Source organism: Lygodium microphyllum, chromosome 19, assembly GCF_053477565.2.
Source record: "Lygodium microphyllum isolate KBCC chromosome 19, Lygodium_microphyllum_v1.1.10, whole genome shotgun sequence".
Classification (NCBI taxonomy): domain Eukaryota; kingdom Viridiplantae; phylum Streptophyta; class Polypodiopsida; order Schizaeales; family Lygodiaceae; genus Lygodium; species Lygodium microphyllum.
This window is the reverse complement of record NC_141153.1, coordinates 34,554,128-34,626,216: the sequence shown is the minus strand read 5'-3', so window position 1 is coordinate 34,626,216 and position 72,089 is coordinate 34,554,128. Positions and strand designations below refer to the sequence as shown.

At 40.4% G+C, this 72,089-nt stretch overlaps 1 protein-coding gene across 1 annotated transcript; it reads left to right on the top strand.

Moving 5' to 3' along the window:
* The first annotated feature begins 23,492 nt into the window (after positions 1-23,492).
* LOC148019728 (bifunctional protein FolD 2-like) lies at positions 23,493-65,240 on the top strand. The gene is made up of 5 exons (XM_087699869.1): positions 23,493-23,878; positions 31,250-31,572; positions 64,001-64,237; positions 64,343-64,510; positions 64,600-65,240. The coding sequence occupies exons 1-5, from the start codon at positions 23,560-23,562 to the stop codon at positions 64,771-64,773; spliced, it is 1,221 nt and encodes a 406-aa protein (XP_087555995.1). The 5' UTR covers positions 23,493-23,559; the 3' UTR covers positions 64,774-65,240.
* Positions 65,241-72,089: the final 6,849 nt, after the last annotated feature.

Here is a 72,089-nt window from a genome sequence, read left to right as displayed (position 1 = left end):
AAGGATAAAGGGAGCCAAATAAAAAAAGAAAAAGAGGGGTGAGGAGAGAAACAAATAAGGATGAAGGGAGGCAAATTAAAAAAAGGGAAAGAGAGAAAGAAAAAGGGGTGGGGGGAGAAATAGAGAGGGGGATAGATAAATACAAAGAGTCATTGAAAGAAAAGGAATGGACAAAGAGAGATGGAGAGAGACAAACAAATAAAGGGAAAGGGAGAGAAAGAGGAGTAGAGATTAAAATGGAGGAAGATTACCAATGAGGGAAACAAAAACCTATTGTTTTCCATAACATATACTAAATGGAAAACGATGATGGTCGTGATGTCTAATATCACGAGGCGTATCTTAATCAATGTGTCCAGTGTCCTTGCACTCAATGCAAGCTAGCAATCAGAGCATCGCTTGTCCATAGAATACGTATGATGCTTTGGCGAGTTTACACTCGCAAAGTAATTGAATATCATATACAAAAATATTAGATGTGCCTGAAATTTGTATAGAGAAGTGATGCTTCATCCCAAGGAATGCACCTATTGCGACCCATTAGAAGAGTTCATGGGTGGACCTTCCTCTAATCTCGGAGCTTGAGATGGAGGCAATGATTGATGCATTAATGCCCATGGATGCCAAGTCATCTGATCCACTAAGAGAGAAAGTGTCCATACCATTATATGATGGGTGCCAAGTATCTCGCCTAAAGATATTGTTTGCTCTCCTAAGTGTGCAAGCAAAGTACAGGTGCATCGATGTGAATTTGACTGAGTTGTTCAGGTACATTTTACGCTCCATTGATTTTTTTACCTCTATTGCAAAATAAAAAACACTTCTTGTGCTCTTTAAGGCGTCTTCTGATTTTTTTTCAAGTTGCTAAAGTATTATATATTACCACCTAGAAACATGATGCCTAAGTCCCGTGATGATGCACAATTGGTGTTATGAAAGCTTGACATGGACTACAACAATATCCATGCATGTGTCAATGATTGTGTACTTTTTTTAGAAGACTACAGGACTATGGAGACATGTCTGAAGTGTAGTGCTCACAGGTATTGACAAAACTTGCAAGGGCAAACCATCCCTTAGAAGGTTCTTAAACGCTTTCAACTTATACTACATACACGTCACATGTTTTGTATGTCAAAGCATGTCGAGCTTGATATGTGGCATGCACAGAATAGATCCACAGATGGAGTCCAAGGAATATCAGTAGATTCATATGCATGGAGCCACATTGACTCCACCTTTTCAAGTTTTGCATGAGAGCCAAGGAATCTTTGGCTCGGTCTTGCTATGGATGGCATGAATCCATTCGGTCTTCGCTCAACTTCTTGCAGTGTATAGCATGTAGTCATTGTTAATTACAATACCCTGTCATGGCTTTCTAAGAAGAAAGGACACCTGATCCTTAGCTTGCTCATTCCTGTTGGGTGTTACGAAGTCAAGAGCATGGATGTCTAGCTCTATCCATTAGTTGATAAGATCAAGATTTTATGGGAGGAGGGGGTCACTATGGAAGACATGAGCAAGCACGATGGTCGACGGTTTGCTAATATATTAGCCATTCTCATGTGGACCATGCATGAATTTCCAAGATTCATGGAGTGCTCAAGTAAGTGGGCTTCTGTTCTCGATGGTGATATCTAACATAGCTCATTCAAGTTTGTGTTGACTAGATAGGGGTGTTGTGACATGTCTAGTTACCTCAGGTTATCATGCATGTTCATTGTTTGGGCCACAATTAGGCTCCCAAAGGTCAGGGACCATGAAGAAGATGGTATATCAAGGACATGTCGCTTTCTTGTCAGATGGTCATGAACTAAGGGAAGGTTTTCTTGAATGATCTCCAATACGAATGAATGCCCAAAGCTGGTACGAGTTGAAAATTGTCCACCAGGAGTCACATCTAAGCGAAATGCAATGATTCTTGATTTTCCACTCTACGAGTTACTATATTGGACCCACTTACAGATCAACCATTTGTTGGATCCCATGCATATTTTCAAGAATGTGGGCAGTTTATTATGAAACCACATCACAGGAAAGAGAGACACTGTAGGGGCACAAATGGATTTGAAGGAGATAGGCAAGATGGAGGCACTTTGGCCACAGTCGAGCACTGATGGTAGCTTGCAATTACCTCACATTCCTTGGGTTCTATCCACTAAAGAAGAGTGCATTGTGAAGCAAATTATCAGGTCTATCCGCACCTCAATGAGTAAGATGCATTCCCTCAGGTATACTTTCTCTAAAGACGACCAACTATCAGGGTTAAAATCCCATGATTGGCATAAGATATGTCAAGTTTGTAAGTAGCCTAAATATTTCTCTATTTAGTGTCTACTCAGTGTTTGTAATGCTTCTCCATTTGTGACAGTTTGCACTACCGATTGCAATCGCAGGGTGTCTCACTCATGAAATATGCGAGGCAATTTATAGGTTGTCAAATTTAGTGCAATGGATCTCATAGAAGGAGATCAAGGCATCCTCTATTGAATCCGCAAGGTGGGGAGCAGTGGAGATGGTCTATCTCTTTGAGAAGTACCTACCCATGAGCATGCTCACGATATAAACTCACCTTCTAGTGCATCTCGTAGATGAAGTGGAGATTGTGGGACTCGTCCATATGTGATGGATGTTCTTCTTGGAGCGCTTCATGAAAACTCTGAAGGGCTTTGTGCAACAATGAGCTCAACTGAAAGGTAGCATGGTTAAAGGTGGCTAGTGTCGAAGGCATTAGTGCATATTTTAGAGTGGCTATCAATGGTGGATTTAGACAAGATTATGCTATGCTCACTGAAGGATGATGATAGATTGTGACCAGAGATGTGGTAGTTGGAAATGGAGTAGAAAAAAGGATAGATACTGCCATAAAGGAGAACTTGAATCATTTTTGTATGTTGCATCATGCATCCATGGGGAGAAAAGACCAAGAAGAAGTGCCATTGGAATTTCAATGCAGTACACACCATCAATGGATTCAGTATCCTGAGGGCATGGAGGAGATGCCACAGTTTATGTCTATGTGGTGGTTACATGGAGCTTTGATCACAACTTCCCGTAAAGGGGTAGAGGGCTCTACCGAGGAGTGGGAATTCTCGAGGGGATGTAGTCTGAAGGTGACTGCATGCTTTATTTGCTATCATATCTAGATTTAATGTGCAACAACTAATCTAACCATTTTGGTATACATTACAAAATCTACAGTGCAGTGCGGTCATGCAGGCAACATTTTCGTGTTGAGCGCATCGGTAAAATGCACTCCACAATGGATTGTGGTGTCATGGCAAATTTTGAGCAAGAGAGCCTATGGCGGGCCACATATCCAAATACTGTAATATATGAGATTGAGTATTTTGAGAACTTGCAAATTGTTATCTCAGTGGTTGATTGCTATAGCTTCTCCATAATCATATTTGATGTATGGTGGTTTAAATTGGTATTGGAAAGAGCTGGGCCAACCATTCAATGAGGTCCATCTAGATTTTTAAAAGTAGATTTTGAGAAAAGATGGGTGGATCTGCGTGACACATTTGTCTTGTCAGGTCATTGTGAATAGGTACATGACCTATTTTCTTAATTTTTCCACGACACGAAACAATCACAAATGTTGATTCACTCTTATTTGTGATATTGAATAGGTAATCTTCTATCCAAATCCCCAACAACCTCGATGGTGATATGATGTGCTATCAACTCCTTGGAGTGAGGAGTGTATGATGAAAGAAATGTTTCCAGTATATATAAGGAGAGTATGCATGTGGAGGGGTCGATATTACAGAGGATGGAGAGCAAAGAGGGCTTGGAGCGTGCAGAGGAGACAAGCATGGGTAACGTAGACAAAGAGACATGAGTCTAAGAATTTTTTGAGAATGAAGTGGACTCCTCTTTCTGTGGTGACCTATCTATAGAACTTCTAATATATACCAAGATGTGCCAGGAGATTGACATGGGACCATAGGCTAGGTCGTATTTGCATCCGCTTCTCAATTCATTGATGATTCACTTTTAAGGGTGTTTTAGTATATGCATTTTAGTTAGAATCTTTTTTTTCAGAGTCATATTGTTGTGCCTTACCTAAATCCTTATATTGATTATGCTAACATCATTTTCTATCTGTGCAGGTTACCTTTGATTATACCCCTAAGAGAGCAAGATAGTCGAGGAATGATTGATAAGGAGTTGCAGGAGATATTCACACGCGTATTTCGAGATCAGATGGCCCGATTTAGAGATACGGCAAACCATGAGCTCTCACAAACATAATCAAGACATTCTGCGATGTCTACTTCGGCACGCTCTGATGCTTCAATTTCTAGTAGACGAGATCGATACTCTAGACTAGCCCCAAATGGAGGGAGTGGTTCTGGAGGGTGCTGCAGAGATGTGGATATTATGAGCCCACTATTGGTTCCAAAGAGGGTTGCTACTCCTCGCTCTTATACCAGTTCCAGAGAGGGTGGCTTGGGTGGGTGTTGTGGAGGCATTGATACAATGTCTCCATCTTGTCGATCTGGTAGATACTTGTCACCTCCAAGATTCATCACGCCTGTAGTGATATCTACTCCCGTGACTCCTGGTTTCGCTCATTCATCCACATGTGGCCCCCCTATGGGTGCTACTCTGAGAGATACTACCCCCGTAAGTATGCCAGACATACAAGGGTCTCCTGGTTATGCCCAGAAGCGTGGTTACATGTGGGAGAGGACACACCTTAGACATACCCCAGAAGGGTACGGATACCTTGTAGATGGACAAGTGTCATAATCATGAATGATGAGGGGAGGAGCGTTATGTCTTGCATGAGGGGGTTGTGTCAAAAAGTATTTAGACACAACGTTCTGGGGACCATTGGAAGAATATACCCGAGGGGAGCAATGACTATGTAGTGGCATCTTTGCATGAGGAATTTCCGATACCTACGGTTGTAGAGAGGTTTTCCACTGAGTGGATCATGGAGTGTATGCGTGCATACATGTTAGATAGACGATCAAACGCACACAAGGAAATCAAGAGTGGCACCTCAAAGCACGAGTAACTAAATGCAAAGGATTGGTGGAGACTCAGGGGGAGATAAAAAAGAGAGTGTTTTTTAGGTGTTTGATGTTGGATGGTTCGAGTGGATGGTCTATGGTTGCAATGTAATGAATAACCATGTGCAAATGGTCATGTCTCTTTGAATGTATTGATGTTTGATGAGGCTATAATTGCAATGTATCCTTCTAATATATGGATTCATTCCAAATTATCATAATGTCAATGGCAATGGTATTCTTGTCTCATATTTCTATCTTTCAATGCTTTTTGTTCATTCCTTCAGCTAAGTAATGTGATGTGATAAACTATTTTCTTTCTACTTATTCCTTCAATTAAATGATGTAATGTGATGAATTGTTTTCTATGTTTCAGTATGGGTGTGGCATTATGTGCTATTTTGTGGTGATATATGTAGTTAATTATGCTTGTTGACCATAATGATCTTTTCCAAAACTTTGGGTATACATGCATACATGATCTGAAGATCCATTGTCCTTGCCACCTACTCAGATCTATGGCGGCTAGCAAAATCGAAGTGTGAGTGGCGACGTTTGATATCCCCAAAGCATGCAACACTAGTGGGATCTTCTAGCTACATATCTTATTCATCTCTGCAAGGTTGTGATGTCTAGGGTCATGGTAAAGCAACATTGACATTGCTAGGTGAACTTCCACACTAAGGGATCTCATGGACAAGAGAAAGGACTCCTCCATTGGGAGGATCAAATCTAGGTCGTGGAAGATGATGGGCATCAAGTGACCTTTCAATATTAGGTGCACCAAAAGCTAGGGCATGCAATGGGGGAACTATATGGGTAGCTTCATGCAATAGTGGGAGACCAATAGCTTCTCCAAAAATTCCATTAGCATGGATTGTAGATACATTGACATGGTCATGGTACAAGATAGGCAAAGAATGAAATGAAAAAGGGAAATGAGGAAGCATATTATTTTGATTTTCATGATGCAATGAAGCAAGATCCAAATGAAAATTCTACATTTGAGTATGAACTCTAGCATTGTGTCTCCTACTAATTGTAGTGAAATTCAACCATAGTCGATGCAAATCCAACATGGGCTATCTTGACAATGCACGTATAGCTAGAGCCATTCTCAAAGAACAAAGGGGGAAAAAATACAAACCCAAAGAAGTAAACACAATGTGATAATCATAGACATGATAAAATAGGGAGAGAGATACACATAAAACTTCACACACAAATGCATGCCTATGTACACACACAATCTAATAAGTATCAAAAATTTTGGCAAATATTAAGTCAAGGGCCATGAAGAAGCCCAAAGGAGACAAATAATTCTTGATTGCTCTAATTCTTTCTTGTATCTTTATCTTCTTCTTCTAATATGTCATTGGAGCTACCATTTTAAACATAAGTGCAAATCAAACTTAGGTACTTCCATTTGTTTTGGTTGGATTTGTCCATAAAGTTCTCACAAGAAGTACATCATAATGATGTTGTATGATCTTTGCAACAGAGCATGTGGTAATTATGGGCTCATCTAAAAGCAATCCAATGATCTAGATATTTATATTCCTATAGAATATCACTAGCAATATGACCATTAGATTATGTTCTTCTATAATGTACCCGCCTTTGATTACGTGATGAGTAACGTTTGAGTAGTTGCACAGAGTTTACCTTCCAGCCGTTGCCATCCGTACTCTAACCAGAATGATCAGATTTTGTCCGACTGGTTAACCCTAGGTCTATCCCGCAAGGAAAGCATCTTGCCGTTACCCACGGAGGACCGACCTGAAGGTTCCTAATTGATCTAACGGTCACCTATCAACAACTAGCTCACATACGGAGGTGTCCTTCGAGAGGCTTCTTGTCCGGAAGGAGTGACTGCCATTACCCTTGGTTCATAGAGTACAACGCTTTTTTCCATTAGTAGACTAAGGATTTATGAAATCCCTTGCCGTGCTCTAGCACAACCGTCATACCTTTCCCCTAATATAATTTATTGTTTAGGTTCTAAATTGGATTCGTCGGGAATCCATCCACCCGCTCCCCTCTATGGAAGTTTTTAGTTATCTAATTACCTACCACATTACGTGAAACATATAAAAATAGCTTCATTAATTAAAATCCTTTTATGCACAGTTGTTTGTTTACGTAATTTACTCACGCACATACAATCAGAATGAAACAATTTCATTGATCATATTCCATAATGTGTGTTCTCCCACCCATACACGAGAAATTTACAATTTCACGTGCTACCTCATCCGGCGCATCTGCACATCATCAAGATCAAATCCACCTATAACTAGCGTTTATAGGTGTCCCAAGTAGAACTCGGGCCATACAGGGGACTAAGTAGTTACTAGGTGTGAAAAGGGATTTACTAGCCAAAGCCCCCCTTGGCACCCTATCCACCTCCTACTTAATCAATCCGTGTCGGGAGACCTCTCTCCATCGGAGCCAACGGTCCATGCTTCTGCAACGGTAAAAACATCCCCTCTTTGTATGGGGATTCAACACCTATCCTTGGGGGAGGTATAGGGCTCCTCAATTTTTATCTCTTCCAATACTTAATTCAATCAGGATCTAATTTAGACGATCACAAACAAGATTGATGTCTACAAGCAATTATGACTTCAATCAATTATGCAACTTCAAGTGATGCTTAATTCTAGTAGCAATCGACACTTGAGTTTCACATAATGAAATCTTCCCCTTGGAATTTAACTAGGGATATCTAGATTTTGGAGTCTCTAACTTCCCAATTCTTGTAACCAAGTTTGTTGGCCTTGAGTTAGTATTTCTCAAGAGACTTATCTTATTTCTATTGAATTTGGATAGAAATTTTTTAGAAAAACATGTGGTATCGCGATTGGTAAGGGTTGTTATCCATGCCCGTGACTCCGTTTGTGACTCCCGTACTCGCAACTCCAACTGTTGCTTCCACGTTAGTAGGGTCATTCAAGATTTTCACTTTTGAATTCTTTTTCTTCGAGGCCATGACGGAAATATGATTCATAGAAGAAGAAGAAGAAGAATACGACAGTAATACCGATTGGCAAGGGTGTAAGACTCTCGATGATGATGATGGATATTGCGGGATTCAATGATATAAGCCTCGCGGATGATTCTTCTTGCCTCATGGAGAGCAATATTTCACTCTCTCTAGTAGACGGAATAGAGATGAGAGTAGAGGTATGATAGAATAGGATAGAGTTCTTTAGTGCCTTCTCTTCTCAGATTAGAGTAGAAGAGGATGAGAGATCTTCAGCGTATCCCCTTCCTTGGGTTGAACAGAATCATGTCTCTTCGTCTTGTGGAATAGAGTCTCCTCCTTCTCGAGATCAACGTCTCGTCCTCATCTCTTGTTGCTCTTCTGGTCATCCCCAAGCCCTCAATTTATAGTTTTGCAAAGAGGGAGGTAGAATAGAGGAGCTTGCTTTTTTAGTGATTTTCGATGATATCATCAATGACAAAGAGAGAGCACTTTCTTTTAGTGCTTAGCTCTAAAGCTTATGCTTTATTTTCATTTTTTTTTGCCCTGCAACTTGTTTGATCATAACTTTGTCGTATGAACTCCAAATATAGTTTTCCGAGTACTCAAAAAGATCAGAACGCATTTGATCGACAAGCTATCATGAACAGAATTGCAAAAATCTATCAAATTTTTTGAAAATAATGATTTTTGTAAGTCACGTTATTTTTATCCATCTTTTGTATTGGACAACTTATTCCCTTCAAAATAAGTCACAATATATATTTGGGTCCATCTAAAGTCAGAATTAAGTCATCTAAACATGATACTAGATATTTTAGACTATTCTAGTAAATTAGTCCTACTTTTTGTAAATCCTGTAGAGATTTTGTAGTTTTCCATGTATGGGTGTGCAACACCATGTATATGCACATTAAAATAAACTAAGTAATGGAGACATTACATCTTCTCCAATCATCTCGCTAAGGCAATAATTACATAGCACATATATAATGTAATTCAAGTGTTCTAATCATAAAGTGCACAGAGAGAGAGAGAGAGAGAGAGAGAGAGAGAGAGAGAGAGAGAGAGAGAGAGAGAGAGAGCATAAACAACCAATACCCACACAAAGAAATAGAGAGTCGTAAAGAGAAAGGATAGATACCATAGAAAATAAAAGCATGCACAAGAGATCTATATGTAATCATACAAACATACAAATATATCAAGGTATCAATTAAACACACATTAAGTATCCACACACAAAGAGAACTTTGTGTGATATCAACAAACAATTCAGCCAAAATTATTTATACTTAAAATCACAAAAAATATAGAAATATAAAAACCAAATTACATTCAAATATTGTAAAACCCTATTTGAGCTTACTATGAGGATACTTGAAGAGAGATTTCTGTAATTTCAACAAAAAACATAAAAATTAAAATAGTGGCTCTACTTTAACACACACACACACACACACACACACACAGAGGCTAAATACATCTTCATTGTGACTAAATACTTAACAAAGTGGACCAAGACATGGACCACTTGTAAGAACGACACTCGAATAATATTGAAGTTCTTGTGGGAGCAAGTAATCTCATGATTTGGTTGTCCCCTTGAGATTGTAAGTGACCACTGTATACACTTCATCAATAAAGTTATCAAGTACTTATTGTCCACATTCATGGTCATTCACTGCAAGTACTCTCCCTACTATCCTCAAGAAAATGGCCAAGTGGAAGTGAGAAATAAAATCATAGCCAATATAGTTTCAACCCCTCAAAGTGACTAGGGTAACAAACTCATGGTAGCCTTGTGGGCCTATCAAATGGCCTACAAACTCCATTGAAGTTGGCCTATGAGACGGACGGCATATTGTCAGCTTTTTTTATTCCTTGCTTGAGAGTAGTGCTGCAAGAATGATGGGATGGCATAAAAGCTAGACCAATTGTTTGGTGGAACTTGAACACTTGACGAAAGTAAGGCTATTGGCCAGATGTACATTAATTTGTTAAAAGGCCAAAAGGAAAACTTAGCTTGATAAACATGTTCAACCTAGTGGTGTTGATCTACTCTATTAAAGGCCACAAATAGAATATGTCTTTTAGAGGTCTTGACCCTTTTTGTGTATGCCAAATCGGCAAAACCAACAATGTGGAGTTGGAGACCCTCTATGGAGAGGGTATCATCTTTTTCAATGGAGCCACATCAAAAAGTATTACTCACTAGCCCACTTGTTACATGAACTTCTAATGATGCTACCATTGATAGCTATATGAACTATGAAGATCACCGAGCTTGACCTTGATGATGAGGAAATTGTACCACCTACTTACTTTAGGGTCAAACTCATAGCAAAGAAAGAACACATGAGCAATGCCCTAATTAATGAGGGAGCCAACTGCAACATCATGACATATGATGATTGGGAGGGTATCGTGCAATCTCACCTCATCCCAACTAATGCAAGGGTCAATCCATGTGGGGGCACACCTTACATCTTATTAGGAAAATGCCAATTGTTGTTAACAGTCAAGATTGAAAACTTTTTCACCATCTTCTATGTATTGCATAACGTTGAAGGAGTCAAAAAAGAGACGTTGTTAGGATGATCATTTAAAAACAAGCTATGTGTGTAGTTGACTATGATATGCAACACATACACTTAGAGCTTCCTAGAGTAAAAATCATCATAGCTTTTAGTAAGGGCAACTTGTTTCTTCAAAGCACAAGATGCCACTAATAGGCCCAAACATAGCCAACACAACCTCTAAGAAGGGGGGTTACATGTTAATCAATCAATTACTTGAAGCACAAGTAGACCACAACAAGCAGAGTAACTAAATCAAAGTAGAGCCTCCGTAAGAAGTGGATCCGCAAGGCTAAATGCAAATATAAGGAACTCCTCAAAGTTAAACAGCCTAGGAAACCTACCTTCCGTTGTATGACTAGGAATTGTCGACCTTGCAACCATATTTTCAAGGTAGATGAGTTCCAATGACACTACTAAAGGCACAAGGCTATTATGCAAGAAATTCATGGCTATGGTAAGGCTATGGTTGCCAAAGTGCCCACAACCCTTGAGCTCCGTGCAACCTAACAACACCATCAATGGCAAACAATGCTTACCAACCAAAAGCCCACCTTTGCCAAAAGCATGAAGAAGGTTGAAGAGACAAGACTCAAAACAAAAAGCTCCACCCACTAAACCTAAGTTGATATATAGGAAGAAAACATTGAACAAAGTACCTCATCCCACCATCACAAGCGCAATAGGTACCTCACAAGAATGCTCAAAAAACACATAAATCACAAACCCAAGTTCGTAGCTTCAATAAGAACTAATTGATTGCATTACACATTGTGTGAAAAGAACAAAGCATTACATGACCCTAAAATCATCACCTAAAAAGGCTTAGGACCATTACATTAAGTTGCAAATCATGATTGGAGAAAGTGCTACACCACATGAGAAAGGAGGGCTTGAAAAACCAATACCTAAAGAGGCTTGGGGCCATTATATGTTTGCTAGATAAGTTTGGTTTTTTAAATGTCAAATTTGGTGATAGACTTGGAATGTTAAAAAATAACTAGTAGTATAGATATGCACTCGCTTGTAAAGATGAGTAGCATCTCCACTCATCACATGAGAGCTACCTACATGTACAATTGTAGAGATGAATGGAAACTAAACTTATCACATGAGCGCTACCTACATGTAAAACTCTTTTTTTAATTTACCCAATTAATTTTTCACCTTCATATGTTGAAAATAATGAGCAAGAGTCTTTTATATCATTACTTGTTATGTAATGCATTACAAGCTTAAAAATTGCAAATTTTAGGATCAATTTGACCATATAAGAAATTGTTATGATTCTCTCCTTTGCCTTGCTTGGCTCAACCACATCACCAACTTTCTCATTCTAGTATTCCTTCCCTCTTTCCAATGCATGCTTCTCTATGTAATGATAGATCCAAGACCAAATGTAAGTCTAAACTTGTTTCTTAGGAAAAATATCACAAGTTGATCACTTCTCATGGGTACATCTTGTTGATCCTCGAGGATACATTTTTTTCTCTCAATGGGAGGATCCTAGGATAGGCAAATTTGCAAAGGCAACCCGCATTGGGCATATTAGAGTAGCACATCTTTTAGTGAGAACCTAATTAAGGCCTATAGAATAATAGAAGGGACAAAGGTAAGGCCAAGCTATCACATAAGAAGACGGCAAGAATACCTTTGGTGCATCAATAATTTTATGACTCTCTTCATGGAGTTGATGATCCATTTGAGGAGATTGATGCACTTTGCTAGCTTGCAAATAGATTTTGTGAAACCAACATTGGTATCTTGGAATGTCTAAGGCTTCGAATTCAAGGAAAGGAGGGATGCAAGTTATGAGACCACTAAGAAAGACAAGTTGCCAATGAGCCATTGCCCAGTTGGTAGAGGTGGGTGTGTGAGTTCTAGCCAATTGAAAGATTGATTCCTCCTAGATACTACACACAATCTTACAAGCACCTACCACCCTTCCTGATGGTATTTGGCCAAAATCTTGTTAAATATATAACTAGTCGATGACAAAAACACATTAGGAAAAAAAGGCAAGCTGGATATCTTGATGGTGCAAGAAAGCAAGTTAGATGAGGTTGAAGTTGAGAAACCAAGCTCCCTAGGCTAGAAGGTGTACCACAATACCTATAGGCACAACAAAGGGGTTTTGCTCCTCATAAGAAAGGAAATAGTGAAACCAAAGTTGTTGTGGAAGAGAGAAAATGATAATGGAGTAGATCCCATCATCAAGCTAAGTGAGATTGAGGTTGTGGTGGCCTTGATCTATCCATCTAACATCTTGACCATAAGGCTTGAGCAATGGACCAAGTTGAAGGAGAACAAAGCACTCTTCCATCTACTGGCAATTGGAATGTGACCCCTCATGGAGAGTGACATGTTACAAGGGGAGATCATGTAAGACAATCTAGTCCACAAGCTTTAGTTCCAACCAAAGGGGGGATATTTTTTAGAGAGCTTCTTTGGCATATCGTTATTTTAGGTGAGCTTTCACTCAATTGATTACATAAACCATATCATACTTTATTATATTTCGGAGAATACATAATTCCTAGTGGTACATGATAAATTTTCAAGGAGTTAGGAGCCAAGAGCCAGGAGCAAGATAAGCTAGACAAAAAAAAGGGTTCTACAATCTAGGCTTAGGATGGATATAATTTAAGAATGAAGAATGGTTGATACATCTTAAATCTCTACGAAAAAGCCAACGTTGGTGAATGAGCATGTCTTCTTTTTCATAATGGCCCAAAACCCTCATCTATACAAAATATAGAGGTTTGTATGCTAGTAAGGCTTCTCATCCATTTGTGTAATCTAGGGCATGTAGAGGTAGGCTTTAATTCAATATGAATTTTACATAGTTCACCACTATTCGTGGCTAGATGGGACACCGCATATTTCAAGTTTTCAATGGTAACTTCATTTACAAGGATTGCAACCATACTTTTGTGAAATCCAATGTTGCCACTTTGTAGATATTGATAATGCAAGGGCTAAAGTAATTAATGAACCAACCGCTACTACAAGTGTAGATATGGTGGCATTGGTAATGGTAGCCATATGGACAAGTCTCCTTGGGACGAGTTCTAATCTAAATTGTGCATTCACCAAGTTGCATATCTTGCCCCATTGGTGATGTTTTTGCCTATGTCTATCTTCCACATAGAGGGGTTTTTGGGGTGCATAGTAGATTTTTGTCAATGCAGCAAGTGTGTAACATCACTTCGATAAAACCACATCATCTCTACCTTTGATCACCCTCCTTAGGTATTGTCATTCAGAGAAGAACCTTGGAGCCATCACAAAAATTTTAGATTATCCTTCCACATTTGGTTTGGCCTCCTCTAATCAATCCTATACATTTTGCTTTGCATCATCCTAATGGAGTCTTATGTATTATAGAATATTAGATTGACATTGTATTGCTCCACAACTATGAATTTCTCTTTCAATGCTATTAAAAACTCTTTTTATTCCAACATTGTTGTTTGGTCAAGACTTCCTCTATGCTTGCTACCTACACATATACCATAACCCCCTAGACATGTACTAGTTGCTCCCACACCATCATATGAAATCTTGTGGGGATATACCTTTGGTTTTTTATCCCTAGCTTCCATTGCAAATTATGATTTGTAAAAGTATGTTTCTATGATATCGATTGATTTCATCCTCTTGCAATACAAAATCTCCTTGTTCATTACAAGTTTGCCAGTTCCTCAAACATGAGAGTTTGCACTAGTGCTTCATGCACCACATGTGCAACTTGTGATGGGCTCAAGATATTCCTCAATGCAAGCTACTATAAAATGATGGTGATATCCAATAAGCATGCAATGTACAATGAGATAATGTCCTTGAAACCCTCCCAACAAGCTAAGAACCATGCATGCTCTTCGTAAGCCTTATCCTTGGTGTCTAGGTGATCTCTATAGTACTCCTTTTGCAACCTACAAGTGCAATGGAATCTATGGAAGTCAACATCACACAACCCAAATATAGCAATAAATGGAATCACATGTATTACGAGTGCTTATGGTAGACATTAGGTTACCCCAATGAACAATTCGACTTTTCTATCAACTCACCAAAATGTTTGTGGATGGGATGCCACTTTCCTGCACATTGCCAAACCATGCATGTTTAGATACTTCTCTAGGACCTAGGCATTCTATTAAATTAAATGCTATAATTCTTTAGTCTCTTTGTCCCTCCCTCCCCCCTGTGTGTGTGTGTGTGTGCATGCATGCGTGCGTGCATGCGCGCGCGTGTGTGTGTTATTTACCTTGTAGCATTTTGTAGCCACCCATGGCTTGTGCTAGCACATGGTTGTCCTCTACCTACAATTGGCCTCCTTAGTAGGAAAATTAACCGCATGCAACCATAGCGTATAATTAGTATCCTTAATAGAAAATTTTCAACCATAAGCAACAATCAATATAATTAAGGACCGATGGCATCATTAAGGAGCAATGGTAGAAAAAATTATGCTCACAACCTTGACATGGATGATAAAGATCAAGGAGGCGTAGGAGATGCTAGAGCAACAACACATGTGAAGGTAGCACACGCCATGATCTTAAATCTCTCTCTCTCTCTCTCTCTCTCTCTCTCTCTCTCTCTCTCTCTCTCTCTCTCTCTCTCTCTCTCTCTCTCTCTCTCTCTCTCTCTCTCTCTCTCTCTCTCTCAAAAGTTGGGTAGCAACTCAAAGAATTCCCAAAAAACAACTGAACATTGACTTAGAACAAAGAACCAATCCTAAAATCCATACACAGATTGTACCTATGCATATCATACTCAATTGTAAGAGAAACTTCTTCCTATAGGCTTTAAAGATTAGTGCTATGGTGCCCTCGCCAAGGCTAGGATCGATGGTATGATTATCCTTATGCTTGTTTATGCTTTGTGTGTAGATATAGCCACCCTATTGTGTGAGACCAAAGCTCCAACTAGTATTATTCAAGGCCTTTGACTTAATATGTGAGTAACCTTGTAAAGACCCATTTCTTGCATGAGGAGCACTGATTGGGTGACCATCCTCTTCACCCATAGCTTGTGGATGGTGTCCTTTTAATAGTTTTAGTCAACCTCGTCACCATGAATATAACGGTCTACTAAGACCCCAAAGCTCTCACTTGCCTTCAACTATCACACGAGATCCCTTATATTTTCTACACATCTATAAGTGATCACTCTAGCTACTTATAAGGCCTCTTTCTCTAGATAAAGCTAATTACAATCACCCAAAATGTAGTCAACATCACCCTCTAACCTACAATTGATATTTGAGGCCTTTCTTTTAGTAGTCTTCAAACCAATTTGCCATATGGTAGCCTTTACTTTTAGGAAGACTCACCACCACACAAAAACAAATATAGTATTCCCTCGATGTTTCATTCAACAACTTGCAAAGCAAACCATGTGTATCCTTTGCTAAGAAAACCAAAATTCATCCCCAAGTGTGTCTCTTCATTGTGTTGCTTCCATTGGTGCTCTAAGCAAGAATGTTACAATTCTATACACAAAGAGCCCACTTATGAAGTCCATTTGGCTAACATATCGTGTGTCCATGAAAATACAACACCAAATATACCTTGGTTGCTTTTATGTTTGCTTTTACCCTCTCTTGCTATACTTTCATAGTGACTCCAGATCAACAACCTAATTTACACACTAAACTGCACCCATGTATTCACCAAAAGGGGGTTGGCCCAATGGTAACAATTCAGAGGTGTGAGGGGATTGGTGGGGGTTCAATTCATGTCAGTCCCGCAGGCCACTTTTGGAGAAAGGTGTTGTCGTCTTGTACATTGAACGCGCCCGAATTTCGAGACGGGGGAGATCCCCCGCCCAGCAGTGTCCGCCATCCGCAAAGATCGGACCCAATGGCCTTTTGACACATAGGGCAGCGGACGCCTCTTTTTCCACCCTGCGTTCATCCACAGCCCGGTGTGTATCCGGCCTAAGTATGAGATGCTAGTGGCCAAGGTAAGTCAAATAGTCACGGAGATAAGTCAATATTGTGAGGTGACGCGTCCATTAGTGACCACTGGCTACCATAAAATAAAGGGAACGTTTACGGGTTGTTGAGACGAAGGTGGAGGGGTCCACCAGTCGTCAAGATACGGGGGGGAGAGAGAGAGCGCGAGCAGAATGCTCACAAGAAGAAAGAAGAACGATGATGAAGAAGAAGCAACAGAAACACAGTATTCGCGCCGCCACCATGGCTGACTCGAGCGGAGAGCAGGAGTTTGCTAACAAGCACGCAGTCAACAGGGCAATGGAGCTGCTCCTTTCAGAGCTCAACTATCTCAACTCCAAGATCAGTGGGCTTGAGACGGAGCTCAGCAGACACTTCCTTATCATCTCAGCCATCGAACCATTCCCGTCAGTTCTTTCGGCTGATCGAGAGCGTCCTCTTTGAGTGCACCATCGGCAAGGTCCTTTCGACCATGTAGTGCAATCAAAGTAGCTTGCCGGACATTATCGATAACCTTGGTCAAGCTTTGCAGCAAGATACAGGATCAAGATACATTATCGATAACCTTAGAGAGAGAGAGAGAGAGAGAGAGAGAGTGTGTGTGTGTGTGTGTGTACACGTGAATATCCACATCACCCGAGTGCCTAGTGGACCTATCTTGAGATCAATATCTCAAGTCAAGCAATCCCTTGCATCATCAACAAAAGCGCCATCCTATGGGCATTACTGCCTTGGATAGTCAAGCATCTAATACCTCAAGCCTTATCATCCATTGCTTGATGCTTTTGCTTTGGAGGACACATCGCACGCATCCATACTTTAGTCCTAATTTAGGCTTGGTAAGGCTTTGACTTGAGCATGCTTGTGCTTGGAAACCCTTGCATGCAAGAAGATTACCTTGCTAGAGAATACCTCTAGCTTACACCCAATTACCTCATGCTAAGAACTAAATTATATCACTTCTTCTTTATATGCATGATCCTTTTTGTACTTGAGCGGCCTATTACCTCAAGACTAGACCCACATTAGCTAAATCATGAATTTATGGCATTTTGGGCACCTACAATCGAGCCATAAACCATAGAATCTTTTGAGGATCATTGACTTGGAGATTCCAATCATAGGATTGTGTTCAACTAAGAAGCATCATTAAAGACTCATTTGCCTTAAAGCACCATACCATAACCTATACCCATTAGAACTACCCTCTCAATGTTTATTATTGTAAAATACCAGATGAGAGATCTAAGCATCTTGCAGCTACCAAGTATGCCTTGAACATGCATGTTCTTGGAACACCTTTCATGCAAGAAGATTATCTTGATGGAGAATACCTCTATCTCAAGCTAAGAATTTCATTGAATCCACTTCTTGTTTATATATGTACATAACCCTTTTGTACTCAAGTGCATAGGAGGATAGAGCATTTTTGGGGTGGTTGAACTATCCACATAGGCACATCCACCTATCAAAACAAACTCTTTGGGAAGATAATCAATTGGTTCTTTGAATTACCACCAATTGATTTTCTCTTTCTTGAGTGATGTTATGTGATTTCCTTTGTCTTAGAGGCTAAGGAAGCCTAACAAATGGGAGAGGAGGAAGTTGATGAGGAAGAAGAAGAAGGAGAAGAAGAGGGAGGGGATGTTAGCATCAGGGCCATGGTTAGAGGCCCATATGGATGAAGATAGAAAAGGGTTCCACCAGTACAAGAGGGAAGGGGGTGTCCTATATACATCGGGATGAAAATCTTGTACAAATAAATGCATGAATGAGAGAACATGCAACCAAGGCGGAGGAGGAGTCAACTCTATGGTGAAGGTGACTATGGAGGATCTAGAAAACCATTGTGAGAAACCTACCATGTTTGCATTTGAATATTATTTTTGTACTTCCTAAAACTTATTTCTATTTTGACCCTTGATATCCTTATGTGTGACGTTGTGAAATAATTTTACTACATAATGGATGACTTCCAAGAGGAGATTGAGTGTGCATTATGTCCTTTTTTTTTGGGGGGGGGGGGGGGGGGGGGGACATGTGTGACCATGACCATGGTGAAGTTGGTGTAGGTTGACTTTCCCACTTGTCTTCTTGTGGAGATGATGCGGTCCATAGATTTCTTGCCATGAAACAAATTCGCTGCTTCTCTTTGAAATATTATAGCAACATTTGGTAGCCTATGTGTTGCAGAAAAGGCCTAGTTCATTACATGCAACCCTACATATTATTTACCCCATAATCATGAAGCATGCAAACAAGGTTGGATTCACTCTCATTATAGAGCCTTGACCTTGGTAAGGGAGCACAGATATGCACACGAGAATGTGGAAGAGGTATGGCACATGTCTAAGATGAAGTCTAATTTGTAGTATGTCAAGTCACATGCCCATATGAACTAAGCCATTTCTTATTGTGACTAGGAGGACCCTTGTGGTGGAAATATTCTCAAGGAAGGGGTATCCTTAGCCCATCGTGACAAGAGATAGGGGTATCCTTAGCCCATCATGACAAGATATTGAGGCAAGAAGGTATGAAAAACCCTCTTCACTGCAAAGCACAACATGTTGAATAGTAGAACAAAAGCCTATCATATAAGCGCACCAAAGTGGATGATCTATATTTTCAAGGAGGGATAGAGTGTTCATTCCACTTTTATAGATACTACTATAAATTCAAAGGTGTAAGTACAATGTGTGGCCTAATGCTTTATCAACCAATGAGATCATTTGCACATGTGGTTGATATCTACTTTATCGAGGAGAAAGATGGAGTTGTTGATGTGTTTGCTTATTGTGAGAAGCTACTAGGCCAAGGGTGCAAAGACTTGAGGCAACACCACTTGGACATAGAGAAGGATATAAATGTTAGTTTTAATGCCTTTTAGATATTTAAAACTTTATGCTTTTGTGGACTCTTTTCATTTCATGTAATATCTCACACATTTTAATCATGCAACTAATGGTCTTTAGCACATGATATCATTATATATTATTATGATGCCACTACAATAGGGTCATAGACTCATTTTAATACATGGGGATAATGTTTTTTCTATAAAAATTAAGGAAAAACATAACTAAGTTAAGTTTACAAGTAAGCACATGTCATGTAAACGCAAACAAACATGTTTTGTCTCTCTAGTACAAACTCTACTCCATCATATTTGCAAGTTCCCATATATTGACATGAATACCCTTGATTTGGCATTACCTTGAGTGAATTAACCTAAAAGCTTACCTACCTCATCCCATGGATTAAAAGCTCACCTAAGTACGTTTGCCCAAAAAATACACCCCAACCAAAGTATATGGAATTGATGCCTTTTATACATTGTACAACAAGCACCTAGGACAAACTTGGAGGGTAGCTCAACTGTATAGGCTCTATGAAAATAATAAATGTTGGTGGCTTAGTGGGGTTTCAATATTAAAACCACTCAAGATATGACCTCGTTGGATCCTTAAATAGGAAAAAATAAAAATCCACCACAAACCCAGGGATCCCCTTGAACTATGGTTGGTTGAGATATTGTGAAAGTATCATTGCTTGTGCAACGTCACATGGCAAGCATAAGGCTTTTAATAGGAGAAAAATAGTGATAATATGATCGCATGCAAAAGTTCTATGCTCTTAGCCATTTCTTTTTGTCCATATTCACATGTTTTTACAAGAACTAAAGCTTATGTACAAACTTAAGAAAATTTGTGAGCTCAAGTTGCCAAAATCCAATCAAAGGGCAAGGGAGAAAATATTTGGTGATGCCCTAACTATTTCCTATTTCAATGCACTCAATGTCAAATATCAAAGGGAAGTATTGCATCTATGTAAAACGAAATTGATGTTCTGGTCAAAGGAGATGTTCAAATTCTCGACATCTTTTAGGCATCTCACATTTATAGTCAGCTTTAGGCCCCCTAATGCATTAGACTATGAGAATAGGCTTGCCTCCTTTTTGAGAATGTATCTTTTGATGTGGCGATGAAGCATGCCATGAAAGAGGGGACAGTGAACTCATGGACATGCTTAACTATATGAGAAGACTAGATATATGCTTGATGAGTTCGACAAGGGTCATATTAAGATAATGCCCAAATATATTGGGAGGAAGAGATCTAGTCACTAGAAACCATTAACATTGCTAAATTTACCCTACAAGATCATGGCAAAAAATTTGGCTATTGGAGTAAAAAATGTATTTGCTAGGGTAACCCATCCCCAACAATATGACTTCCTTTACTAGCAGCACATCTAAGACACGATCATGAACTTAATCCTCTCCATGGACTTTGTACTAAGTCAATGAGCCGATTTTTGTATTATTGAACATGGAATTTGAAAAGGACTATGATTAGTCTTAAGTTAATTGCTATATCTACACTCAGAGCCTTTGGGTTTGGACCCATATTTTTTAAGATGTATTTTATACTCTTTAGAAATGATACTACTTGTGTGGTGGCTAATGGATCATCTCTAGGCCATTTGCTTTTAGGAGGTCCATGAGGCAAGGGTGTCCCTTAGACCCTCTATTTTTCACACAAATCACCAAATGCCTTATCATGAAGATTGATTGAGGGGTATAACATGGTGTCATTAAGGGGCTAAAACTATTTGATGGCCAATCTTTTGTGGTGCAATTCTTTGTGGACGACAATTCTAGAATGATATTAGGTAAGAAGGAATTGTTGGATTCCTTGCTCAAAGTCTCTTAGGAGTTTGTTGAACTTTCTAACTCAACCATTAGCCCAACAAAATTGAGCATTGCTCCAAAAGTTGAAATGACCTTGAGCAGTGAGTGTACAACTTTAAAGCGATGAAACATGTAGAAATATTTTGGTATCTTGGATGCCCTCTTGGTGCGAGAGTGAGTATGTCTTAAAAACTAGGCTAGTTTAGGGACAAAATTACTTCCAAGATTTGAAAGTGGTGGTCATTCCCACATACCTATGTTAGTAGGTTGGTGATCCTTAAAACCATTCTAGCCTCCATGGTGACCTTTGTGGGGATATCTGATCGAGTGCTTTGATCCAACTAGATGGGAGAGTATTGAGAGACAGTTTAGAGACTTTTTGTGGTAGTCTAATAGCAAGTAGACATGACTGTTGGTGCCTAAAAGCTAGTCATAGTTGTGAAATGGAAAGGTGGGATCGACATTGAAAGCCTAGGGGAGAAGTTTATGATGCTTTGCTTCTCCTCATCCAGATGCCTTACTTAGTCATGGTGTAAGCTATAGCACATGGGTAGTCCCCTTTGCCTTCAATATGCCCTTTGTCCTAATAAAGGTTAACAATAGTCTATCCAAGTTTTGAAGATTTAGTAGGATCTCTGGGTCCTAGGCTCATGGGCTTTCAAGACATCTATTGATGTTGCATGTAGGTGTTGCCGCAATACATAGGAGATAAACTGGCTTTGGAAAATTTTGCAATAAGTGAAACTTGATTGGCCTACGTTACTAAGCATGGAGAATAAGCACTTGGCAGAGTACCTTTATAAAAGAAAGGTCTTTGTGCCACCCTAAAGTAGACACTTCTCAAGTTGAAGGGATTTGAATTTAGAAGTGATCTCTCTCTCAAGGTTGTCCTATTGGGAGATAGGAGACCTTTAGATAAGGAAACTATGAAGGCCATGAATTTGCTGATAATGGTGGCATTCCAGTTTATGTAGAGCTTTGAAATTACATCCTTTTTTGTAGAACTAAGGATGGAACGTTGGAAGATCTTATATTGCCTAAGCCATTTTGGTGGAGTCCAAGGAAGCAAAAGGGAAGCTTCATGTATCTACAATTGTATTTAGAAAGTTGAAGGGTGATCACTGTATCAACTCCCCAATCCTGCTTCAACTTTGAGAACCAAAACGAGGGTCTTCCCAATAACATATTGTAAGAGTCTTCCAATCCTTCCGTCCGAAGGACAACAAAACTGACCTTAAACTTTAGAATTGTGACTCTTATGAGTTGATTCTTGAGAATTCCCAAAGGCTAAAGTCTCCACTGGTCTACCATTTTCACCTAAAATAGTGCAAGTACTAATCCTTGAAACTTGTGAGAGAGATACAATTCCTTAAGAATGATATTTACTCTAAATCCTCCATCCAACAAAACATCATCAAACTTACCACCCAAATACTCCTCTTGAATAGTGGACACTTTGTAATCCACTACTTTTGATTGCATAGGGATTGTTTCTTGACAATTTGATACTTTTTAGGCCTCGATGCAATTTTCGATGTGTTGCAATATTTACCTACTTTTTAGGAATATGATTCATAGTAGGGTAGATGACCCAATAAAAGAATGGGGTCTAATGATACAACACATTCTTGTTACAATAGTACAATAGAGTGGTTTGGTGACATGGCTAGTTGGAATAAAGCATTTTGATAGCTAACAGGGGTTCAAAACCTATTATTTTAGTAGTTCATGAGCATTTTTAATATCAAGTATCTCACTATTGCACATTGGAATGCGATTGGCAAGATGCTTGTTAGCATTGTCCTTTAGGGCAAATGCTTATAAAATGGTGCAGTAACAAGGAAGTGTAGGTTCCCAAAAGATTACCCACTTTTAACTGCAGTTAAGTGTCCACTTAGCCTTGCAACCTGTGGTTCATAGATATCTTACTTTTTGAGAAAGAAGAGGTTATTTTAGAAAATTAAAAAAGATTTTTTTTTCTCTCTCTCTCTCTCAAAAAGGGCAATGCTTTTGTGGTTAGTGGAAACTCTATCACAAAATTTTTGCATTTGTCCCTGGATGAAGTAGGAAACACATTTCTTAGCCTAGCCAGCATTGCGACTCGTTATGGTTGTGAGCCTGCGAAGCTCAGCTGTTATTTTACAGGCTCCTCCACCAATAAAAATAGAGAAGATACAATAATGATTTGGGAAATTTTAAATTTGAGGAAAAAAAAGTTGCCAAATTTAAATATTTGTCAAGGAAAGAATCATGTCTCCTGTGAAATGAGAAGGGGGAAAAGAACACAGGAACTCGAATAGTTCTTTATTCTCATGATCGTGATACTCCGGAGAGGGCGAGCAGCAGCAGCAGCAGCAATGGCACAAAGCCTGTCTAGTCTTTCACTGTTCCTGAGGACAACGTCTCACAACCATGATCGCCATCGCCAGTCTCTCCCCTCCTCCTACATGGCACGACTTTCTCCCTTCCCCGGAAGGTGGTGTTCCTCCTCCTCAGGCTCCCAACGGCAGGTCGGCTTGCGAACATCTGAGAAAAGCAAGGGGTTCCCTCCGTTGCTCGGCTGGGACGTCATTGATGTTTGGACTTCCAGGCGCGACATTCAGCCTTGTCAGGCCATCCTAGAAGAAGATGGTGAGCAGCTCGCAGCGCACAGAGAGAGAGAGAGAGAGAGAGAGAGAGAGAGAGAGAGAGAGAGAGTGTGTGTGTGTGTGTGTGTGTGTTAACGTACGCTCGTATTCTTCCCCCTCAAAGTAAAAGTTGGTTCTAACACAAAGTTGAGGAAAAATAGAATTTGTTTTCTGTTCTGCATTTGTTATTGCCACTCTTTTTTGTCTTTGCCAGAAGGCAAGTGTCATAATGCTGTTTCGTTTACTCTTGGTTGGGTATGTTTTTGGCAAGGCTCTAATATAGGCAGTGACCATGAGATTACCTTTGTCCACTTACTTCCACCCCTTCACCTTCTTTACCCTCCTCTTTCCTTCCAATAGCATGCACCCAAGCCAAATTGGTTAACCTTGCAGATATGTGTGGTTGATATCAAAGAAAATAAGTGCTTGTGTAAAATTCTACTTATTTGTTTTGGAAACTTAAAACAGAATTTAAATCCGAACTGAAGAGACAATGTGCTCCAAAAGGCTTGCTAGGTGCAACCGGCGAGTGCAAGACCCCCTCTGTGTTTTATTGAATCAAAGTTATAGTTCATAAGCGCAAGCAAGCTCCAAGCATGGCATTAGACAATCCCCTTGAGCATCCCATGTCTTCTGCAAATTGCTCTTAAATGCTCATTCCCAAAAAAGCATTCTGGGATAGTGACGTATATTGCAAGCAATAAGATTTCTCAATAAAATAACCACTTTTGATGATGGTGAATGAAACGAGAATAGTAATTTAGTGCATCGAAATTGCCCATACACCATGTATACTTTTGTAAACGTAGTCAAGGTGTCATAGAGCAACGAATGTGGGAGTGTATGACCGGACTGAAAGAAAGAACTGAGCGCAGAGAGAAAAGAGAGAGTGAAAGAGATAGTAGGACACTGAAGACTGCAGAATATGGATGTTGAATACTGAAGGCAAATATGTATAATGGGATATCGGAGTATCACTAGCTGGAGCTCTCTCTCACTTGCAAAAAACTGAATTGAATGTGACCCCCAGGCTGGCCAGTCCTAAATAGGTCGAAAAAATGAATAACACAAATTAGGTTGGTGAAACCACCTGAAGAAGTGCTTTGTTAAACAAATTTGCCACATTATTTTTTGTCTTGCAATACTCCACATCAATGGTCCTCTCTAAGGGCTTCTCATGAACGCAATGATTTTGGATTTTTATGTGCTTTATTCTGGCATGGAAATTGGAATTTTGTATGAAACATTTTTTCCACTTGCCTCAGAAACACATTTTCCACTTGCATAGGCAAATTTTGCCAAGTGGTAGCCTTCTAATTTTGTTTTGCAAAGTGGTAACCTTCTAATTCTATTTTTCAGCATTATCTAGCTTATTAAATTAACTTTTTAAAAATTAATTTAATAATTATTTTAGTAAAGCAATAAAAATCAAATGCTTCATATTCTCGTGATAGATCTCCCCCTTGAAATCCCTTCAATGGTCCTCGATTGCACTGTAATGTATCAAAGCATTTGTTGCCACTATTGAAAATACATGTAGGCATTGTGGTCAAATAACATATGTACCTATTGCTTAACCACGCTCATGCTCTCCATGTGCAAAATTCCAGTCACGTAAACTAGTTACAATCCATAGACAGGAATCATAACCATAAGTGATGCATCTATATGTCGAAACCCAACACACATAAATCATAACCACTGTCATAACCATAAGGGATGCATCCACATGCCAAAACCCAACCTTGTTCTGATCATCAAGGCATTGTAATGCATAAATTGAGTATAAATACCTCATAGCAATGATGTACCTCATGATAGTCATGTAAAGCATACATTGGTTTTGCAAACCACATGTAACTTATGCAATTGTACTTATTTTGCATCACATGCAAATACATTGCATACCATCCATGCATTTCATACATGCCTTGCAAATGTATATCACATCAAAATGTACATTCCATGTATTCCATACATGTCAATAACCTTGCAAATGTATAGTTTCAGAGCAAACCATACTATATGCATACCAACGGTGACTAGTACATTGAATAGTGATCCCAATGGCAAAAATACTATCACTATATAGTATTTTGGATACAAACCAAGTACATTGGAGATCCACTACATAACCGAGTTGTCCATTACTAGGAGAGTGGAGGTACAACCTTCCCCTTGAGCATTAGACAATGCTTTGGACCTTCTATACTTTGTTTAGCTTGAAAGAGCCAGATTCAAAATCGGCTCTAATCCGCCAGGCCACCTTTCTCCATCCAGTTGCATTTTTTTATAGGTAAAACAATGCTGAAGCTTCACCAAGAAGCTCATGGAAACTTTACCTCTAACTTTACTTGCCTTAAAACCTCCACTAGGTTCTAGGCCTTTTTCCCTCTTGAGCATTGCGATGCTTTATACTTTTATATTGTTGCAATTCCAACTTACCTAATATGCAACATTGTATCTATTTGACTAGCCCCTTATGTGTATCCGACATGCTAGGAGTACTAGATGAATTAGGAAATATTTTTATTTACATACTTTGGACTAGTGCAATGTGATTGTGCACAGGAATTTGCATACTACAAACCATAACAAGATACGTTTTCCTATACATTGCATGCATTAGTAGGTGCATTTTTCCTCATCCAAGGATTATCGGTTGTATTTTTTCTCATGATCAGCACTATATGGAGCATTTGCACGACCAGTCACCAACATTAATATCATGAGTCCCAAACATAGTGAGTTGTATATATACATTGCTAAATTCACGACTTTGTGCACCCCAGCACGCCAACATTGCTATACATGGGGTTATGCATGTTCCTAGCTATACCCGCATACATTGGGCCTTGCACACCATGCATTTGTCGTTGGATACCATAAGGAGTTGTGCCATACATCCCCGTATATAGTCCCTGATCCACCATAGCATGAAAACTAGTGCCACCACCAAAGTATCCTAGCTACCCCATGATTGTATGTATATCTTGTTGTCCAAAAAGCATTGGATTGACACTTCCAAGTTGACTTTGCATATGTATCAATCGCCCCACTAGCATCATTTGCTTATGCTTACTACTCATATTTGGAACATCATGCTGTTGTATTGGCTCTTTCTTTGGTGCATCTTACTGTCTCAAAGCTTTTAAAGATGATTTTCTCTTCTTGCTTTTGTTGCTCTCCTTTAAAGGATACGAAAAGTGCATAAACCGAGGATCATTTGCAAATTGCTCAAACATTTTAGTTGCTATTCTTAGATGATCTTTAAACTGGTTATCAAATTCCTCTCTCTTGCTGGTCATCAGCTTCTAGAGATCTGGAAGGACCCACATTTTAATCCAAACCAATATTATCAGCTTGCTGTCCGTGTTGCATGCCTTGTCAAAGATCAGCAGGCATTGCATTTTCCCCAACATTGTGAATTTTTCAAATCGAGAGGCATCATCCCTGCCCCAACACTGTGAATTTTTCAAATCGAGAGACATCATCCTTGCTTGATTCCATCTTACTATTTGAAGACATTCTCGTTGTAATGCTCAACTAAATACAATTTAGACACTAGAGCAAAGCTTTTGACTTTCAATTAGGTGTCTCGGACCCTACTAATTCAAGGGAGTTGACAGTGTCTTGGCAACAGAACCTTCAAACTAGCCTTCCTTCTCGGATAGGGTGGTAAATAACCTGAGACTTTACATAAACTGAAAATACACTCTTTACCACTTTAATCTTGGACAATGGATAGATTGTTGACCCCAAAACTAGCGCCTCTTGCGGTATTTCTTTAGCTTTTATTGCAAACGGATGGAGTACAACTGGGATTATTTGATCTCCTTTGCTAATCTTAGTATCTCTTGCAGTCAACATTGACTAGCAAGCCTTCTAACCAATTTGCCCCTTGGTTTGCTTGGGAATTGGTCTTCACCATGCTCCTTGAATGACAAATTAAGCCCCAAATCTGATATGGGCTGGGCTAGCGTCTTGAATCTCCTTGAAATTCTTTAATTTCAGCTACTAGAATTTAAGTTCTACGCCCTCAATTTTGAGTGGAGATTGCCATGTGAGTTGATTAATGCAGAGTCAATCACTCTCTGACAAAAAAAGGGATAAATATGGATAGATGCATGTTTACAAGAACAAAATGCCAATGCATGGGGTAACACAAAGGATAATGCAAAATGTCATGCTCATGCAAAATGTTATGCAACAATGTCACTTGGATAGTGCCTTCACAGGGGGATTGTTCACTTGCATAAGCATCCTTTTATATCATGATATGAATAAGTATACATGTACAATAATAATGCCATGAAGCAAAATGCTATCAAAACCTTGTAAATACTATGAGAAGAAGTTGCCCCCTCATCATTGGACGATAGAAGGAATAGCTAGAGGGAATCCCCTCTTTCCATCAGGTTGAAGTAGGAGGAGAGGGAGCATCCACATTGATCCCAGGTAGCAAGTATTGAAGAACTAGGTGATTGACCAACTTGGTTAATGTTTTGCAAAATTGTTTGATAAAGGCATAAATTCCAAGTGAATGATGCTTAGCTCAATCTACTCTTTGGTGAAGTGGTTGTGGACTTCAACATGCTTTGTTCGCAGACTAATGGTGGGGCTACTAGTTAGTGCTATAGCACTCTAGTTATGGTAGAATATCACCGTCAAAATGTAACGTGGAATATGAAGTGTTGCTAGCAAGCTCCTTAAGTAGACGGCCTTTGTGGTGCTATAATATAAAGCCCTATACTATACCTTGGTTGTGGAAGTAGCCTTTGTCTACTACTTATGGCTTGACCGTGAAATGGATCCCATGCCTAGGGAGAGGATGTACTTGCCATGGGAATGATGGGTGCTAAGATCTCCTTAGTGTAACTTGCAAAATCAAACCATGACCACAAGTTAGTCTAAAAGAATAGGTACATTGAATACATCTCAATGCACGTAAACAAGTAGGCCAATGGGACATTTTAGGTGCATTGAAATATTGACCAAGCAGAGAAAGAGAGTCAACTAAATTTGGCCTAGAATGAATCAATTAGAGGAGTTTTCTACCAATAGATCTATAAGTGTGCTCATCAAAGGCTGACGTTGGGGATCCTTTGAAAGTCTCATTGTGGGATTAAGGGGAGGGGCCATAGGCCATGTTTGATCAGCGCAAAACTACTGAACTAATTGAAGAGCATACTTCTGTTGTGAGACAAAAATAGTATCTTTAGATCGAACTATCTCCATCCCCAAAAATTAAGACATTTGACGAAGGTTAGTCATCTCAAAGGTAGTGCTAAGTTGAGTCTTTATATGTGCTATGGTAGTAAAATGTGGGCTTGAAATAAATAAATCATCTATGTACAAAAGAATAAAGTTGGCCCTCTAAAGTAGTTTTGACATGCAAAATTTGGGTCGTATGGGGTAGAATGGTAACCATGAGTTTCGAGGAACTCATCCATTCTATGGAACCATGATTACGAGGCTTGCCTTAGTATATAAAAAGCCTTCCACAATCAAAGGCCTTATCTTTACGATATGCAAGAGAAAAATTGGGAGGCTGCTCCACATAAACTTTCTCCTCCAAGTAACTATTTAGAAAGGTGCTTTTGACGTCCATTTGATAGAGCGGTCAATTGTGGTGAGTGGCTTGTGCAACTAATAGGCAGAATGATGTGAGCCATGTGGGTGTGGAGGTCTCTTCCTAGTCAATGTCTTACTTCTATTGAAACCCTTGTACTACAAGGTGAGTCTTGTACTTATCCAAAGTCCCATCAGCTTTCATTTTGGTCCTAAAGGTCCACTTAGTTCCAATGACCTTCTTGTTGCTTGGATGATCCACTTAGGTCTAGGTTCCATATCGGTCAATACTCTCAAGCTCCTTTTCCATGGCCTCACACCATTGGGGATGCTTTAGATCTGCCTACCAACTCTCATGCTCAAAGTGTGCTATGTAATTTGCGGTAAAGATAGATGTGAATGTAGTAGTAGATGCTAGCCAGATAGATCTTCTAGGTCCCATGAGGATGGAATTTGGTGAAAGGATCCTTGAATCTCGCATGGTTTATTGGTACAAGTGAGGTAATTGATCTCGAGGAGGGGGCCTAGGAGTTGAAGTCTTTTTAGTGCTGTGAGTAATCGCTAAACTAGTCTAAGAGTCAATGACTTTGATTGTGAGTAAACAAGACTGCTCGCCCTAATCGGCAAAGATTTTGAATGGATAAAAGGTTCACTCCAAGTTGGCGGACATAGTATACATCGTCCAACGAAGCGAGATATGCACAAGCATTATCTGTATACCTTGTAAGCACAACTACCTCATAGTTGTCATGGTCCCAATCATTTGGAAGAGGAGTTGGAGTCTAGAGCCGCACAATAGCTCCTAAAACCATGTACCATAATCGCTTTGCATAAACCATGCTTTCATAACAGCACTCTAGGTGAGGTAGGTAGGGCCATGAAGTTTATCATTAGTGGAATAGTGGGGGTTGCCATTTGGAGAGGATAGGATGAGAAGAGAAAGAAAAGGAGAGAGATAGAGAGGGAATATAGCCAAACACAACATAGACTGCATTGATCATGAGTTCACATGAAGTGGATAGACAACTGATCACAAAAAATGACTGCTGCAAGAAGGCAAAATTCGATCAAGCACAGCCAACAAAGGATTAGAAAGGAAGATTACTGCCAAAATTCACTGAGAAAAGCTTGAAAATACTGTCGCTCGGGTCTGCACAAATGCAGGCAGTCCAAGCATTAAATGCAGCCGTAGAGGTTTACACTAATGCAGAAAATAGAAATGCAAGCCGCTGTTCACAAAACACAGGGTGAAGATGGCCAGAAACAGGTCGATTTGCTTCAAAATCAGGTTGCCTAGATAGTAGCAGGCAGGAAACGTCAGCAGCAATAGTTGGCAGACCTGCAACACCAGAAAACAGCACTCCAGGACCTAGCACAGATGTATTAGGTCTATTTGAATGCCCTCAGTGCCTTTGTGGCCAGGAATGGAGATCATTTTGAAGCTTTAAAATATTGCTCATGAGTCATTTAGCAAAAAAGTGTCTAGGCGTTTGGAGTGATAATTGGTAGTCTGTTCAAGTGGTAATGTTGCTTTGACTGTACTAGTTTATCTTCATTGTACTACTTTGGCTTTGTTGGCAGGATCAACTGAACTTTTTGGGTTTGGATATCCAAACAGAATCTGCAAGATTGCTGCCTTTTGCTGGTCCCTTGGTTCTAAAAATTGCTTTTAATGATTCATTTGATGTGGTGCTCCGTGCAATGTTTTTTGTGGAACCTTTTGTTTGGGAGGAATATAAATGCAGTTGTCACATTTTGATACAATTTCAGTAAGTCATTTCTGTTTTTTTTGTTTGTTTTGCAGCCACTAAAGTTGAGCCTTCAGCTGCTATTATTGATGGCAAACTGATTGCAAAACAAATTAGGCAAGAGATTGCAGAGGAGGTCTTAGAGATGAAAAATGCATCTGGAGATGTTCCTGGTTTGGCTGTTGTTCTTGTTGGCACCCGCAAAGATTCCGAAATGTATGTACAAAGCAAGAAGAAAGCTTGTGAGGAAGTTGGTATAAGTTCTTTTGGTGTCAAATTACCGGAGGATGCAACTGAAGAGGAAGTTCTGAAATGTGTACAAGCATTCAATGCAGACCCATTAGTACATGGCATCCTGGTTCAACTGCCTCTTCCTAAGGTATTGCATTTCTTGCTATCAGTTGTCAGCAGTATATGACTCAGCAATGTCTAGTTTAGGTTGGTTGAAACTTGATCTCCTACTAAATTCTTTCCTGAATTTTTGGCCATGAGAGGATTGTTTGAAATATATGCACACACTTTTTTGTTTTCCTTTCTGTATGCATGCTTGCATGTTCTCTGTGTTGTGTAGCAAATGTTACTTCTTTTGTGCAGCATTATTCACAAATTGTTTTTGGATCACTGGATATTGATAGCAGTGAACAGCTACAAGCAAGCTTGTCAATAGCAGCACTAAAGAAAACCACCCCTTCAAAGCACTTTGGAGCACTTGCATTTAGTGTTTTTTAATGTGAGTGTGAGAAATGCGGGATCTAGAGCATGGCAGAGGCGGAAGCTATGGAGGATGGAAGATGAAGATACTACTCATGTTGACATTGACAAAGAAGACAACTGTTACACAAGTGAATTAGGTTTCAAGATTGAGACTTGAACTCATAAACACAATCTTGTGTAGGACTGACAATGACACAGGGACTTGACAGAAAGAGACAAGTACTATTGCATTATCATCATATGAAAGTGATAGTCAAGTACATCATTATATAGGATTGCTTGGTAGCACACTACATCACTGTGCCTATGGGATCTGTCTCTCTTCCTAGAATGAACTGCACCTTCCTAGCCTAGTTGTTCCATACAAAGGGGCATACATAGGGTGTGATTGGCAGATTCTCAACACCCCTCCTCAATCACAACCTGAAAGTACAAAGTGTGTAGAGGCTTTAGTGAGAGCAGCACCTGCAAAGTGTGGGCATATCACAAACATGGCAAAACACCAGAGGCTGTCGCAGAAAATGCTAAGTGTGGGTACCATAAACATGGTGGACATCCAGAGGCTGTAACAGGGGCCTCACAAAGTGTACAGAGGCTGTAGTACAAGGCTACATGAGGAGTTTTTTTCAAGCTTATGAAAGGAACATTAAGGCAGGTACAATGCTTTTAAAACAGAAAATGAGAGACAAGGACCGATAGGCCCTTGTGGTCTTTTTCAGCATATGCTTTCTCTTTGTCAACATGGAAAATCTTCTTGTCTTTCATCTTTGGTTCTTCAGCTTTGAATGATGTGATCATTTGGTCTTCATGGTAGATCTTCTTCTTGTCATTTTTCCTTTGCTCTTTGATCTTATGGTCTTCTTGGTCTGGTTCCCCATGGACTTTGCTTGCAGCTTTAGTCTTCATGTCCATGTCTTTGTCCCCCTCAAGCAAAGACATCTCATTCTTCATGATGGCCAAGGTAACTGGAGTGTCTTCAAAAACTTTAGATGGAATCATTGATTGCACTTTAGTATGAGCAACTCCATGTCTCTCTGCAAGTAGATCACAAAAATCTTCTATGTAGTGTAGATAAGTCATGTTACTTTTCATAAAGTGTATCCACATATAAATCTTCTTGGTTATCATAGATATGACCAAGAATCTGCTTCAAATCTGTGAGTAAGTGGCAACCAAGTTGATCTTCAATGTGTCAAAAAACACAAGTGAAGATAGTGTTAAATCAACACTCTTAAGTATCAAGGGATACTAGAGTTAAAGATGGTGATTCTTGATGCCGATCCTTTGCTTGATGAACCCGTTGTTTGAGTCCCCTCCTTGCTGGTAAAATCTTGCTGAACACTGAGTAAATACTCAGATCAGATTAGCAAAACCTTCAGTTGAGTGAGAAGAGTGAGAAGGATGAGTTGGAAGAGGAGCTTGATGTGGTTGTTGAATGCTTGGTCTTCCAATATTCAAAAATATCCAAGGATCTCCAAGAACTTCCCCTCCTTGATGTGTGGCACTGACTAAATCAGTGAATCTGGATGTCAATAGGGTGATCCAAGTAGCATGACTGAGAAAAAGAAGTGGTTTTATGAGCTTGAGTGGAAAAAGCTATGGAGTCCCACAGTTAGGGTTTTCAGCCTGACTGAGTTTTCTGCTACATCAGCCCACAAACACGATCATCCGGCGTCAAACTCGAGCTAGAGGTAGCTTAGGTCATGGGCTTACAAAGCCCTATGGTTGCAGAGTGAATCACGCAGCGTGGAGAGAGAATCGATGTACGGACTGAAACAGGCGCAGAAATTACAGCGAGCTCGAATTTCTGCAATGCTGCCGTCTGATGTGCGCAATGTTGAACTGTGATGTAATAGGAGGCTGCGCCCTGACCTAGGCAAGATATCTCCAGAAGAAAGCGGGTCAAAATATTGACTGTGGAAGGAGATCAAGAAGCTCCAAGGAGGCAGGGTGCAGTCCTGGCTATGGTAGACAACAGTTCAAGATGAAGGTCAAGAAAAAAATGGAGTCATGAGCTGACATTGAGCTAGATTGAGGTTGAGAGGAATCAAGAGAGGCTGGAGAAGCCCAACTGGGCTCTGATACCATGTGAGAAATGCGGGATCTAGAGCATGGCAGAGGCGGAAGCTATGGAGGATGGAAGATGAAGATACTACTCATGTTGACATTGACAAAGAAGACAACTGTTACACAAGTGAATTAGGTTTCAAGATTGAGACTTGAACTCATAAACACAATCTTGTGTAGGACTGACAATGACACAGGGACTTGACAGAAAGAGACAAGTACTATTGCATTATCATCATATGAAAGTGATAGTCAAGTACATCATTATATAGGATTGCTTGGTAGCACACTACATCACTGTGCCTATGGGATCTGTCTCTCTTCCTAGAATGAACTGCACCTTCCTAGCTTAGTTGTTCCATACAAAGGGGCATACATAGGGTGTGATTGGCAGATTCTCAACAGTGAGGAGTTTGATAGATGAGTTGTTGGGGGTAAAGGCGCCTGTGCCTAGCCGCCCGTGTATTAGTTGCACTGATAGTACTCGCATATCCGCACACCTGTACACTATAGGTGGCGGGCGCCCATCACTGTCACTTCATTCTTTATTCTTTTAGTGACATTTGAATAAAGCGAAGGCCGGTCACGCATTGTGACTATTGGAGTTCCCACATCTCTCTCTCTCTCTCTCTTTCTCTCTCTCTCTCTCTCTCTCTCGCGCGCGCGCGCTTGCGCCCTCTTGCTCCTTCCACCATAGCTCTTACTTCCACTCGGTGCTTCCACTTCAGGGTTCACCTCCCTTTAATTGGTATTAGAGCCATTGCAGTGGTATTGAGGAGCTCAACTTGACATTGCTTCAGCTTGTGGAGAAAAGCTTCGGTTCACAGTTTTAATGGCAGCCATGGCTCAACTTGAAGCGGTATGTATTGTTGCTCATTTACTTCCCAACTCATCAAGGCATGTCTTGGAGCTTCATTGAGCTCCCCCTAAGCTCTCCTTGAGCTCTACTCAGCTAGCACTAAGCCTAGGACAGCAGGTGCAATTTGTGCTGACTGGCTGTCCGCTTTATCGCTCAGATCTGCTTCATCCTACCTCATCTCTAGCTCTTGGCATTGCTCCCGGCCTTGGGCAATCACTTAGCATTGTACCTGACACCTTTGGCATGAGTTTGGGTATTGATTGGAGCTCTTGGGTTCAGCCATTAGCTCACAGTTTATGACAGTTTGCTGTATTACAGTTTTGGACAGTCCTTTACTTATTGTTTGGAGGTCACTTATGCTTCTCGGGATGTCTATTTGATGCCGGATCATTTGGGGATGTTATGCCAATGTATTGAAATGCTATGGGACTGATTTGAGCACTCTTTTGCTCAGTTTTACAAAGGGTTTTTATTGCTGTAATAACCAGGGCTGAAGCTTATTTTATCAATGAAAGCATATGACTATTGCTCTCGGGTGCTTACCGATTATACAGGGTGATGTACCAATGCTTATGGTTCATATTACATGCATGGTTATTCTCTTGGATTGCTTTTGAGCTGAGATTGGAGCTTTGAATCATTGGTTGTCATTTACTGTTATGTATGACTATTTGATGTTGGGTGTAAAGGCCCTTCGCTACACTTCCCGTGTATATATTTTACTTGTACATGTGACCGCACTCTTGCGGGTGTAAATGTACCGTACCCTAAAACATAAATACATTCTTTCATTCTTTGTGTGTGCCACACTAGTACACACCCAACTCAAGTCTCTACTCTCTCTGCACTCTCTACTGCTGAACACACTTCATTCTCGCTGCGCACACCACTTGGGCATTTTCGTTTTCCTTCAAACTGGTATCAGAGCTTCGGCTAAGGTGTGCGCGCTTCCCGGAGCCTGTGCGAGACATCGCTAGCGCTTCGCTTGTGAGAAATCAGCAAGTCGTCATCTGTGCTGGTCAGGTGAGAGTATGCGCGAAACAGGCGACAGTGCTGCAGGCTCGTTTTTGCTCAGTCTGTAACCAGACAGATCAGGCGCAGCCATTCTAGGTCAGCACAGGTCAGGTTGTCATCTTTCTAGGTCACGTTTCTGTTCAGGACAGTCAGGCGACAGTGTTCAGGTCATGTTTTACACAGGCGACAGCCAAATTTGCTCAGCGACAGTCAGACGACAGCTGAGGTGGTCACTGTGGACAGGCAGCAGTTCGTTTCTGATCAGCGTGATCAGTCGACATGTCACGATAGTCATTTTTGCAAATTTTTGTGACTTGTCACATTAAAACAGGCCCCGGTTCGTGCGCAGGCACAGTTCTCAGATTTGTGCAGATTTGAGCCAAAAAATTTGGGGCTTTTCCAGATTTAGTGCTGTTCATGCATAATACAGACATCTGCGTCAAAATTGCAGACATTGTGCGCGTATAAATTGGGGATTTCGCCAAATTTGGTGAAATTTTGCTCGTTTGAGTAAAATTTCTCAACATTGGACCCATAAAATTTGGGCCTTTTGCTGTATTGGTGAAATTTTGCTCAGCTAAGTCAGATTGGTTGACATTTGTGCACACTTGGACCCGGAAAATTTGGGGCTTTTGCAGAATTTTATGAAAATTTGCTGAATTTGCCCGTTTTATGCTCTTGGGAACATGTATTAATGCAATTGGGGCAGATTTATTGCAGAAAATTTGGGGCTTTTCACATTAGTGATGTATATTGAGCCGATTTGTGCTTTGACAATGGAATTACAGCAAATTCACTGCTAAGTGGGAGAAATTTGGACTTGGGATGTATCAAATGTTATGAAAAGGCAGCTTCTCTTGGTACATGTATTGCTGAATGCTCATTGTGCAGTGAAACAGTGGCACATACAGCACTCGGGTTATTGCATTTGGGTATTACGGTGATGTATTATTGAAGTGGGAGTTGTCTTGTATGCATATGTATCAGATTTGCTTTGTGTATATGCTGTAATCAGCCCTTTGGACTGAAATTACAGCAAAATATCTGCTTCTTGGGCACACTTTGAAGTGCAAGTTTGTGTATTTGCTGTTATATACAGCAACCTTGCTATTTGCTGATTGCATTCAGCATTCTATTGCAGAAATTTATTGCTGAAAAATGGCTGGAAGTGCATCCACTGTTGACACAAAGAATCTTTTTGAGATTCGCAAATTTGATGGCAATGGCTTTGATCTTTGGAAAGATCGTATGCAGGGTATCCTTTTTCTGAAGGATTGTGAAGATGCTTTGGCAGAACAAAAACCTGCTGCTTTGTGAGATGAAGATTGGGCTAAAATGAATAAAAAGGCCATTACTTACATCAAAATGGCAGTTATTGATGATATCTTGGTTGATATCAAGGGACTCAATAGTGCATATGCAGTTTGGGAGAAACTCAAGGCTACGTATGAGAATACTACTTCTGTTAATCAGGTCCTTCTCATGCGAAAGTTAGTCAACTTAAAGCTTGATGAGTCTAAGCCCGCCTTAGAGCATTTGGCTGCATTTACAGGTATTTTGAGTCAGTTACAGGATGCAGGCTTGCCGGCTTTTGATCCTAAGCTAAAGGCTATCTTCTTGCTCATGACTTTGCCAGATTCATGGTAAGCATTGGTTGTGTCATGGAGCAACAACCCCAACTTGACATTTGATGGTGTACGTGGTTCTATCCTCAATGAGGATATTAGACGCAAGTCTAGTGGGGAAAACAATGGATCAGCCTATAATGTTAGAGGACGGACTGAAAAGAAGTCAAATGCTGCAAATAAGCATAAAAATCGCAGCAAAAGCAAAGAAAAACAGCAAGATGTCACTTGCTATCAGTGTGGATACAAAGGGCATAAAAAGCCCGATTGCAGGTACTATAAGAAGGAGCAAGAACGCAAGAAGCAGGCTAATGCAAAAGGCAAAAAGAATGAGAAGGATAGCAGCTCTACCCCTAAAGAAACAGAAAAGGCAAATATGGTATCTAGTGTTGTCATTGAGGAGATAGAAGAAGATAAAGATGCTGATTTGCTGGTTGCATCTTCAAATCCACATGCTATGACAGTGGAAGACATGTATTTCACTAAAAGGGATGTGATAGATGCCTTGTTATCTGCTCATGATGGTTTGTCACAATCGTGGATTGTTGACAGTGGTGCCTCATTTCATGTAACTCCATCTCTGGAGTGTTTTTCTACTTATGCGGCAGGTAATCTTGGGAAAGTTTACCTAGGGAATAATCATGCATGTGATATTGAAGGAGTGGGCACCATACACCTGGCTCTTGAAAATGGCCAGGAATTGATTTTTCATGATGTTAGGTATGTACCTGGCATTAAGAAGAGCTTGCTTTCTGTTGGGCAGTTAGATAGGGGTTACTACACTACCTTTGGTGGTGGAATGTGGAAAATACAGAAATGATCTATGCTGGTCACTAGAGGTGGTAAAAAGGGAACTTTGTATTATCTTCATTGCAAGGTACTTCGTGGAAAGTTTGTTGCAGTTGCAGAAGTACAGTCACACATGGAGCTATGGCATAAGCGTCTTGGACACATGAGCCAAAAGGGTTTGGATGCACTTTCTTCACTTGGAAGAGTTGATGTGAAAAACTCAAAGCTTGACTTTTGTGATGACTGTGTCTTTGGAAAACATGTAAAGAGTTCATACTCTCATGGAGCCTCTAGGAAGGCATGTATCTTGGATTTAGTCCATTCAGATGTATGTACCATGCCAATAAAAACTCAATGGGATTAAACGAGAGCTTACAGCCCCTTATAATCCGTCATCTAATGGTGTGGCTGAGCGAATGAATTGCACTTTCGGTGCATGCTGTCCATAGCTAATCTCCCGCAATTGTTTTGGGGAGAGGCACTTAAAACCGCGGTGCATATTTGCAACCGATCTCCATATCGTGCACTTGATAGTGGCATCCCTGAAGAGGTTTGGTGTGGCAAACCTGCTTCATATGACCACTTAAGGGTCTTTGGCTCTGCGAATGCTATGTACATGTGCATGTTGATAGCAGAACCAAACTTGACATGAAATCCCTCAAGGTATGGAGATGATGGTGAAATGGGTTATAGAGTTTGGGTTCCAAGCATGAAAAAGGTGCTACGCAGCCGAGATGTGGTATTTAATGAATCAAAGCTGCTGAAAAATGCCACATCTAGTGATGTAGACAAAAAGAAAGTGAAATTTCAGCATGATCAGCCACTTAAACAGCCATCAGCCATTGAAAATTCAGCTCCATTTGATGCTGGTTATGATAATCAGCGTGTCATTATTGAGCGAGATGCAAATGGGCAGCAAAGGGATGCTGAAAATCAGTTTGGGCAACAAAATCAGCATGCTGAACATCAATTACAGCAGCCTGAAAATTTATTACAGCAACTTGAAAATGCAGTTCAGCAGCCAAATAATGAGGTCATTGACATTCCTTTGGATGTAGAGCCATTGATAACACAGATCATTGGGTGAGAAGGTCTACACGTGTCAGGAGACCTATACAGAGGTTTGATCCTTCTTTGGACTGCATTTTACTCACAGATGAGGGTGAGCCTCTTACATATAAAGAGGCACTGTCATGTGAGTTAAAGAAAAAGTGGGAGCAAGCTATGGAGGAAGAAATGAAGTCATTGTATCAGAATGATACTTGGGATTTGGTTTCATTGCCCAAAGATAGGAAAGCTATTCCTAACAAGTGGGTCTACAAAATCAAATGTGTGGATGGCAAACCCAAATACAAAGCCAGGCTTGTGGCTAAGGGTTATACTCAGAAAGAGGGGATTGACTTTCAGGAAGTTTTTTCACCTGTTGTCAAAATGACCACTCTTCGGGTATTGTTTGCTATTGTTGCATCTATGGATCTTGAACTTGATCAGATGGATGTTAGAACTACATTCCTGCATGGTAATTTAGAAGAAGAGCTGTATATGAAACAGCCAGAGGGCTTTGTTATGCCAGGAAAGGAGCATTTGGTGTGCAAGCTTAAGAGAAGCTTGTATGGTTTAAAACAGACTTCTAGACAGTGGTATAAGAAGTTTGATGCCTTCATGCTCTCACATGGGTTTAAAAGAAGCAATGCAGATCACTGCTTATACACAAAGAAGGCTGATGATGGAAGCCTTATTATCCTTGTGCTTTATGTGGATGATATGCTTATTGTTGGTAAGCATAAGAGCCAGGTTAATGCATTGAAAAGATAGCTGAATTCAGCCTTTTCCATGAAGGACTTGGGTGCAGCTGAACATATTTTGGGCATGCGTGTGACGAGAGATAGAGAGCAGAAGCTCTTATTTCTCTCACAAGAAAAGTACATCAACAAAGTGCTTGATCGTTTCTCTATGACAGATGCTAAGTCACTTGGTGTTCCATTACCACCATACCTTAAGCTTAGCAAAGTTGATTGCCCAAAAGATGACATGGCAGCCAACTCTATGAAGGGTGTTCCTTATGCTTCAGCTTGTGGATCACTCATGTATGCTATGGTTGCCACTAGACCTGACATTGCTCATGCAGTGGGAATTGTGAGCAGGTTTATGTCGAACCCTGGCAAAGCACATTGGGAGGCAGTGAAATGCATCTTTCGATACCTTAAGGGCGCACAAAGAAAATGTATTTGCTATGGAAAGGGTACATTAGATCTGCAGGGATATTGTGATGCAGATATGGCAGGTGACTTGGATACTCGCAAGTCTACTAGTGGGTATATATTTATCTTGACTGGTGGGGCAATTTCTTGGTGCTCTAGATTGCAAAAGATAGTAGCACTTTCTACCACTGAGGCTGAATATATTTCAGCCACTGAAGCTTCGAAAGAAGCTGTTTGGCTTAGTCGCTTGGTCAAGGATTTTGGGCTGCCCACCAAAACACCTGTACTTGGATGTGATAGCCAGAGTGCTATATGTCTGGCTAGGAATGCCATGTTTCATGCATGTACTAAACATATTGATGTACGGTACCACTTTATCAAACAAGTTCTGGATGATGGTCTAGTCACACTGACTAAGATCAAAACACAAGATAACCCTGCAGATACTCTCACAAAAAATCTTGCAAAGGCTCAGCATGAGCATTGCATTCGACTAGTGGGAGTTGGTTAAAGGTTTGCTCATGACCTTTAAGTGGGAGGTTGTTGGGTGTAAAGGCCCTTCGCTACACTTCTCGTGTATATATTTTACTTGTACATGTGACCGCACTCTTGTGGGTGTAAATGTACCGTACCCTAAAACATAAATACATTCTTTCATTCTTTGTGTGTGCCACACTGGTACACACCCAACTCAAGTCTCTACTCTCTCTGGACTCTCTATTGCTGAACACACTCCATTCTTGCTGTGCACACCACTTGGGCATTTTCGTTTTCCTTCATTTGATGCTCTAGTAAGCGCTTTGTAAGTTACTTGGATTGGATACTCCCAGATATATGCTACTTGGATCTTGGATGTATGGATGCCTTCCACATGATGTTTTGAGCTTTGTTTGCTCGTTTGGCATTCGACTTTTGTTCTAGTGGAAGGTACTACTTAACACTCGGATATTACATTGAGCATTTGGTTACACAGTTGAACTTGAGAGTCTTATAGTGAGACAGTTTTTTTTGCATTGAGTTTGTGGACAGTTCATTACTTGGTCAGTACCCCTTGTTTTTAGCTTGATTTGGTAGTGGTTTTAGGGTTGTTTGAGTAATTACAGTAGCTTGCTTTGACAGTTTGTGTACTTGTTTACCTTCATTATGGCTAGCGGTTAGAGTGATAATGCTATCTTTAATAATGACAAGTTGGATGGCATCAACTACAACTACTGGAAGGCCCAAATCTGGCAAGTTTTAGTGCAAAAAATAGAGGCTAGTTCTTTGAAATATAAGGGTATTAATCCCGAACTTATTGATGTAGAGGATTGGGCTAAATTAAATGAGCTATATAAGTCCACCATCATATTATCCCTCTCTAAGTAGGTGTTCTATAATGTTGTCTTTGATGGGCAGTCTGCAGCATGGGAATTATGGGAAAAGAGTCGCAATGCCTATCTCGCCTTCTCTTCCTCTCCTCTCCCTACCCCTCTCCCTCTCCCTCTTCCTCTCTATCCCTCTCCCTCTCTCTCACTTTCAAGTCTCATTCATATATATTACACCCTCTTCTTTTTTCCTCTTCATTTATATCAAAGAAAGATACTTGGTTGGAGGCTATTTTGGCATTAAAGTTCACTAGTATGATGACATCTCCCTCCCTCGAGAACTCCTAAATATGCTCATCCAAAGCTACATATGGTGATTGATCCTTGGGTGGCTGTATTGGGACTTCGTAAGAGGGGAAATAGCATATGCCAATGTAAAGAGTGCACTCCTCACCTTGCACTCTCGAGCGGTATTGATAGCTGTGGGAGAGACTCTCAATAGTCTCGCTCTTAGTCATGTGGACAGTCTCACAGTAAGTCTCGTGGTTGTAAGTTCTCATTGACTTGTCATTATTGTGGGAAAGCAGGGTATACTCGGCTATAGTGCCATAAGTGTTGGGAATAAAGGGTCACCGTGCCTTTTAGTGTGTTCGGATGTGAACACACCCTTACACTTTGTACTTTATATATATTCAAAACCTAAAATGTGGTATACTAGTCTTTGTACCGAATATCCATTGTATCATGCTCACTCTCTCACTCTACTGCTCTCAACTCCCTTCACTCTTAGCTTAGCTCGCGGCCATACCTTCGCAACAAATGGGTATGAGAGCTCACATGCTGTGCATGCTTCTCGAAGCCAGTGAGACAGTCGTCAGGCCGCGTGACACGCGAGCAGAAGCTTCAGACACCAGTCATCAGTGTTCGGTAGGTGCAAGAGAGGCAATTGATAGGCGATAGGCCTCAGCATGACTTGCGCACGACCTATGCAAACGTAACTAGGTTCGTGTGCAGACAGACTCCTAGACCAAGTTGTAGACGACGCGTTGCAGGCTCAACGTGACGTGACCAAGCCTAGGCAACACGCAACTAGGTCAGTGGGCAGACACGGCGATCGGATGGGATGGGCTTCAGTGGGCGCTCCGACTGGATAGGTGGTGACCTGTTCGATACGTCACCTGTGAGGGCCGTGATTAGGCGGGTCGTCACGAACCATACTTGACAGTCAACACCTTTTTTGTATGTGAAATTTAAAAAAGAAAAGGTTTCCTTTCCTTTTCCCATTGGACGTTCGTGCTTTCAAGCATAGAATACAAATTTGTGCACACGTGCTCTTGGAAAATTGGGGCTTTTCTCGGATTTGGGGAACCTAATGCAGAAGTGGACAATTTGACTCAGAAATTGCAAAATTGGTTCATATTTGCCCGTGGAATTTTGGGGTTTTTCACATTTCAGTGAAATTTCTTCAATTTTAGTGAAATTTGTGCATCTGGATCCAAAAAATTTGGGGCTTTTGCAGAATTTCATCAATTTGTGTATATGCACTTGGGTACTTGAATTGATGCAATCTAAACAGATTATCCTCTAACAATTTGGGGCTTTTGATCCAAATGGTCAAATTTATGCTTGAGAATGCCTTTGGAGCAGAAATTGCAGTGAAATTTTGGGGATTTCACATGTAACTGGTGGCTTGGTCTCTAATTGTGTCAGAAATTGCTTGAGGAGTGTAACAAACGTCATTTTTTTAAAATTCTAAAAATTCATTTACAGATCTGAAATTTCTGCAATCTTGGGATTTTCATTGTTGGTTGGTATTCTTGTGCACTGTGGTCACTTGTGTCACATTTGGGCTTGCCTTTGGTGACTGGTTAGTCAATTTGGGACTACAAATTATGGCTGGAAACAAATGATAGCAGTAATCTTTTGCACATTAAGAAGCTTGAGGGTTCCCATAATTTTGCAATTTGGCAAAAACAATGTTATACTGTCTTGGTGCAGAAGAAACATGTAAAGCCTATCTAAACAAAGGGAATCAAACCAGCAGACATGGAACAAGACGAGTGTGATGACTTGGACGAGCTTGCTCACTTTGCCATTGAGCTCTTAGTGTCAAACAACTTGCTCTTCAACATTGAGAAGCTGAATTCAGCATATGCAATGTGGCAAAGGCTTGAAGAATTGTATGCTCAGAAAAGTGCAGCCAACAAGGTTTATTGGCTAAAAAAACTGATGGACTTTCACATGAAAGAGGGTACAGCCATGTCTGTACATTTGAATGAGTTTAACTCAATTTTTAGTAAGGTGATTGCTTTGGATTTTCATATTGATGAAGAGTTAAAAGCTACCTTTTTGCTATGTACTCTACCTGAAAGTTGGGATACCTTCAGGACAACTTTGAGTAATTCGAATGCTCAGCTGTTATACTTTGATGTGGAGAGTTCTTTGCTGATGGAATAACTCAATAGGCAGAACAACTCAGCAAACGAGTCTTCAAACGCATTACACACTAGAGGCAGATTTTAGCATAAGAGTAGTTCTAAAAACAGAGCATGCAACAAATCTTGTAGAAGGAATGTGGAGTGCCATCATTGTGGCAAAAAGGGGAACTACAAAAGGGATTGCTTTCAGCTAAAGAAAGAGAAGGGCAAAAACAAAAAGAATGAAGCCGACAAGGTTGAAAACAAGGACAGCCACCTTGCCAAAAAGAGCAATGTAAAAATAGAAGAGGTTAATGTAGTCACTCATGATAATGACAATGATAGTGATGTACTTCTAGCTTATTCTTTGGATGCACATGCATTGATTGCAGATTTTGAGGATGACATTCACACTTGGATACTTGATTTAGGTGCGTCCTTTCGTGTCACACCACATCATGAGTGGTTCACTGACTACAATGTTGTTGTACATGGTGTTGTCCACTTGGGGGATAACTATGCATGTAAAGTTGCAGGTATTGGCAGTGTGAAATTGGAATTTTAGCATGGCTCCATGTTTGTTAGCATAATGTGAGACATGTACCTCAGCTCAAGAAGAGCTTGATCAGCACAAGGCAACTAGATGATGAAGGCTATCACACAACCTTTGGGGATAGCAAATGGAAAATATGTAAGGGCTTTCGCATTGTTGCCAAGGGGTCCAAAAGTGATACTTTGTATCCTTTGTATGTATCTAGTGTGCATGACCGTGTTGTCACCATAACTGAGCAACCAAGTGTTTCTTTGTGGCATAGTCGGTTGGGACACATGAGTCAATTTGGAATGAAAGTGCTCTCTCGTTTGGGTTATTTGTCGTCTTTGAGGTATGCTGATTTTGAATAGTGTGATCATTGTATTTATGGTAAACATGCTCAAACATCACAAAGAATGTATTTCTCTAAAATCTTCACCCTTAGAGTTAGTACATTCAGATGTATGTTAAATGCCAGGATTATCTTTAGGGGGGAAGAAGTATTTTATTACCTTTGTTGATGATGCTACACGCAAAGTTTGGGTTTATCCTGTCTGTCGCAAAGACGAGGCCTCGGATAAATTTAAAAAATTTCTAGCACTTGCTGAAAATCAGACCAATAAGACATTAAAATGCCTTCACTCTAACAATGGTGGGGGAATATGTGTCCAAAGCCTTTCAAGACTTTTCTGATAGCAAAGGAATTAAGAGGGAGCTTACTGCTCCTCATAATCCGCCCCAAAATGGTGTTGTAGAGCGTATGAATCGGACCATTCAAGACAAGGTCTGTACAATGCTGTCACATGCTGCTTTACCCCATGGTTTTTGGGAAGAGGCTGTTATGACAGCCGTACACTTGATTAATCGGTCACCAAACAGGTCTTGGGGGGGGTTAGTTTCCCAAGAAGCGTGGTCGGGCAAGTGACCTTCATCTGCACACTTGAAAGTGTTTGTCTGCGAGGCATTTGTGCACATACGCAAGGAAGAACGTAGTAAACTTGAGCGAAAGTCCTGTAAATGTATTTTCTTAGGATATGGTGATGAAGGTGAAATGGGATATAGATAATGTGATCCTGAGAAAAGAAAAGTAGTATGCAGCAATGATGTCATCTTTCGGGAAGATCGCATGCACAAACAGTCCGAAAGAACAAAGGAAGCCAGAAGGGTTATATTTTGGGAGGATGTACCAAGAGGATAGCAAAGAATGCCCGTTAGACAGCAGCAAATACCTGCTGAAAATGTCCTTGAAAAAGGAATGATGCTGTAAATGATCAGCAAGATCTTGCCCATGATGTCCCACAAATTCAGTAAGAACATGTGCACTTGGAACAACTTGAACCAGTTATACAGCAAGTTGTACTTGCAGAACAACAAGTTGTTAATGTAGATATAGACTGAACAGCTAGCAAATATTGACCACTGGTCCATAGGTCGATTAGAGTGCAAAAACAGCCAAGTAGATTTGTTCCTGGAATAAACTATGTGGCTGTTTATGTCATGTTAACAGATTGTGGCGAACCCTTATGCTTCCAGGAAACAATGGACAGACAGGATAGTAAGAAATGGCAAAAAGCAATGCTATCAGAAATGGAATATCTCATGAAGAATGGCACTTGGGATTTGGTACACTTGCCAAAAGGACAAAAAGTGCGACCATGCAAATGGGTTTACAAAATGAAAGTCACTTCTGGTTCTTTGCCCAAGTACAAGGTACGCTTGGCTGTTGAAGGGTACAAGCAAGAACATGGAATTTATTTTGATGAAATCTTTTCTCTTGTAGTCAAAATGACTACTTTGCGAACCATCTTGGGCTTGCTTGCATCTAAGGACATGAAACTCATACAGATGGATGTAAAAACTGCCTTTTTACATGGTGATCAGCATGAGGAGATCTATATGCAGCAGCCTGACGGTTTTGTTGCAAAGGGAAAAGAGCACATGGTATGTAAACTCAACAAAAGTTTATATGGGCTAAAGCAGGTACCACGTGAATGGTATCACAAATTTGATACATTCATGCAATCTCAGGGATTTCATCGTTCTGAAGTTGATCACTTTTTATATACCAAAAAGGTAGCAGATGGCAACCTTATTCTCTTGGTATTGTATGTGGATGACATGCTAATTGCAGGCAAGGATGTTCATGCCTTGGACTCCTTAAAACAGAGCCTAGACAATAACTTTGATATGAAAGATCTTGGTGAGGCAAATCACATTCTTGGCATGTGTATACTTAGAGACAGATCAAAAAGTCTTTTTTATTTGTCACAGCAGGAGTATATTACGAAAGTTTTGCAACGTTTCAATATGGAGGGGGGGAAAGCTATTAGTGTACCATTGCCTCCATATGTGAAACTTAGTGCAGACGACAGTCCTACATCGGATGATGGTAAGGCTGAAATGGCCAAGGTACCTTATGCTTCAGTTGTTGGTAGCTTGATGTATGCTATGGTTGCTACACGTCCTGAGATTGCATTTGCGGTAGAGTAGTTAGCAAATACACAGCATATCCTGGCAAAAAGCATTGGGAAGTAGTGAAGGGTATCATGAGATATCTTAAGGGCACAAAGGATTTGTGTATCTGCTTTGGTAAGTAGAAGTCATCTGTTGTTGGTTTCACGGATGCAGACTATGCTGGCCATCCTGACTGCAGGAAGTCTACTTCAGGATATGTATTTACGTTCACAGGAGGAGTAATCTCTTGGATATCTAGGCTACAAAAGTGTGTTGCATTGTGTACTACAGAGGCAAAATTTGTGGCTGCCACAGAGGCATGCAAAGAGGCTTTATGGTTTTCACGTCTGGTGAGAGAGCTTGGGATTACAGAGTTTCCTATCCTCCACTGTGATAGTCAGAGTGCTATCATGCTAGCACGGAATCTTGTCTTTCATACAAAGACAAAGCACATACAGGTGAAGTGTCACTTCATTAGGGATGTACTTGACAACAAAGGCATTGAGCTTGTCAAGGTACATACAGATGATAATCTTGTAGACCCTCTTACAAAAGGTCTCCGAGCCGAGCGGTTTGCTTATTGCTGCCAGATGATGGGGGTTGGATAGTATATGTGTCTTTTAGCTTTGTACATACATACACTTAGCTGATTCTTTCCTCTACCTTCAGGCACGCTGCCTTTAGGTGAGAGGTTGTTGGGAATAAAGGGTCACCGTGCCTTTTAGTGTGTTCGGGTGTGAACGCACCCTTACACTTTGTACTTTATATATATATTCAAAACCTAAAATGTGGTACACTGGTCTTTGTACCGAATATCCATTGTGTTGTGCTCACTCTCTCACTCTACTGCTCTCAACTCCCTTCACTCTCAGCTTAGCTTGCGACCATACCTTTGCAACAATAAGATACGTGAGGATAAGTGTAAAGAAAAGGACAAAGGTAAGTACAAGGTAAAAATGATGATCATAGCATTGTTCCTAGCAAGTCCAGTGTTAAGATTGAAGAGATTAATGTTGTGTAGACTAATTCTCATGATGATTTCATACTTGCAGCTTTTTCTCTTGATACTTACATAGCTTACTGATGCTTTGTCAGGATATACTCAGTGTAGGTTGATAGATTCAGGGGCTTCTTTTCATGCGTTCCTTAGTGATGACAATTGAATAAAGGGAAGGCCGGTCACACATTGTGATTATCAGAGTTCCCACATCTTGTGTGTGTCTCTCTCTTGCTCTTGCTCCTTCCACCATAGCTCTTGCTTTCACTCTGTGCTTCCACTTCAGAGCTCACCTCCCTTCAAGTTGGAAGTGTTTTGTGCAATGCAATGCATGATTGCTTGCTAGCAATTGCATTCCAGCTGTCATCACACATGGCATTTTGATTATCCTTGGTATTGAAAAGGTTTTCAGTTGTTGCACCTTGTGCTTGGTGAGAAGGGAGGAGAAGGGGGAGCAGCAGATGGCATAGGCGAGAGGGCCACAAGGCTGGCGGAAGATGCAAGCTGTGTGCTAGAGGCAAGCTTGCAAAGTCATGGGAGAGGCAGGAAGGAGGTGGCAAGACAAAGGGGATAGTGGTGCAAGAGAGGGAGGGGGAGTATCTGTACAGACAGGGGGTTTGAGGTGAGAGGGGAGCCAATGGTATGCATGTTCTTGCTGCAATGCTAGAGAGATGAATGAGATTCTTTACTTTTTCCATAACGATAGACTTGTAAACCTGTTTGACAGTTCAAACTCCCACTTTATAGATCAAGTGCCCGAAGGAAAAGCCTTGTGGAGACATCAGCCTTTTTGTCCCATGTAGGGACATTAATTCAAGTTTAGTTTCTGCTCATACAAGCTGAAAATGAACTTCCATGTGCTTGGTCCAGATTCCTTACTTGTGCCATGGCACTTTGATTGCTTTTGAGTCGGTGACTAGTTGCTGTTGAACATAGGCCACTTTAATTTGTAGTCCTAAATAGGATCTCCAGTGTGGTAACTTAATTTGTCCTATGCTCTTGCACACTTAGTCACGAGTCTGTGTGGCCCTGAAGAACAAGGTTGTAGCCAATCCCAGTTGTGGATTTGGATTTCTTATATCATTGTGTTCTTGCAGCCTCTTGCTAATGTATGGTTGAGAATTGGATCAATGCACTGATTGGAATGGAAATGTTCAGCTGTGTGTTGGAAACATAAAGGCAAATGAGCCACAAACTGTTGATGGCATCAACCAATTGTCAACAAATAACTCTCTCAGGATTTGTAAGGTGCAGACACTATGTCATGGGCACCCATTGGCACTAGGGCCGCTTGACATGGTTTTACAGGTAAGACTACCGAATGTCTTAAGTCTTACATACCCTAGGCACCATATGCACAACTGCATTATGGTGACCTTGGGCTAGGCTGGTGGTTGTCTTGAGCCACTGAGCAGCTATCAGTCCTTTGTTACCTACTTCAATTTTGGGATAACTTGGAGTTAGGCCTTGGCGATCTTGATACTCCAGTTTGAGGTGGGGGTTTAAAGTTGAGGGTTTTTATTTTACATTTATGAATTTATTTACCATACATTAAATCAGTACAGAAGTTTCAGTTCATTAATTGATATGTGGAAGAAGTTCCCAGTTTACTTAATTGGTATGTGGACAATTGAGAATAGAGACGGACAGGCCCTTGTCTAGCCATGTGCAAGTTCATTGTGTGATTGTGTGGTTGCTTGCTTGTGCATGCTGTCTTAGTTTTGCCCTCGCTCAGCCTATGCAATCTGCTGCATCAATTTGCATCACCAGATTTGCTGAGCAGTTTTACCCCAGGGCTCTAGTATAGCACTAAGCCAGTTTCTGTACCGGTCCATGTTTGGCCCCTTGTCTAGCCGTGTGCAAACTCATTGTGTGATTATGTGGCTGCTTGCTTGTGCATGCTGTCTTAGTTTTGCCCAACCTAACTGTTCCAGTTCATGCTCAGCCTATGTACTCTGCTGCATCAATTTGCATCACCAGATTTGCTGATCAGTTTTATCCTAGGGCTGTAGTGTAGCACTAAGCCAGTTGCTGTACAGTTGCATGTTTGGCCAGTCTCCAGTTCTGCCCCGCTGACATGGCAGTCAGCTGCTTCAAAAAAGAGTCTGCTGCTGTGTTTTGGCAGATTTCCCTGACACAGGTTGGTGCCAGCTTTTGTGGTGCCTGCTGCCTGTCTTCATATCCAGTTTGTACATTCTGTGCTCGATACAGTTTTGTGTGTCTATGCTGGTTCTTGCTAGAGCTTGTACTATCATTGCTGCCACTGGTGCGTTTCTGTAGCAGCACAGCCTTGTCTATATCATTGGGTGAGTTGGGGTCACTATTGTGAAAATATGCTAGGGTATGCACTGAGGAAACATAGGAAGTACGACCACAATTGAAACACAAAGAGTCAGACAACGATGTGCAAAACTCAAATCCTAAATGCAAAACTCAAAACACAAAACGCAAAAACACAAACACAAACAAAGAAGAAAGAGAACTTTGAAGTGAATGAATCAATGCTGTGAATAAAGGAAAGAATGTACAAGATGCTCAAGGGAAGAGCTGTCCAACAGCTAGTGGCTCTTGTGGGAGCGGGCCGAAGGAGGTTTCGATGTGTGTTGTGTTATAGATTATTCATCCCCTGGACTAACATTTCTCACGTCACCATTGGTGCGGTCAGTTCTCTTGGAGGTACTCTCGGAGGGCATTATTCATTATTCCTGTCAGTTAGTGGGCATTTTAGCAGACACAGTGTATGGGCAGTCTGTCAGGTAGGCGATTGTGCCACGTGGCAGCTGGAGGATTGATCACTGATTATTTTATTCATTTATGTTGTACTCCGCAATTTTTGATCAGGTCAGCCAGTTTTTTGCTGGCCGACTGCATTAATTTATTGCATTCTTCTTTCCTATTTAGCCCACTTGGCAGCCTGCCCCACACACTTGTTTTCTAGGTGTTGATGGGAGAGATTCGGCTTGAGGAGATACGTCTACAGTCCTTGTATATTTGCCCTCTTCATTTCAGCATTCATAAATTGTAGATTTCTACATTCTTTTGTCTCTTTTCTCTCTCCCTTTCTCGTGCTCATTTCCTTTCAGTCTTGTCCATACGCTTCTGCATTTGCTGCACTCAAACATGGTATCAAAGTAGCGTAGGAGGGCTGATTGATCGTGGACAGACTTGATCGGGCTATACAAAAAGTTTTATTTCAGCCTTTGGAGGATTTGGTGAATAGGTTGTGTGCGGAGAAGGAGCGAAGTTGTTTTTTGCAGGTCTTTGCTGTTTGTGAAGGAGGAAAGGCTACGTTTTCAGCCTCTTGTTGCAGATTTTGAGTTTTCATCACCTCAGGTGATTGAAACTCTTTGAGGATGAGTGAAGGAAGCCCTAGTAGGCATTGGGACTCGTGTGCGGAGTCAGAGGGGATTGCCCTTGTTTTGTGCAGGTCATTCTATTTACAATGTCGATCGAAATTGATGCGAAGTTTCAAGCTATTATGGACCGTAAGGTCCCCATATTGTCGGCTCTTCCTATAGATCAAAAGCTTGATGGGGAGAATTACCGCATCTAGCGTGTAATGATGCTTGCTATCTTGGAGTCTTATGATTTGGTGGAGCTTGGGACCGAGGCTATAGACCGTCCTACAGCTCGTGATCCCTCCAAGCTTTCTTCAAATGAGGAAGCCGAGTTGATGAGGGTACAATTGCATTGGGACAAATTGAATGCTCGGATTTGTTCTTTCCTCTTTCTCTTCTTTACTCTAGCCATCATTGCTCACATCGAGCACTTGAAACATATGGTTGGAGCTTGATTAGATGTACAATTGGATGACCATGATGAAGCAAATGTCCTTGGAGATTCAAATGAGGACTTTGAGTCCTAATAAGTCTTCTTCTATGCAAGATCATGTTAATAAGCTTCGGCAATTGCAGATGCAGGTCTAAAGCGCAAGGAAGTCGATTATCTCGGAGGACATGGTGATAACTCTTCTTTCTTAGTTACGATCCCGATTCAATGAATTTTACTCTGCCTTGATTGCTTCAGGGTGGACATAGACTCTTCGTTGGGAAGAGTTGGTTTCTACGGTTTTGGACCAGGACGAGCAATTGAAAGGATAGAAGGCTTCCAAATTGGAGGCATTGATCAAAAGGAGGATAAATGGAAGAAGGATAAATAAAAGGATTCTACTTGTCACATTTGTGGCAAGATAGGTCGCTTGAAGAAGGATTGCCTCGACAAGAAGAAGAAGGACAAGGAGAAGGAGAAGTCTTCAAAGGATTTAGGAGTGGTGGGGGCTCCCTCATCAGTTGCCTTCCTCCACTTGGAGGTGATTGAGGCATCGATCCCTAGGGCTTCTAATACTCCGTTGACGGCTCCACATTCTTGTGAGTGGATTGTTGACAGTTATATCTCTCGCACATGACTTCTTTTGCAATAGGTGTTAAACATTTGCAAACCTCGCATAGATAGATTCTCATCGGTGATAGCTCTTCTGTCTCTATTCAATGGAGGAGTAATTTTCAGTTTATTCCAGATGGGCAAGGTGGTGCTCATACTTCAAAGGTGCTTTATGTGCCAGGCTTGGGTTACCATTTGCTTTCAATACACAAGATTTGTATCCTCAGCTTCTTGGTTGAGTTTGACGAGGATTCCTTTCGGATTCTTGATTATAGATTGAGACAGGTGCTTACGTCTGGTTATGAGGAGAACAAAGTCTACAAGTTAAGGTCTTCTTTTGCCTTGATCTCTCTTCTTCTTACCTCTCAGAGAGCTTGTTCGAACATTGTGGTGAACCAACAACCGTGTGTATCCTGCATTCATGGCAAACAACATCATGATGCCATTCCTAGCAAGGCTTCGAGGCTATCTTCAGCACCCTTGGAGCTTATATCTATAGATCTATGTGGACCATAGAAACAGGGAATGGCCGTTCCGGCTTGTAGGAATGGCCTATAACGCGTTCCAAACCCTCTGAGGAGGTGAAGCGACCAAGGAACGTTCCCTGCTGTTCCCCCTACCGTTCCTTGTTTGAAACGGCTGTTCCGAGCCTGTTGACCCAAAATTGACATTTTTTCCAGTTTTTTCTTTTTGCTTGTGTCAACTTTTTCTACCACATGTTCACCCATCTCGATTGCCTAATGTGCACACACTAATCTCTCTCTCTCTCTCTCTCTCTCTGGTTGAAGATTCAAAGTGTCAAGACAACCCACAAGCCAATTAGGAGTCCATGCAAAGTTCAAATTTGATGCATTATTAAATCTTGCAAATCACAATCAAATTTCAGCCTATCCTCAACTCTAAGGTAATCATCCATTTATACTATCTAATTTCAAGGGAAATTGGGATAATTGGGGCAATTTAGGGCAATTTGGAGCTATGGGGGTAATCAAGTGGATTTTGGTACATTTGGGACAATTTGGAGCATTGAGGGGTATTGGGGCAATTAGAGGGATATTCTTTGGGGCAATTTGGGTCATGCAGGGCCCTAGCATTTCTTAGGTTACCATTGGTGCAGTCAGTTTTCTCAGAGGTACTCTCAAAGGGCGTCATTCATTATTCCTGTAAGTTAGTGGGCATTTTCAGCAAACACAGTGTACGGGTAGTTTGTCAGGCAGATGATGGTGCCACATGGTAGTTGGAGAACTGATTGTTGATTATTTTATTCATTCATGTTGTAATTGATAGTTTTTAATCAAGTCGGCCAATTTTTTGCTGGTCAACTACATTATTTTATTGCATTTTTTCCTCCTATTTAGCCCACTTGATAGCCTTTCCCACACACTTGTTTTCTAGGTGCTGATGGGAGAGATTCGGCTCAAGGAGATAGTCTACAACCCTTGTATATCTGCCCTCTTCATTTCAACATTCATAGATTGCAGATTTTTGCGTTCTTCTGTTTTCTCTCTCCCTTTCTCTTGTGTTCATTTTCTTTGAGTCTTGTCCATACGCTTCCGCATTCGCTCTGCAGTCTGACATGTTGTCCATGAGAGATGGATCTTGAGTGTAGTAACCCCTCCAGTCAGAGCAGAGGTTGATGAAGAAAAGTGTTGTAAACACAAAAACAACCTAATGTAGATAACATAAGTTAATCACAAGTAGCAGTGGAAGGTTGGGTAATAGCTGTAGACCATCTAGTGGTAGTCATTGGGGATTGGACAGCGAGTTGAAGAGAGCTGATGGCCGAAATGTGCAAGATAAGGATGGGGCTGAATGGTGGGCAGCTTGTCTATTTATTGACATGGAAGGATCCTCCCAAATTAGGGTTTTGCGTGCGAGACATAGAAACTCTCTAGAACCGCTCTCTGTTTAATGAAGCTTTTAGTCATTTATTGCTTTGGGGATGTTTTAAAGAGCTAATCAGTGGTTGGATAATGAATTTTTAGCTCAACATCCCCTCTCAAGCCCAAAAGTGGAACCAAGAAGGGATTGGAAGAAAATCTTAAGCCCATTTTTATCCCAAGGTGTCCCACTCCAAAGTACCTAGGGCATCAAACAAAGGGTGCATGTCGGTTGCTTAGTGATTGACCAAGACTACAGAGACAATGGTTATCTTATCCAAGGGAGTCCAAATAGTTATCCTAGAGAGGGTACGACATTGGACAAAGGGTGCTCGTTAACTATACAGTGGCTTACCAAGTTCTACAAAGGTGGATGAAACCACATCGAATCTTTAAAAAAAAAAAGGGTGAGAAAAGATAGATATGGTTTGTGACCTTTCAAGTAATCGTGCCTGTGGAGAGAATGAAAAGGAATGGTTTGATCCAATACATCAGAAAACAAACAGGCTAACCCAACCACTTGAGGGTGTCGAGGAGAAGGGAAAGGGTGATGAAGGTGGTGAAGAACTGCCAGTGGCGACAACTCAAGATCCACTTAGGGTTGCTCTACACAATGAGATGCATAGTAGTGTGCTATATGATGAGAATGCACATGCAGTAGGTGCCACTTGGATTTTGTTCCTTGTAGAAAAATTGTTCACTTACTTGAGCACCCATGTACAAAGATGATGATGATCATGCAATGCAAAGGAAAGGTACAACAGGGAAGGGAAGCCAATATCAAAGACAAGTGCCGAATCGTGTAGAATACCAAGAAGGGTTGGAACCCCCTCTTAACCATGGATATCAATGTCAAAGGAGGAAGAGGAGCTTGATGTCAGTCTTCGTGTGGTGCCGAGAACCATGATGATAGATGAGGATGAGGATGAAACACCTTGATTGAAAGAGCAAGGTAGAAGTCACTGCCATGACAGCATTAAGAAAGATGTTGCATGAGCTGCGCCACGGGAGGGGAAGCCTCCATGTTGGTAGAAAAGCAAATCTCCTCGGAAGATGAAACCATGAAGAAATGATATATATCTCATGTCTCCAACTTAAGAAGGACCGGTGGTGCAAACTTGCATGTTAGCCCTATACTAAAGTCTGAAAGATAGAACCTTGCAAAAGAGAATCAGAATATGCAAAATTGGGATTAGTAGTGAGATGTCATAAAGAAAAACAAAAACAAAAAAGTAAATTTAAATGAAAGATGTGTAATGAGTGTGTGTATGTGTATAAGTGAATGTAGCGGAAGATTGAAGAAGGAAAGACTAAGAATGTGGCCACCATCGCTTACGTCCATCAGTAGGTATTTGCCAATGAAACTCTTGACGAGGTGGAAAAGGGTGCCTAGAATAAGATGTAGAAGGAGACTTCGGAATGAATGCAAAGAGTACAATGGGTGAGGAGCTAGCAAACCAATCAACTAATCCTTCAGGAGTATTGAAAGATGTAAGTTACTGAGGTTATTCATGTGCCACATGTCTAGTAGAACTTGGGGGCAGAAGGAGCAGCAGCGAGAGGGTTACCCTATTTCTACTGTGCTTAAACAGCCATGAGAGCTGTCACCTATAGTTTAGGGATACCAGAAAGACTATTGCCCCCTCCTATATAGTGTCATCTGCATTAGAACCTTGGGCTGCTATCACTTGCTCTTGGAGGGCCCCAAATTATTGTCACATGTTGTAGGATTGACATTTGGTATTTGCAAATCACATTAGCAACCTCTCCTTGTTCTTTAAGAGTCTCTTTCTCTCTTACAATGGTTGGAATAGACTTTCACCAGTCCCTAAAAACGTTTTTTTCACTTGCATAGGCAAGTTTTGCCAAGTGGCAACCTTCTAATCCCATTTTCTAGCATTATTTGCTTATTAAATAAATTTTCAAAATATTAATTTTGAAAATTAATTTAATAATTATTCTAGTGCTTCAAAAATTTAATCCCATTAGCCAATAATTAAATTGGCTAGGCGAATTTATCTTTCAAGTATTCTTGAGCGGTCATTGATGCTTAAACTAGCATTAATTAATTAATTAATGCTTAGTCTTTAATGTCACTACTAACATTAGTGGCCAATAAATGGGTCTAGGCCAAGATCTGACACCGTGTACTACCTAGTACTTGTCAAATATAACTTATTACAACTTTTGCCTTTGACATCCACTGCACCCTGGGGATCCTTAGTCTATTACCATGAAATAACTGCCATGTGCATCACATGTGCTATACAACTTTGCAAATTTGGTTAATGACTTAATTAAATGTTATCGACAAGATTAGAGTATCTCAAAATTTCATATCCTCGTGATAGTATGAGACTTCTTGTTCACATTGCCCGATCTCTAGCAGTGTGTATAAAATCTATTTTTCTTCGAGGGTTGTTATGGATGGGTGTTGGTTCTTTGTTTTCGTCGAAGAAAGGGGTATCACCCTTGTTTTGGCTTTCCTTCTCATCTTGTGAGTTCTTGCCACCTTTGGTTTTTCCTTATGAAGAAGAGATAACCAGACCCCTCTTGAAATAAGAATGTGTGGACGACTTCTTATGGACTTGATCATGTAGCCGTGTGTAGTGCAAGAATTGACATTGAAACTCATAGAAGGTCAACAATTGGGGCAATGAGATAATGTGTTGAATGAAGTGGAATTGTTTTTGAAACCAGGGTTTCTCCTTAGATAGGGTGGTACTAACTTGATTTAACAGTAATTACAACAAGCATTAAATTCACATAAACTGAAAATGCAAATGTTACCACTTTAATCTTGGACAATGGACAGCTAGTTGGCTCTAAAAACGGTACCCCTTGCGGTATTTCTTTAGCATTATTGCAAATGGATGGAGTACAACTAAGATTCTCTGATCTCCTCCACTAATCCAAGTGGTTCTTATTGTCAAAACGAACTAGCAAGCCTTTAAACCAATTCGCCCCTTGGTTTGCTTGGGGATTGATCTTCACCTTGCTCCTTGAAAGACAAATTCAGCCCTAAATCTGATATTGGTTGGTTGGCCTTTTGAACCTTCTTGAAATTCCTCAATTTCAGCCTCAATTTTGAGCATGCATCTTGAGATGGCTGTCAAACTCTAATTTCATACGGTAAATTAGGGTTTATAGCAAAGATCTTCCAATATCTCCAACTTTGATGACTCAAATGTGGGAGTGCGCAATGGAGAGAGAGAGAGAGAGAGAGAGAGAGAGAGAGAGAGAGTGTGTGTGTGTGTGTGTGTGTGTGTGTATAGAAGATGAAGAACGAAATATTGCACTGATTGAAAAAGAATGTTGAATACAATAATGAGGACTGATCAGTTTCTACATGTAGTCCTAAGTATCAGCGAGGGCACCAGATCAGGTTGAGATGATGATGATAACACCAAAGTTTGAGAGTATCGAAGATAGAGAGTGCAAAAGCTTGCAAAAGACAAGTGATCTGCCAAGTGAAGTAGTGCAGCTATATATCACCACCTCTCCCAAAATTGGCCAATTGCATGCAAGAGTATGCCCTAAATGTGGCCGATGGCACCAAATGATGGTACGATTGTAGTAAATGCAGTTCGAGTGCATAGAAAAAATGGAAAATGATGAGAAGATATCTGAGGCAGTCATAGGGTAGGAAGGCAGTCGTAGGTGATGTTAATCAACTGACAAACCAAGAGAATGCATAGGAAATGTGCCTAAAACAAAAGAAATGCACTCTAGAATACTTGAGGTTCCATGTCTCAATTAGACTCTGACAGGAGCTCACAATCAGGAGATGGCAGATTGACATGACTAAAATAGATAGACTAACATCTCCTCTTAGATCTTGGGAGTGTCTGAACACCAAACAATCTCGTGTGATGAAGCATAGAAGCCTTGGGCAAAGGCTTAGTGAAGAGATCAGTTGCATTGTCCATCGTGGGATAGTAGGCTACCGCCAGCGTGGAATCCACAATCTGCACTCGAATATAGTGGTACTGAACCTTGATGTGCTTCGTCTGAGTATGAAACATCGGATTCTTTACCAGAGATAGAGTACTCTGGTTGTCCATGTGTAGCTCCGTAGGTCCTCTTTGAGAAAAGCCAATCTCTGCCAACATAGGAAGGAGCCAAACTATCTCCATAGTGGTCGAATATAAGGCACGATACTCAACCTTTGTAAAAGAAAGGGCCATAGTACGTTGCTTCTTGCTACTCCAAGAGATAGCTCATGATCCAAGGGAGAAGGTATAATCTATAAAGGATTGTCTTGAATCCACATCACTTGCCCAATCAGAGTCACTCTATCCAGAAAGAGCAACCTCGTCTCCATACATGATCTTGCAGGATTGAGTCCCTTGTAAATAACAAAGAACAAAGGCCGCTCTCCAATGCCCATGAGTGGGAGTCTTTATGAAAGAAGATAACAAAGCCATCACAAAAAAAATATGTGGTCGAGTATGGAGTATGAATGACCCAGATCAGGGAACCAACAAGACACCTGTAATGGGTGGTATCTGTAAGGGAAATGCCTGTTGCCATAAGCTTGGACTTAGGGTCCATGGGGCAAGAAAGAGGCCAACACTTGGCCATACCAAACTTCGAAAGTAACTCGAAGATATACTTGTGTTATGAAATAAAAATGCCCTGTGCCATGTGATAGATCTCCAAACCAAGAAAGAAGTGTAGGATCCCAAGATTCGTCATGTCAAACTCTTGTGTTAAAATGTCGCGAGTACGATCAACCTCTTGAGTATCGCTCCCTATAACGATAAGATCATCCATATACAAAATAACCAAAACACATTTTCCACCCTCAATCTTATAGTACAGGTTGGGGTCATGATCGTAGTGATGAAAGCAACTTTGCACAAAGAAGTGATCAATCCTTTGGTACCAAGCTCTAGGAGCTTGCTTCAAGACATAGAGGGCCTTTCGCAATTTGTAGACATGATTCTCCTTGCACAATAAAACTTGGAGGCTGTGAGGCATAGATCTCCTTCTCAAGGATGCCATTCAAAAAAGTAGACTTAACATCTATTTGATAAATAAGCCAATGGTGGTAAACTGCAAGAGTCAAGATAGCCCGAATAGTAGATAACCAAGTCATAGGTACAAAAGTCTCAAAATAGTCCAAATATGCTCTCTGAGCAAAATCCCTAGCAATAAGCTGAGTTTTGTGATACCAAACATCTTGTGCAAGAGTCTCATCAACTGTATAAGGCTTTGAATCCTAGAGAATCTGTGACATAAGAGCATAGTTTACACAAAGTGAACTATCTCGTTGGGCTTGTAATCAGGTTGATTTGCATGGACCTAAAGGAGTAGCAGGAAAGTGAGTAATACTTGGAATTATGTATGAGCGGCCTACACCAACAAGGAATCTGAATAGATGACTCCTTCTATGAGAGAGATTGAATAGCCTTCGAAACTTGCAAGGCACTTGTTTGTGTAAGGGACTCTCCATCACTAAGGGAAGGTAGATCCTCCTCATTTGAAGAAGGCTCTCCCTTTGATGGTTGAGTGGCCTTAGAAGACTTTTGAAAGGAGATTGAAGGGGTGGAAGTACTCAGCGAAGAGACAGTGGTATCCATCAAAGGTGGAAGAGAAGCTGGTGTAGAGGGTGAAGAGGGAGGAGAAGTAGGAGGGGGAGGATTCGAAGACAAAGGAGGGGTGCTAAGAGGCAACCTGGAAGGCAGGAGAGGAATCGAAGGTGGGGAAGGGTTAGTCAATGACGAAGAATCACTTGCAATAAAACCACCAATAAGATCCTCGGAGGTCGCAGCCTCGTCAAAGATCATATCCCTGCTCACTTCAATCTTCTGTATCGTCTGGTCGTAGAGCCAATATCCCTTCGTGGTAGTGCTATATCCCACAAAGATGAGCTTCTTTGACTTGAGTCAAGCTTTATCTTCCTCTTCTTCTTGTCCAGATGGAAATGCATTACACCGAAAGATGTGAAAATGAGACACGGAAGGCTTTTGCCCAAAGAAAGTGTGATATGGAGTCATGTTGTGTGATGCAGAAGTTGGGAAACAGTTGCGGATGTAAACGCAGTAGCCGTTGCCTCACCCCAAAGGGTACGAGGAAAAACCCAATGCTCCAACATCGGGCCACCTCTAGTGTGGTCTGATTCGCATGCTCCACCATACCATTCTTTAAAGGTGTGTTTGGATGGGTATACTTCACTCGAATGTTGTGATTGCTGCAAAACTGAGAAATGAGGTTAGAAGTAAACTCTCCATCATGATTTGCACATAGGCCACGAACTTTGGTAGGCACTCACAGGATTGGAGTATGCCTTGCTCTTGTACTCCAAAAAATAAGGCCACACATAACGATTGAAGTCGTCTACAATCAGCACTACTTGGCCTTCCAAAGGGAGGCCATACCTATAGGTCTGCAAAGGTCAATGTGTACCAACTCTAGTGGTGTAGAAGTCCTCCTAGTGGTAGCTTGGGATGTGGTTGCCTATGTTGCTTACCCCTTAAACAACTAGGGCACAAAGTGTGAAGAGAAGGGATGTTAGGAAGTCCCTCCACCTTCTTTTGAGAAGCTTGTCATATAGCGGCATAATTGAGATGACCATAACAAGCATGCCAAAGCAGCCCAAGCTTATGAGAAGACCTTGCGGCTAAGGCTGTAAGTCTGTAAAGCCCACACTCTTGGGATCCACGCCAAAGAACGACACCTGTAGAAGCATCCTCAGCTGTCACCACATCCTGTGTAAATACTACGTGGGTATGAAGGTGTGTAAGGCCATGAATAGACAAGAGGTTAAAACCTAAATCCGGTACATAGAAAACTTTGGCTGAAGAAGTCTGCCTGTCTAGCAACAAAGGAATAGTCTCCACTCCTCAAACGGGAGTTGTAGAAAGTGGCTAGACAGAAGCTCCTTGTTTGAGTCATCAAAGCCTTGAAACTGGTAAGACATCTTCCAAATCTGCAATCATCCAAAAAGCTACAAAACAAGATAAGAATTAGGAAACAGTCAAGAGAATGTGCTGCTTGCACATAAGAGACTATCGCTTGCTACCAAAAGGATGTTGCCCACATAGTGTGTTGTCACCAAGTCAAAGGTTGCCAACTGGCCACCACAGAAGTTGTCGCCTAGGTGGGAAAATGGCATAAAATGTTGATGAAGACCACCCAAATGATCTTGCCGCCTCCTCAAATGATTGCGTTTGCAGCAAACGCAATGATGCATGGCTGCGTTTGATAGTTGGGAATGCTTCTCTACAAGAAATCTTCACTTTGTGCTCTCACTTAGGCGATGATACCATGTAAGAGTGGAATAGAAGAAACATGAACACACAGAGAGAGAGAGAGAGAGAGAGAGAGAGAGAGAGAGAGAGAGAGGAAGAAATATTGTACTGATTGAAGTAGAATGTTGAATACAACAGTCCTAAGTATTAGTGAGGGCACCAGATCAAGTTGAGATGATGATGGCAACACCAAAGTTGGAGGGTGGGAAAGCTTGCAAAAGACAAGTGATCTGCCTAATGAAGGAGTGCAGCTATATATAGCCACCTCCACCTAAACTGATTGACTATATACAAGAGTATGCCCTAAATCTGGCCAATTGCACCAGATGATGGTATGATTGCAATAATGTAGTCCGATTGCATAGAAAAAAATGAGAAAATGATGAGAAGATATCCCAAGTAGTCGTGGGGTGGAAAGGTAGTAGTAGGGGGTGTCAATTAATTGATAGACCAAGGGAATGCCTAAGAAATGTGTCTAAAACAAAAGAAATGTACTCTAAAATGTCTGAGCTCCCATGTCTTTATTAGACTTTGACAGTAGGCTGACATCAAATGGTTGGATTTTGTTGAGATAACTTGTGGGGGATGAGAGAGAATGCTGTAGAGAGAGAAATTTCAGATTTCATTGTGAGAAATGCTGAAAAACTGCTAATGCCTTGCTCAAACGGCCATGGAAGTTGTCATCTACAGCTTAGGACCTCTAGAAAGGTTGCTACCCCCTCGTGTATGCTGTCACATGCACCAGAAGGACCTTGGGCTGCTGTCATTTGCTCCTAGAGGGCTCCAAATTGTTTCACTTGCTGTAGGAATGGTCATTGGTGGCTGCAAATCAGATTAGTAGCATGTCCTTGCTCTCTCACAACCTCCTCCTCTCTCACAATGGGTGGAATAGACTTATTCTCCCAATTCCCAAAAACGTTATTTGCACTTACATGGGCAAGTTTTGCCAAGTGGCAGCCTTTTAATCCCATATCCCAACATTATCCAGCTTATTAAATTAATCTTCAAAATATTAATTTTAAAAATTACTTTAATAATTATTCTAGTGCCTAGAAAAATAGTTCCACCGGCCAATAATTAAATTGGCTAGGCCAATTTGTCTTCCAAGTATGCCTAAGCAGCTATTGACCCTTAGACTTGCATTAATTAATTAATTAATGCCTAGTTTGCATTGCACTTGGTTGATACTGTTGTCCAAGGGCTTTTTGGTTTTGGTGATTAGTGTTTTCATTACGTTCTCTAGCGTGTCCAGCTTAGCATCCACACTTGCCATTTGTCTGCAATGATTTAAATCTCTGTTTTACTCTATTTTTTGTCCCCCCTCAGGTGTGCAGAGACATTTTCTGGGCGTGGGCAGGGCAGGGTTCAGGTGATCCAGTGCAGGGCGGGAGTGTCAGGGTGAAGGTGGGGGAACCAGGGCGGGTTGAGAACAGGGACTGGATGTACCAGGGCAGGGTGAGGACAGGGACTGGATGTACCAGGGTGAGGTTGGATGAAGTTTGAACCAGTGTAAGGAGAGGGTGAACAAGGGTGGGGTGCATCAGGACAGGGTGGGTCCCAGACAGGGCAGTGCAGTTTCAGGGTGAAGGCGGGGAGATCAGGGTGGCCTGTAGGCGGAGGCAAGACGGGTTAGGACAGGGAGGGCAGGGCAGGGAGTGGCAAGGACAGGGATATATATATTCTACATTGGCAGGTAGATCTCATTCAGCATTCTGATATTCTCCCTAGGGAGGATTTGGTTCCTTGGCATACGGCAATTTCTTTTGCTCCTTCGCCATGACTCGTGTTCCTCATGTGATTTGGTATAATATAACTACCCATTGAGAGAGAGAGAGAGAGAGAGAGAGAGAGAGAGAGAGAGAGAGAGAGATTCTGGCTTTATAAATATTTCAATTCATCAGTTCAAACTGAGAGAGAGAGAGAGAGAGAGAGAGAGAGAGAGAGAGAGAGAGAGGGGGAGGGGGGGGGGGCATGGAGGGGGTTTCTATAGTGAAACATAATACTTGGATTGCTTGGAGTTTCCTGTCTGTCAATGTGTGGTTTCTATGAATTTAGCATATGATCAGTTTTGAACTAGTCATCTTTTTAAAGTCTGCTTTTTGTAAGTATACGTGGTGTTCCTTCCATCTTAATGACGGTTGTACAAGATTTCAAATTGCTATGAAGGCTAATAACAAGTGCCCTGGGCCCTGTTGTGATGGATCTCAAACTGAGATTCGAGTTTTGTTGTTTCATATGGTACCAGTTGAATCGTGAGTTTGTTACGAGGTGCATGCTCCCCTTGTGTAACATTTGGGTGGCTCTTCTGTTTATTGCAGCATATTAATGAAGAGAGGGTTTTGGCTGCTGTAAGTGTTGAGAAAGATGTGGATGGGTTTCATCCTCTAAATATTGGAAAGTTAGCCATGCAAGGCCGAAAACCTCTTTTTGTGCCATGCACTCCAAAAGGATGCATCGAGCTATTACTTAGATCAGGTGTTGAAATCAAAGGTAAACATGCAGTAGTAATAGGTCGAAGCAATGTGGTGGGTACACCAGCTGCATTGTTGCTACAAGTAAGTAACCTTCTATTTGTTGCCCTTGTATCTACTTACCTTTGCTCCAGGGGAAGGAGAACGGCTGGAACTTATTACATCAGAATCTCTCGTTGTTTTCTGTAGCGGCATCAAGCAACAGTAACAGTTGTACACAGCTACACACCGAATCCTGCAGAGGTCACTCGTAGAGCAGATATAGTTATTGCCGCAGTTGGAGTTGCACATCTGGTTCGTGGAGATTGGATCAAGCCTGGGGCTGTAGTTATTGATGTGGGAATAAATGCAATTGAGGTAAACATGCTTCTTTCATATTGCTCAGCAATGTTGTACAAGGGAGTGATTGTAATCTTTTGTTGATACATGTACTTTCTTTGTTCTAGGATCCTTCTTCGAAGAAAGGTTACAGACTAGTTGGTGATGTTTGCTTCAAAGAGGTCTCAATGATAGCCTCTGCTATCACTCCAGTTCCTGGGGGTGTTGGACCTATGACGATTGCGATGCTTTTGTCTAACACCCTGGATTCTGCAAAGAGGTGCTATGGTCTTCCTGAGTGACCTTTTAGCATTGCTCTGGTTAATAATGCCATAAAGAGCTAAAATCACCAATATAATGGTGAATTTTGTTCAAGTGGTCAGTCTAACACCCAGTGTTGGAGTTGACCATCTACATGCTATGAATGAGAGGTTTTGTATAATGAACTGCAGAAACCGCAGCTTGAGATGTTTGGTATTGTTCTCATTTCCAGTGTGCTCTGAGCAAAACCTCACATGGAGACCGGAGAGGTAAGCAGTAATAGCATCAAGCTGTACAAAGAAATTGGCAAGCCGAGAGAGTGCACAAGTTTTTGGCCGCAAATTTTGGATAAGCATATGGTTCTCTTGGCTATTTTCAGAAGTGACAATGTAGAGGACAGCATCGTTAGATATTAAACTCAAAATGACTACTTCCAGATACATCTTGAATTTGGAACTCAAAGAGTCGCATGATTTGATGAAAGTGGTATTTTGGGGTTTTATTCTCATGGATTGATTAACGATGGCCTCATTCTTAACAGCCAAATCATACTGTCCTAACAACCAAAAACATAATTTGGAGGAGCTTTTTGTGGGCTACCAAAAACAGTCCCATCATTGTGTTTGCAAATTTTTAATGAAAAGGTCATGCATATAATGCGAGGCGGGAGCATGCACGATTGTCACCCTCATTGTTCTTTAGGAATATGAGAGAGGTGTCACTCCATTGATAGAGGACTAGCTTCCCCTCCCTTGAGAGGCGAATGTATGTGTTGAAGGAGAAGCATGTTTGCATTAGAGGAGACTCGCAATAGAAGGTACTCGGAGTAATGTGTCCTTGCCCAAGAAATAGGTTTTCAATAGAATGTTGAAAGAGTTATATTCATCTCTCTTTCATGAAAGCCACCATGATATGGATCTTTGATAAGAATTTGAGAATCTCAAAGTTAAATGCTTGATATAGTAGTAATTTTTAAACCAAAAGAGTAGAACTAGTTTTGCCAATAGGGGCACTTCATGACTCATTGATATGATCACTAGCATTGATTCATTAGCATGATCATCATGGCAAACACAACAATGCCAAATCAAGAGCATGGATGCACCACCGATGTCCTAGGAGAAGTGTGATCAAGAATCCTTAATAACCATGAGTAGAAATCATCATTCCTTGAAAAAGCCTCCAATGGCACTAGAGTGATGGGTATTTTTTGTCGAGTTGTGGCAATAGTAAAATTTCATTTTTGTTTTGAAGTTGAGTGAGTAGTAGCACTAGGATCAATGAAGTGGAATGAAAAAAGTACAAATGACTTAGGGAGATAGGTCTAACCAAGTCAAGGTGAGACTTCCTAGGTATGTCCTGACCTTGATGTGCCCTAGGTAAATGTGGGAAAAAATGGGAAAGGGGCTAGGAGGTTAGAGTCAGATCTAGTTGATCGAAGCTATCGGACACATCCAACTTGAGGATCCCTAGGTGCAGTATAGTGTATATATCATTTTCATTTTTCTTTTTTTTTTCGCTTGCTTTTTTTTTCCTTTATGCATTTCTCTATTTGTATCTTGTTTTTTTATTTTTTTTTTCTTTTCGTACTCTCCTTTTGAAATACTATGATTTTAGATAAGTGGACTAGCAGCCTTACAAAATCAAAGTGGAAGTACGAGAAATTAAAACGTTGATTGAGAATAAAAGACTTGGCTTAAATAATAGAAATGTGCACTAGAGTGTGCACATGTAAATGGAAGATGATCAAGCCTTGAACCTTGAAAGCACATTGTCTTATTTTAGATACAAAGTTGGTGAATAAGAATTAGTACTAGGTGATGAAGACTTGTAGTATTGATGAAGCAAGCATGACCTTCCCTCAAGAAGTAGACGACCATTGTATGCTGTAGTTAGGGGATGTGATGGATGAAGAATTGGGATATTGGTATCGATGATGCTCAGATGTCTTTGTCTTTATGAGTCTCGCAGATGATCTAGTTGTCATGATGTTGCCATATCTTGAAATCTTCAAAGTAAGAGTCTACTATTGATAATTTTGATTGGACATTGTATTTGGGCACAGCTCGACTTTTGGGGTGTCCAACAACTTTATTCTTTATTTGGATAAAAGTAAACACAAAAGTCAAAGCATGCTAATTGTAAAATTGGGCTATTTTTGAGCTGTAACTTATAAATACATGCCTTGTGGAGCGCTCACACAAGGCATGGGGGGAGATTGTATCCAATTTGTCTTTTTGCCTCATGTTGTGCAAACTCTCTTCTTGCTTTTATGAAGTTTATATATAGAGCTCTTTGTTCTTCGGGACCTTCCAGTGCTCACTACGTATGCATACAACATTCGACTTGCGCACTAGTGGTATTAGAGCGAAGCTGAGATCAAGGGCTTTCAATTGCTTATCATCTTGCGCAAAGGTAAAGCTCTTGGAATGAACGAGCTCTACAGGCAGTCTCGTGACAAACCATCAATACCAACATGTTTCTGGTGGTGAAGAACCCCTTGCTGTGTCGTCAGATCACGAAGGATCACTCTCTGGCGATGGAGGACCATCTCTGAAGATCCTTTGTAAGTCTCTTTGGTTAATAGAGAACAGAGAATAAAGATTAGTTAATTGGAGATTATAAAGCTTAATAAGCTTTAAACAAAGAAGCTTAAGCTCCAAATTTCAGCGTTTGTGGTGGCAGCAATATGAACTTGACAGCAACGATTGCGGCAAGTACATGCCACCGTCCTACCACGATTGATTTTCAGAAGTCAAGCTTTTTAAAAGCTTAAAGTTTTAAGCTTACTAAAGCTTAAAACTAAGCTTTAGTAAAGCTTAAAGATTTCACTCTTTAATCTCCTGTCCTAGCAGCTGTTTACACTGAGCTCTTTCTAGAATCAATTCCGAATCGGTTTTGGGACTCCAACAAGTCTCTATTCGTACTTGCACCTTGGCAGAGTTGATTTCCAGCAAGCAAATTGTTGTACGTAGTCTACACGGAAGAAATATTCATTGAAAGAAGACCGACATCAATTACCATACTTGTAAAAGAAGCAAGATCGCAAAAAGTCATTAAAAAAAAAAGCAAGTCTTGTAAACCAAAACTTGAGCTATGTTCATCGCTCTAACAAGATTTTGAATGTGTGAGGTTGTTTGAGATTTTACAGGATGCCCAATTAAACCATGGAAGATTTTATGGCCGAAGGTGATTTATCGGAACCAACAATGGAGCAAAAATTGGACCTAATCATGATGCAACTTCAAGAGGAGCGAAGAGCACGTAAAACTTTGCAAGTTGAATTGACTACTCTTCAACGATCCACTATTGATCAAGATGGATCGCAATCCGAAGATGTTATATAACGTACGATCGATGTAACGCTTGAAGCACATTCTCTCAGGAAAGAAGCCAAGATAAGTAAAATGAATTTCAAATTTCGTACTTTTAATGGGCAATGTGACAAAAAAACGGTTATCGCTTTCATTAGTTAGTTTGATGATTATTTTCATGAAGAACAGTATGCTGAAAAAGATAAACTCAAATGTGTCACTAACCATCTAGTGGATAGAGCATCATTATGGTGGATTGTTGTCCGCAAGAGTATTGATTGTCATGCTATTTGGGAGGCTTTTCAAAAGGTTTTTTTGTAGAATTTTCTTCCATCTCAATTCCATGAAAAAGCAATCAAACAGTGGGATCTTCTGCAACAAAGAGATCGTGAATCCATACTGCAATACATTGAACATTTTCTGGAGTACATTGTTGCAACTTAGAATGCTTGAAGATGTTCCTGAGGCGATCCACAAGCACAAGTATATATCCGGTTTGCTTGGTTACTTCTATGCGGAAGTAAACATGTTCAAGCTAAAGAATTTGGAGGATGCAATGTCTTTATCACATGATGTTGAAGATAAAATTCGTGGATGAGAAAAGCGACCGCAACAATTTCCAACTAATGGTAACTTTGGTGCAAAGCAATTCAATTTTAGCTTTCAAAGATTCAATCAAAATCACTTTGTTCCTTCTTTCCATAAATCCTAGACACGACATCAAACACAAATTCAAATCTTAAGCCTTCTCTCCAGTCAAATCTAAACATACCTAAACTTCCAACCATTACCAATAATGTTTCTAAAGCAAAGTCTATAGTTTGCTACAAGTGTCACAACGACATGGACACTTAGCAGTAAATTGTCAATCCAAGAAGCCAATTGTTCACATCAACTACTTGGAAGCGACTGAAGACAAAGATCATGAAAAAATGACAGATTTCACCGAAGATGATGATATCAATACTACTTCAGATATTTTACCAGGTGTGCCAAACCCTCATTCATTATTAACAATGAAATATATTGTGTATGGTCACAAAAAGATTGTTTTGCACAATGATGGGAGTATACCTGATTTTAGTTCTGTAAAATTGGTAAAAGAATTGAATTTACATACCGTTCCAACTTATTATCGCATAAAGGTTGCATTCTTAGGTACCAGATACAATGGTACACAAGAAGTTCATGATTTAGAATTAAAATTGGTGATTATGTTGAGTGTAGAAGTTTCTTGGTTGTGCCTTTGCAAGCTAGTGACATTATTTTAGGAATGCCTTAGCATCACAAATATAATCTCGATATAGATTATTCCATATATTCAATGAAAATTCATTCTAATGGAAAACAAATCACATTACATGGAACTTATACCTTTGATAATTTTCCATTGTTTAGTTACATACAAGCTAAACGTGCATTGAGAAAAGGTAGCAAATTATACTTATTATGGGTGAATGAAATTGAAGATAAGAAAAATCAGATGCATCCTAGGTGTGCACAATTTCTTTTACAATTTAAAGATTGTTTTACTGCTGATTTGTCCCATGATTTACCACCTACACGATCCGAAGATCATAACATAGATTTAGCCCCAAGTTCTTAACCACCATGTAAAGCAAAGCACCTTATAGACACAATCAAATTGAACAGAAAGAAATCCAAGCCCAAGTTGAAGAATTGTTAACCCGAGGACTTATTAGGTCCAGTAGTTCTCCTTTTGGTATATCTATCCTATTAGTTAAGAAGAAAAATAATGCCTATAGGATGTGCATTGATTATCGTGCCCTAAACAAGATCACTGTTAAGAACAGATATCCGATCCTTAAGGTAGATGACCTCATGGATAAACTACAAGGAGCCACTATTTTTAACAAGATAGATCTCAAATCTGGATATCATCAAGTATGATTGGAACACCTGACATTTTCAAAACTGTATTTAGAACTCAATTTGATCATTATGAATTCCTTGTTATGCCTTTTGGTTTGACTAATACACCAGTCATATTCAGTCGTATGATGAATCGAATACTTTTGAAGTATCAGCATTGTGTAATTGTTTTCTTTGATGACATATTGGTTTTCAATAAAAATGAGAATGAGCATTATGAACATTTACCTTTGGTTTTCAAATTATTGAAAAAGAATCAATTGTATGCTAACCTTGAAAAGAGTGAAATTTTCCAAACCCGCATTGAATACTTAGAACATATTGTTTCTTTTGATGGTGTTCAAGTTGATTCTAAAAAGATAGAAGCAATTTTGAATTGGCCAATTCCTAAAAATTTGCGAGTTACATTATTTCTTAGGTCTTGCTAGCTTTTACAGAAAATTTGTGAGAAATTTTTCATTGCTTGCATTGCCTTTAACGAAATTATTAAAGAAAGATGTATATCATTGGTATGATAATCAACAAAAGTCTTTTGATTTACTAAAACATGCTTTAACACATGCACCTATTTTGTAATTATCTGATTTTAATCGACCATTCTTTCTAGTAGTCACTGATGCTAGCGGATTAGGAATAGGAGCAAGATTCACATCCCATGGCCTATTCTAGTTGCAAACTTAAACCCTTTGAATTGAAGTATTCTACATATGATAAGGAATTGTTAGTTGTAGTACAAGCTTTACATCAATGGAAATACTATCTAATGGGATCTGAAATCATGATCAAAACTGACTAACAAAGTATTAAACATTTTCTTAATTAGCCACAAATCTCTGATCGTCATATTAAATGGACTGCTTTTATTCAAAGTTTTCATCCACTTATCCAATATCAATCCGAAAAAGAGAATGTTGTCGTTGATGCATTAAGTAGAAGACTAAGTATCCATAATATTTCCGTTCTATCTTTTGATTCCCTTATCCCTATGAAAGATACCTATGACCAAGACCCCAATTTTCAAGCTGGAATAAATTAGTTGCTAATAATTGGATTTCAATTGATTCTTTGTCTTATTCCGACGGATTTATGTTTTATGAGAAAAGATTGTGTTTCACAGTTCCATTTAGATCATTTGTATTGCATGAAATTCATTGTCCCTCATATCAAGGCCATAGAGGTTTTATTTTTACTTTACAAACATTGGTTGAAGATTTTTATTGGCCACAAATGGAATCTGATGTTTCTAACTTTGTTTCTAAATGTTTAATTTGTCAATGAGTCAAGCGACACCATGGTAAGCAATATGCTTTATTAATGCATTTACCAATTTCTGAACGACCATGGGAACATATTTCAATGGATTTTATAATTGGTTTGCCTAACACACAAGCTAGTCATGATATGTGCTACACCTTGCAGCTAAACCTTGACTAGAATACCATTTCCGTTCAAACTCACTTTGAACTTTGACTTTCATGGCTAATGGTGCAATGTATTCCTTGCTTGCCATGACTATTCAAGGTGGAACATAGGAATCAAGCGATGCTTCCCTTACTCTACCTTGGTAATTTTCTTCATGAATTCTCCCATGACTGCTAGATAACACCAACAAATTTGTGATTGCTTTGATAATGTCAGATGCCTTTCTAAGAGCATCTTATCCTCAAAAGTCTAAATTCCAATATCAACATGAATACGTGCTTGAGTGAGTGAAGTCAATAGTGTTTCATTTAGTTTCCTAGAGCTTATAACCTTGGATTGATCCTTTTGTTACCCCATATTTTCTTAAGCCTCCATGAGAGATCTCTTAACTGGCTTTAAATGCACTAGAGCTTCACGTTGAGAAAAACAAGATTTGTGAACCATGGGATTCATTGTGCTATTTGGGATAGAGGTAGTATTCTGTTGTGAGAATGAAGTACTAGAGGCTTAGTCCTTAGCTCAAGTGATAGGTTTGGTCATAGCCCAAGGATATGACTATGTGGGTTTCACCTCAGAATTGTAAGTAGTAACTTTTGAGATAGCAGATTGGTCAATTGTATCAGTCAAAGATAACTACACCTTGGGATTCGTGGATTGATTAGAAGTAATCTTAGTCTTGGAATTTCTAGATTTCTTTTTGAAAGCACTCGTGGAGGGAGATTTTCAAT

Coding starts and splice junctions, on each gene's coding strand:
- LOC148019728 (XM_087699869.1), top strand. CDS start 23,560: ATGATCGTGATACTCCGGAGAGGGCGAGCAGCAGCAGCAGCAGCAATG. Junction 31,573..64,000: donor TTCAACTGCCTCTTCCTAAG/GTATTGCATTTC, acceptor TGTTTATTGCAG/CATATTAATGAAGAGAGGGT. Junction 64,238..64,342: donor CAGCTGCATTGTTGCTACAA/GTAAGTAACCTT, acceptor TGTTTTCTGTAG/CGGCATCAAGCAACAGTAAC.